General features: G+C 47.9%; 9 protein-coding genes across 18 annotated transcripts in view; 2 read left to right on the top strand and 7 right to left on the bottom strand.

The window, feature by feature from the left end:
- si:ch73-103b11.2 (plectin) overlaps positions 1–16741 on the bottom strand; it is a 31514-nt gene extending 14773 nt beyond the window's left edge. The window contains 8 exon segments of the mRNA XM_062560163.1: positions 1–416; positions 510–714; positions 2492–2576; positions 3051–3202; positions 12940–13005; positions 14178–14255; positions 15898–16024; positions 16199–16741. The exon segment at positions 1–416 is cut by the window's left edge and continues 176 nt beyond it. Of these exon segments, the coding sequence (XP_062416147.1) occupies positions 1–416; positions 510–714; positions 2492–2576; positions 3051–3202; positions 12940–13005; positions 14178–14255; positions 15898–16024; positions 16199–16245 (1176 nt within the window). The 5' untranslated portion in view covers positions 16246–16741.
- An 8669-nt stretch (positions 16742–25410) lies between these two features.
- On the bottom strand, positions 25411–27102 carry LOC134107879 (actin-binding LIM protein 1-like). Its single transcript, XM_062559979.1, has 3 exons — positions 27000–27102; positions 26674–26754; positions 25411–26555 (listed from the first exon to the last, which is right to left on the bottom strand). Exons 1-3 carry the CDS (start codon positions 27039–27041, stop codon positions 26442–26444), a joined length of 237 nt encoding a protein of 78 aa, XP_062415963.1. The 5' UTR covers positions 27042–27102; the 3' UTR covers positions 25411–26441.
- Positions 27103–27255: 153 nt separating this feature from the next.
- Positions 27256–36710, bottom strand: LOC119212614 (actin-binding LIM protein 1-like). 7 transcript variants are annotated; one of them, XM_062559972.1, is made up of 18 exons: positions 35866–36710; positions 33557–33700; positions 32247–32430; positions 32044–32153; positions 31559–31685; positions 31368–31461; positions 31176–31263; positions 31021–31067; positions 30873–30932; positions 30369–30446; positions 29489–29656; positions 29118–29147; positions 28917–29043; positions 28682–28774; positions 27842–27889; positions 27630–27694; positions 27460–27505; positions 27256–27371 (listed from the first exon to the last, which is right to left on the bottom strand). In XM_062559972.1, the coding sequence occupies exons 1-18, from the start codon at positions 36113–36115 to the stop codon at positions 27265–27267; spliced, it is 1866 nt and encodes a 621-aa protein (XP_062415956.1). In that variant the 5' UTR covers positions 36116–36710; the 3' UTR covers positions 27256–27264. The 7 variants fall into 7 exon arrangements, with proteins under 7 accessions (XP_062415956.1, XP_062415955.1, XP_062415960.1 ...); XM_062559971.1 differs by having other exon boundaries at positions 28682–28771; positions 28917–29046; XM_062559976.1 differs by lacking the exon at positions 35866–36710 and adding an exon at positions 35309–35713 and having other exon boundaries at positions 28917–29046.
- Positions 36711–36843: 133 nt separating this feature from the next.
- Positions 36844–40464, bottom strand: mfsd1l (major facilitator superfamily domain containing 1-like). The gene is made up of 13 exons (XM_037463291.2): positions 40235–40464; positions 39710–39810; positions 39462–39571; positions 39301–39356; positions 39075–39218; positions 38834–38992; positions 38621–38736; positions 38397–38497; positions 38191–38302; positions 37949–38086; positions 37710–37849; positions 37512–37623; positions 36844–37424 (listed from the first exon to the last, which is right to left on the bottom strand). The coding sequence occupies exons 1-13, from the start codon at positions 40254–40256 to the stop codon at positions 37284–37286; spliced, it is 1452 nt and encodes a 483-aa protein (XP_037319188.2). The 5' UTR covers positions 40257–40464; the 3' UTR covers positions 36844–37283.
- A 567-nt stretch (positions 40465–41031) lies between these two features.
- Positions 41032–43840, top strand: LOC119212644 (probable crossover junction endonuclease EME2). 2 transcript variants are annotated; one of them, XM_062559978.1, is made up of 8 exons: positions 41032–41635; positions 41800–41959; positions 42116–42202; positions 42280–42404; positions 42488–42566; positions 42653–42768; positions 42879–43068; positions 43171–43840. In XM_062559978.1, exons 1-8 carry the CDS (start codon positions 41205–41207, stop codon positions 43324–43326), a joined length of 1344 nt encoding a protein of 447 aa, XP_062415962.1. In that variant the 5' UTR covers positions 41032–41204; the 3' UTR covers positions 43327–43840. The 2 variants fall into 2 exon arrangements, with proteins under 2 accessions (XP_062415962.1, XP_037319220.2); XM_037463323.2 differs by having other exon boundaries at positions 41033–41610; positions 41838–41959; positions 43171–43839.
- Positions 43841–46423: 2583 nt separating this feature from the next.
- spsb3b (splA/ryanodine receptor domain and SOCS box containing 3b) lies at positions 46424–51825 on the bottom strand. Of its 3 annotated transcripts, XM_037463320.2 has the most exons (7): positions 50749–51825; positions 49540–49645; positions 48681–48846; positions 48397–48584; positions 48182–48284; positions 47596–47721; positions 46424–47512 (listed from the first exon to the last, which is right to left on the bottom strand). In XM_037463320.2, the coding sequence occupies exons 1-7, from the start codon at positions 50874–50876 to the stop codon at positions 47043–47045; spliced, it is 1287 nt and encodes a 428-aa protein (XP_037319217.2). In that variant the 5' UTR covers positions 50877–51825; the 3' UTR covers positions 46424–47042. The 3 variants fall into 3 exon arrangements, with proteins under 3 accessions (XP_037319217.2, XP_062415939.1, XP_037319218.2); XM_062559955.1 differs by having other exon boundaries at positions 48681–49734; XM_037463321.2 differs by having other exon boundaries at positions 48681–48910; positions 49540–51825.
- nubp2 (nucleotide binding protein 2 (MinD homolog, E. coli)) lies at positions 51375–53825 on the top strand. Its single transcript, XM_037463384.2, has 7 exons — positions 51375–51449; positions 51832–51947; positions 52040–52238; positions 52409–52563; positions 52759–52869; positions 53077–53146; positions 53553–53825. The coding sequence occupies exons 1-7, from the start codon at positions 51434–51436 to the stop codon at positions 53690–53692; spliced, it is 807 nt and encodes a 268-aa protein (XP_037319281.1). The 5' UTR covers positions 51375–51433; the 3' UTR covers positions 53693–53825.
- A 135-nt stretch (positions 53826–53960) lies between these two features.
- Positions 53961–59278, bottom strand: atp6v0cb (ATPase H+ transporting V0 subunit cb). The gene is made up of 3 exons (XM_037463407.2): positions 59005–59278; positions 55684–55867; positions 53961–55414 (listed from the first exon to the last, which is right to left on the bottom strand). The coding sequence occupies exons 1-3, from the start codon at positions 59075–59077 to the stop codon at positions 55210–55212; spliced, it is 462 nt and encodes a 153-aa protein (XP_037319304.1). The 5' UTR covers positions 59078–59278; the 3' UTR covers positions 53961–55209.
- A 1538-nt stretch (positions 59279–60816) lies between these two features.
- tbc1d24 (TBC1 domain family, member 24) overlaps positions 60817–66599 on the bottom strand; it is a 6420-nt gene continuing 637 nt past the window's right edge. The window contains exons 2-7 of the mRNA XM_037463285.2: positions 64439–65533; positions 63916–64074; positions 63701–63764; positions 63318–63413; positions 62490–62736; positions 60817–62297 (exon numbers count right to left, since the gene is read on the bottom strand). Coding sequence (XP_037319182.2) covers positions 62143–62297; positions 62490–62736; positions 63318–63413; positions 63701–63764; positions 63916–64074; positions 64439–65418 — 1701 coding nt within the window. The 5' untranslated portion in view covers positions 65419–65533 and the 3' untranslated portion in view covers positions 60817–62142. The remainder of the gene's footprint in view (positions 62298–62489; positions 62737–63317; positions 63414–63700; positions 63765–63915; positions 64075–64438; positions 65534–66599) is intronic.

Genomic DNA, 66599 nt, shown 5'->3' on the forward strand with positions numbered 1-66599 from the left:
TCCTCCTCCCCTACCACCACCACCACCACCACCACCTCCACCAACAACACCACCACCACCGCCTCCACCACCGCCGCCTCCACCACCGCGCGGCGGCCCGCTGGGTTCGGAATCCAGCGAGCTCTGCGAGGAGCTGATGGTGGAGCAGCTGGGGGAAAGCAGTGCACCTGGAGGAGGGAAAGGATCCTGGGAGGGTCGGTAAGGGGAAGCTCGGGAGTCGGACTCGCAGATGTACCTGGGACTGAGTGCTCCCAAGGAGGAGGAGGAGGAGGAGGAGGAGGAGGAAGACGCCGCCGAGGACGGGGGCAGATGCTGGGGCGGCGGGTGCTGCGGGGGAGGTTCCGACTTGGCCTTCTCCAGGGAGAAGTAACCACTCTCCACTCGCGCCTTGCGCCCGGTGCTCACGGCGCCGCCGTCTGCAGCGAGGACAACAAACGCTTTACATGGCAAACCTGTCAAAAATGAACGGCTCGCGTTTTGACCAACCGCGGCGAGGCCTTTCGCGTTACCGTCTCGAGTGGCGGCGGCGGCGTCCGGCTGGCCGTGGCTCAGCTGGCTGATGCAGGAGGCGCTGCGGCTGCAGGGGATGGCCGCCCTGCTCCAGCGGTGCTCCTCCTGCCACAGGGAGGAGCGGCCCGCGGGCACGCGCTCGGCGAGGCACGGGAGGCCCCCCCCGGCGCCGCTGGTCACCGTCACCTTGGCCGGGCCGGGCTCCTGGGGGCGGGTTGGGGTCGGAGGGGACGGGGGAAGGGCACAGTGGGAGGTGAGGTCACACAGAGACTACGAGAAGGAACACGAGAAGGAGAAAGGTTGAAGAAGAATGAAGTCGTGGGAAAACGGCTTTTTCTAAAATCACAACCGTTTTTACCGCAATAGTTTTTTTTGCTCTTTTTTGTCTGTTAAATTTATTATTGTGAGCAAGACAGAGAAAAGCACAATGTCCTCAGTGGTGTGAGGACACGTTCTGTTAAGAGATAAAGAGGCTGTCTGCAAAAGAGAAAGAGACTGACAGCCAGACATAGAACACAGTGCATTTCTGATGAACTAATTATTATTATTATGGATCGCTGATAAAAAATGTAAATGTCCATTTTGCAACAGAAAAAAAAAAACTTATCGCAGTAAAATTAGGGTTGTACCAAATGTCATTGTTTTATCTTTGTATGCCTGTCCTCATATTTCATGACATCGCAACCTTTAAAAAAAAAAAACACAAACCCGGGATCATAGTCCTTAATTTGAATGAAATAAGCCATTGTGGCCAGTTTCTTGTTTTTGAACAAACATGGATTGAAGGAGGAGGATAACGCTTTGTGAAATTTGGAAATGATAACCTCAACCCTTTTTCAATAATTGTTGACTTTTGGACGTGACAAAGCTCACGACTTATTGGAGGTGGAAACATTTCCACTAAAACCACCGCTGGAATCGGACACATTCGAATGTTGATTTCAAAGACCAAAATGATCAATTTCAATTTAAAAACAGCCCCGGCCTCCACGTGTTGGTGGGTAATCAGCCTTTGTGTTCATCAGAGGAGAAAGATTTCCAAAGCAAAGCCTCCCCCCCCCCCCCAAACAAACCCTCAGCCACATGTAATCACCAGAAACCAGCTGTTGTGCTGAGAAAAAATAAAAATCAATCATATCGGAGTGCAGAAAGGAAAAGGATTGTTCACTTTATTCACCCGTCACCTTGATTGAGTTGGATTATTATAACAATAATTTATTTGGGAATTTCAAAACCACTGAAGGTGGAGAAGGAGAACAACGGTTTGGCCGAGCTGAACTCACTGGGTGTCCGTTCATGTCTTTAGTGGAAAAACACTGGTTTGTGTTTTCTCCACCCTGTAAATCACAAGAAAACCTCGATGTCAACGCGGACTACGTAGTGCTGATTTATAAATCAACACAGATGAAGCCATCGAACTCTCACGGATTCATACTTCATGTACTGGTTGAACTGGTTTTTCATTTAAGCCAAATTCTTGAGACATGTAAAGCACCATGAAAACGCTTCAGAATCTCAATAGGAAACAAACCTTTAACTTCTTTTCTTTCAGTTACAACACAAACACTTTGTATATTTTCTAATGAACGTCGGGCGCCACCCAGAAGACAAACACGTCTCCAGCAAATTCAGCCTGAACTGAACTTGATGGCGTTTCCAACCCAAAACAACCAAAGAGGCCGCGAGACGTAGAATCTGACCCTCACGCACTATTACCCAGAATTATTGCTGCTTAGTCTGGACTGTTGATGGACGTCATGGAACGTGCGTTTTCCTCGCAAGCATCTGAAAGGAAGTCCCGCCCTAAAAACAGGACTGCTGTTTAAGGCGGACACCAGGAACTCAAGTAAGAGGTGAGGTGGTTGGTGGAAGAAGCTGCGTCACAGTGGGCGAGCTGTACGTTGCTGTTGCAACGTGTGTGTGTGTGTGTGTGTGTGTGTGTGTGTGTGTGTGTGCTGCAAAGCCCTTTGCCGCGCTTTACCTGCTGAGTGGGTGCATCAACCTTGCGTTTCTTCTTCTGGTTCTGCTTGTTGGTCCTGGGGTACACGGTCAGAGCCTCCTGCCACCTGCCAACAGCAAAACACTCACGTTGGTTTGTGTGGGGGGGGAAAGTGAATGCAGCTTGTGGAAACCTTTTAGTGGATCGATACACAAAGACAAAGACTCATAAAAGAATCTTGGTCGCTGCCTCGGAAAGCGGCACGCGGGGGCCAGATGATGGGTGAGTGGGAGGTGTTCAGTGACGGAGCGGGAAGCATAACGGAGTGTAGGTGTTGTGAGTCACAGTAACCTAAGAATAGCCATGGTATGTATTCCGCAGCCAGGGAGGGAGAGAGGAGGGGGGGAGGAGGGGTATAAGCCAACAGAGGCGCAGGGGGGGAACGGTTTTGGGGGGGGGGGGGGGGGGGGGGGGGGTCAAGAATGTGCACCGTCACTGCTGTGTGGATTTGTGAAAAGGCACAAAGGAGACAGCAGAGGGCACAACTTCTCCTCCCCGTGCCAAGTGTCTCCTTGTTCCCTTCCCACTCGGCACGTCTCACCCGTTGATGATTTCTTTGCACTCGGCCCGTATGAAGTGCTCGTTGTCGGCGGTCAGGAGGCAGAGCGAGTTCTTCTGGCCGGTCCGGGCCTCTCCGTCGACGACGTCGGAGCACTGGTTCATGTTGATGGTGCCCTGCGGCAGCGTGCTGGGCTGCAGGGGGACACGACGGACACACACACACACACACACATACACACACAGTGTTAAGTTAGCAGACGTGCCCACGTCTCACTCTCCGTGGGTCTTCTCACCCAATCCCCCCCCCCTCCCGGGCATCGTTCTCCTGCCAAGCCTGGCGGACCACGCACTCTGATGTAATCACAGTCTGTGCACAAGAAAATGTTCTGGTTGGGGTTCCCACGTGATGTTTTTGTTTCATGCGATGTGTATCGCGGAATTTAAAAGAGAATAATTACATAATTGCATCATATGTGGAGGGGCCCAAGCCCAAGCCCATGATCAGAACAGAACTAACGCTGCACATTTAGCAGATAGAGAAAAAAACGACTTTACTTTATTATTCACATTGCATTTCGCCCAGATCCACACGGCCACTTTGCTTACGGGCCTCGACAGAAAGAGCCAGAAAGGACCTCTGAAAAAAAAAAAGGTCCTGATGAACAGCGCGAGTTCACCGAGCGGTTTCCAGTTCAATCCGTCTGACGGCGGAGCCCCCGGGCCGCCGCCGCCGCCGCGGACGCCCCGACCCGTCGCCAGCAACGAGTAACGCGGCCTGCAAGCGCTGCGCTGTGCACAAAGGGCGCGGGTTTATGTAAGCGTGCGGCGGCTTTGTGTGCGGGCACGGCTCGTTTACAAAGAACGGAAGGTATGCTCGCTCAACTCGAACTGAACCACGGCGAGAATAATCTCCTCACACGGCGCTTCACTCAAAAGCGCTTTGTGAGTCATGCAGCGTTTTGAAGTTTCGCCTTGCTTTGTGCGGAGGCATTGATAGATGGGACAGCGCTTGGACCGACTTTGTGGTCGACCTCCGAGCGACCCCCTCGTGTTAACTGAAGGCGTTTATGTTTAAAGTAGACTGGTGCTGCATGACTAAGCACGCTGGTCATCCCGTCTGTTGACTTAATAAAAGTAACCGTTTGTGCAGCACAACCCTCGAGTATCAGCAACCGAAGACCTGGATGTGGACAAAGTCGGTAGTTTTGAAACCCCAGAGGGCTCTTGACACAACGAGGTGAGGGAGGGCGGGGGGCGGGGGGGGGCAACAGCAGGGCTCGACAGACCAACGGACAGCTGGGCGAGGGTCTCGGCCCGCTTGAGGCCGCGCTGAGAGGCCGGCGACAGCTTGACCTGAGGGCCCCGTCACCCACAGACGTGGGCGGTTGGGGACAGAGAGGGTGACAAGAGGGAGGGGGGGGGGGGGGGCGGAGAGGTGGTGGTCAAGGAGAACAGCAGTGCAGCAGCAGAAAGAGAAGAGAAGAGAAGAAGAAGAAGGAGCGGGGGGGGGGGGGGGGGGGCTTTGAGGCCATCTGTCTGAGTAAACAAATGTGGAGTAAACCACACATGTGGGCCTGCCCTTGAGCTGGAGTCAGAGGAGGATAAACAGCAAAATATTTCAAATTCTGGGAACAGTTGTACGAGCAGCTTAAGCCCCCCCCCCCCCCTCGCTTTATAATCACACCATCAGATCCTCTAGGACACTGAAAATGAATCGGACCGCTCTGAACGTGTGATTATTTGAGCGCTTACATAAAAGCAGGCGGCTGTGAACAGGCTGCAGTATAAAAAAGCAGCACTTCTCCCCCCCCCCCTCAGCAGCGTCAGCTGAGCACCTATACTACGCCCCCCCCCACCCCACCCGGACCCCTTGAACCCACACCTCTCCCGTCAACTAGCTTGGACCGGGTCCCCTTCTGCCCGGGGGCCACAATGGGCCCTTTGTGCACGTGGGCTCGAGTCCCTCGACCCTCAAACCAGGAAACGAGCGAGAGACAAGAGGCCCGAACAAAGTGGGCTTTTGTGATCCCCAGAATGGAAACGGTGAAACCAGCATAAACTTATTGCGGCGTCTGAATATGAATGGTGGGGAGGGGGGAGTGGGGGGGGCGGCACGGCGTCTCGAGCGGAGATGCAGACAAATCCTTTTAGGAGGTTTAGTTACTCCAGGTCTGATTGCGTTGACAGGAAGATATTTATAGGGAAATATATAAAATTATCCTGGAGAAAAAGAAGCAGCTAAATTAGAACTTCAACCGAAACATGCATCAAATACTCAGGCAAGTTTTCTGATTAATTGGAAATACTTAAAACACCTAAAAACTCCGAATTAAAAATGAGCAAATCGGATCTCTCCCAATGCAACTGAAGGGAATATTTTCCCAGTCGGGCTCCACTGCGCCGTGTATTATTCCTCCGTCTTGTGCACGGCGTCCAGATGGCGCGTGTCATTGCGACGGCGTTCATTAGGAGCCGACGCCGCGCTTAGAGGGCGGTGAGTAGCGTGCCGCGGCGCTCGTCGTCTGCTGCCCGCTCCGCAGACATCCCGCTCCCATGACACAGGGGGAGAAATATGTGCTTCTTTTGGCAGCTGGCCGGTGATCTACTCTCAATTTTGGTCGAAAGGCGAATTCTCCTCCTCTGCCATCAGCATTTTTGGGGTTTGACGGACTCGCTTCTAGTGATGGAAAGTAAAAGTGAGGGGGGAGCGTCATTAAAAAGAAAATGACATTTGCCTTGTTTCCTTAATAATGTGGTATCAGCAGTTGAAATCCTCAACGTGTTTTGCTCAAGGGCCACGGTAGTTATAAACACCTGGAAGTCGATCAGAAACAGCTGTTATTTGGCATCAGGTGCCAACTGTCTGACGTTGGTTGTGACAAATAAAAAGAAAAAAAAGCTGGATCAGGATGCATCGCTCTTCTCTCCCCGACGCGTCAGGGCAGGATCTTCAGGTTAGTCACCCTGCACCCACAGCCGAGGACATGGGAACCCGGAGGAGGAGGAGGAGGAGGGGGGGGGGCGAGGATCTGGCACGGCCCCCCCCCTGACTCATCCACATGGCGGGGGAATCGGGTCCAACATCCTCCGCTCGTTACCGCCGATAACAGCAGTCCTTCGAATGGACGTTTCCCGTGGCAACGCGAGGCAACAGAGGGAAACACAAACCCTGGGTAGCAGCGAAGGCCTTCTGCTAAAAAACGGGGGGGGGGTGGGGGGCTCTATCAAACATCTCTGCCTCTCCTCCCCAGGTCCACAATAATTACACAAACGCAGATATACATTGCAATCAGGCACGGGAACTACAGCTGACATGTTGGTCACGGGCAAGAGTACAATCATCACAGTTCACGAGTCCCCACGGCCCCATCATTACCCCCCCCCTCCGCCCCCCCCAGATACCACAACATGTGGTATTTACCCTACAGCCCCACTTATAATACTGACCCTAAACCTCGCCTGTACTTTGGATAAACACACGGTGGGTATCTGACATCTCTGTTGCCGTGGGAGGGGGGGGGGGGGGGGGCGTGCTCAGAGGGGAAAGAGATCCACGCGGCGTGTTGGTAGCGGGTATTTCAGGGAGCGGCGTGGGCGGGTAGCGGCGCTGGCGGAGGCCCCCGCGGGCAGGCGAGTGGGTGGTTTAACGTTTAATGCCGGGTTACGAGGCAAAACGACGAGGAGGAGGAGGAGGAGGAGGAAGAGGAGGAAGAGGAAGAGCCTTTTACTCCTGCTAGTGCGGCAGGATTCTTTTCACAAAGGGCCACGATCGGTCAATCAGATGCACCAGAGATAAATGGAGCAGTGATTCAAAGCGTGTGGGCGCAAAGTGAACCAAGAACCGATCTGCACTGCATTATTTCCTCATTCCGCTGCATACAAGCGCTGCGAAGCGAAGGTTTGTTCATTCTGTCCGCGTAACATGCATCATTTTAACGAATGAATAACTGTAAAAACGCACAAAGCTGGCGCTGTGAAATGCGTCGGTGGTGACGGAGTAGAAGTGGCATTAGTGAGTGTGTGGTTTTACACGTGGAGCTTAACGTTTCTCTTCCTTTGCCATCCGGCTCCATCCAACAGGGTCAAGCTGCTCCTGTGTTCTCACTCTACTAATCGGTACGTCTTTTACCCTCCACCTTTAGTCAGTGCTAACTGTGGCTGAGCGGGATTCCAAATTCACTGAAGGTGTCGGTTTCTGCATGATGTACGTGATAGCACGCCTCCCAAAAGAATGACTGTGTTCAAGGCTTTAAGGGCTTTTTTACAAAGCAATAGTTGCTTGATTGAACTAAAATGGACAAGCTGCTTATTGTAAAACAGGTTCTCTCAACACTGAGGCAACTTGTAGATAATTCGTCTCAATCAATGACGTGATGTGAAACACTGAGCCGCATATTGGTGGAACACCAGTGGGCCACGGAGCGTGTCGTATGAATTGATGACACATTTCGGGTCCAAACGGAACACTGTCCATGAATTCCACTCATCTTTTTAAACTCTTCCTCGGACAATAATCGGTAAAAAATAGAGAAGCTGTACAATGGACGTTTTTTTTTTATCTCCAACACACTGAATACAGAACCATCATCTACTTCCAGAGCAGTAAATCCTTTGAGTTGCAGATCTACAATCTGTTTTTTTTTTTTAACAGCAGTTCGGTCACAGTTTGCCCTGAAAACAGCAGCGTCTGGATTCCCGAGATGAAGCGACTCCCGTTAGATGCAGGTTGTAATGTGAAAAGTCCCCATGAAAACGACTCTAATCAACAAAAAAGGAGCAGGTTTGTGCAGCTTAGAGGTCTACCATGTGTGAAGAAATGACGCAGAAGTGCAGTCGGGCTCAACCAGAACCCCCTCCAGATGGAAACAAGTCTCTCATTTCACATCCATGGTATAAGAAGAAGTATTTCATGTGGACATATGCAAAAAGAAGATTGAGTTTGCATGAAATAATTAAATGCAAATCTACAAATACACCAATACTAATTAAATAGGATTATATTATATATTTTTGCATTCTACATTGGGGAACTACTGCATCAAATCAAAGAAATCATTAGAATCTGTGATTCGATCCATTTACGAATTAAAAAGAAAATCTTTGGATTGATTAAAAATAATCCTTCCAAACTCAAACACAAGGTTGCACTTTCCTTCCCCCCCCAAAACGCTGTAGTCTGCAAAGCACCTGACTGACAGGTGGTTGGATTGGCCGGTCGCCCAAACTAAGGTCAAAGGTCATCCAATGCTCCTGTTGTGGCGCGGCGAGACATTTAACTGCGGCCGCAGCTACTGCGCGCCTCAGACACCTGGACTTCATTTAACGCTGCCGCCGTGCACGTTATCGACCCAATAAACACACACACACACACACACACACACACACACAGCTGTGACACAGAGTGGGACAAATGCAATTTAATAACACATGTGACCGCTGATTACTGGTCGGTGCCAGTTGTGTGCGAATTCGCGTTAGCAGCGTTCTCCCTTTTTCTGTTGCCTCAGCGTCCTCCGACCCAGAGGACAGGGGCCGTCTCCACTAAAGCTCAAAGTGTTGAGCTGTCATTAATAAAACAAATCAACCAACGTGATTCATTTCCGATGCGGGGGATTCACGCCTCATTAATGATGTGGTCCGACTTGCCCCATTTTGACTATACATTTCCAGGTCAATAGACGTCAATGAATTCGGTCCCATTAGCACTTCCTGCTTGCTCAAACAAAACAAAAAAAGGGGGTGGGGGGGGGGCTTGTCCTCCTCTCTGTGTGCGTTGGACAGCACATACTGGGGAACAATGTTTTGTTTTATTGACTGTAATTTGAATCTAATACGTCATTTGGGAGCCATTATTTTTAGACTCATTAGGTCTCTTGGCCCGAGGAACAACTTCACACACAACAAACGTGGAACGGGTAACGGGGGGGGGGGGGGTCAGCCGGAGTTCATCAAACATTAAACCAATACGTACGTTAAGAGTGAGGCGTTTGATGTCCAGAGAGCCGACTCGGCCTCGAGCAGATTAGATTCTGAAGCCCGGTAACGCCAAAAAGTGAAAGATTCTCTGCTTTAGGAGGGGGGGGGGGGGATACGGATGCACAACGTCTAAGCAGACTACCAAATCGCTTCTGGCCGGATCTCGCTGCGGTTACGTTTGCTGAATCAGTGTCAGGTCAATCATCTCCCACGACTCCTCCACTCGGATCCGGTGGGCAGGCTGAGGTCGAGCCCGGTTGCCGTAACGTTATTTTTTGTGTATCACTACACAACTCGCTATGAATGAACAAATATTGAACTGTGCATATTAACCATACATTTCCTGTGTAGTCATCTTTACTAGAATGGTTGGACAACCTAGAGACAGGTATTGTTTGTGCTGTGTCGAAACCTAATGAAAGCTGTAAAATAATAACCCTGAGGCTCACTGGGCTGCACCGAGACGGCAAATACTTCATTGCATCTGTTACTTCACAATAAAATCCCCTATATAGCTAGCAGGGGCCGCAGTGAGGTAATAAATACTACTGCCTTCCAGCCCCCGGACCCGTCTAACACATGGTTTCGTTTATTTGCATATAAAGTATTCAACAGCGGCGCTCGGCTCTCGCACCCAGCTTCTGCTTGTTGGCCGCGCTGCCTTCCCGGTGGTGGCTAAAACCTGGAAAGAAGAAGAAGAAAAAAAAAAAAAAACACACACCCTCATTGTGGTCAGCCCACTGCGGCCGACCGCTCGGGATAAAAACATTCCCCATTTCTGTATCCGAAAAGCACAACAAGGGAATGCCCCTGAATAAAACTGGAGGACTGAGTGGCAGCTACAGTGTTGTGCAGCCTGCTGATTACATGCCGTATGAATGGCCGTTCCCATGGTTTAGTGGCTTTGTGCAATGGGAACAGTGACCCCACTGTAATCCACGGCTGTTTACATTCCAGCAGATCAGTTCCTACTGGAGCCACGGGGAAGGAAGGGCAGGGGTTAAAAGGAGGCTCTCACGCACCCGTATCTCTGCAAAACCAACACACGCCTCACTCGGGACCCGCACTTTGTAAACAACGAAACGCCGCGGGCGGCCCCACGCCGTCTTATCGACCGAAACCCTTTTCCCCTCTTAATCACCCGCTTCTCCCGCTCTCCAGTCGTCAATCCTACACCATCCTTCCACCCGTCAAACGTGTGACCTGCAAGTGCGAAGTATTCCCAATTTGACGGGGCAGGAGGGTCGGCCTCCGCTTCAGAGGCCCCGCCCACTCACCCATTCCCTAGAAAGCCTAAGTAACAAAAGCTGGTTATTGGTTAAAAATAGCCCCACATGTGGCGTTTCTGGAGGGCTTCTGCGTCTGTCTGCACGTTCAAAGCAGTTGAGGGCCAAAACTCGGGATTCAGGAGAGAGGAAAATAGTGTACCTCAGGTTACAGGAATGCACCAGTGTGGGAAAAAGAGGGAAGTTTGTCAAAACTCTGGAGTTGTTGGACTGTGCTGCTGGGGGGGATGGGGGGGGGGAATGGGGGGCAGGGGTCCACCACTGTCACAATATCCAGTAAACACCGGAAATTAAGTTCAGATCAAATGAGAATGACTTCAACGGGTGGAATTTGGTGAGAGACTTGGACCAGCGAGGGACGCGTTTGTGGTGCAGACGGTCGGTCACCTGATGCCCAGTGAGTCACCGAGGCCGCGGTCAGCGGAAGGGTCAGAGAACAAACATGTCATCCAGAGGTCATGTGTATTACAGCGTGGGCGTTAAAGTGGCTTCGTTGAGCCGGAGAGTTCCTTCACTTCACCTTTTTCTTTCCCAGGACCTTCAAAACAACGATTAAAACGCCACTTTCTCTCAGCGGCGTCAGGTCCGAGGGCTTCTCAACCCTCGCGACACCTGTTCCTGACAAAGAGTCTACAGTCAAACACCCCTCCAGGTCCAGGTGCATCCACCCCCCCTCCCCCCCCTCCCTCCCCAATGCTGTGTCAGAGGTTTCCTTTCTGCACCTGAACCTTCTGGCGAAAGGGCTCGCTCGCCATGCGGCCCGAGACACCCAGAGTGTTCTCTGTCCTTTGTCCCCTTCAGCGAGGACAGAGACAGCCAGAGTGTTCTCTGTCCTTTGTCCCCTTCAGCGAGGACAGAGACAGCCAGAGCTAAAAAAAAAAAAAGAAAAAGAAAAAACTCCCGCGTTACACGCGCTGCTCACTGGACAAAAGGGACAAAAACACGTTGCCTTGGCAACGGTCTCCCTGAAATAACTGCGTCGGCTCTCGCAGGAAAAAGAAGAAAGAAACCCAGCTGGTAGATTCAGCGCGCGGTGGAGACTGAATCCACATGCAGTCACCTCAATCCACAGCTAACGAGATGCACGAGAACACAGAACATGTCCACGGGCTTCTGAGAGGATCCACCACTCAAACGCATGACCCTCGATGGCCAACATCTCTCCTTCCAATGAGAACCCACTTTCTCTTTATTTCTCCCCTTTTTACCACGTAAACGGCTCCTCAAAGCCCCGAAGCGACTTTTCTCGTGACGCCTCCCGGGCCTCTGCTCACCCATTCCCCCCCCCCCCCCCCACCTCTCCCAGAGTGCCACATCCTGCAGGTCGGGACCGCGCTCCATCTGGGTTTGGTTAGAGGCGAGAGAATTCAGAGTCATAAAAGCAGGGCCCGGGAGGGGAGCGGAGGGGCACCTCCTCGTCCGCGACCCGCGCCGGGCGGGGGCTCCCGGGCGGGGGGGGGGGGGGGGGGGCTCTGATGTGGGCTGCAGCCGTCGTGTCATTAGACAACATTTGGACTGAACTGCTTCCTGCATTCAGCGCACTGAAGCTTTTTCGGCCGCATGTTTATCAGGCTGCGCACTCGAAATCCATACCGACAAATGACCCACTTCCCAGGAGGTAAAGAACTCAATGCAGAATGTTCCAATGGTGACCAAGACGAGATCACTTTAAAAAACAACAAAAAGGTGAACATCTTACGCTGCCACTCGGATTCAGTCCGAACACCCGGACAAACCGTTGCAGCCGTGTGTCGACGCTAAAGCGACATTCTAATGAGTTTGGTGCGAGGGTTTGTGTTTAGCGTCACTTGATATTTCCAAGCTGCAGAAAAAAACGTCGCTCTCCCTTTTGATCCTTTGTTCAGAGCGGAGATGAAGAGATGAAGAGTGACATCCCGAAGAGCACAATGGCTGCAAAGGAGCACATCCTCCGCTTTCCTTCGTCTATTCCACTCAAAAACACACTGGATGGAGTTCGCCGTTCAGGCCAAACCTTGTTTTTTCTCTCACAAAAGTTTGTTTTGATATAAAGTATGAACATTAGTAGCGGGTTTCCATAGAGGGGGGGGAGAAACCTTCACAGCGCCGGCTGCTTGTGTTACATAATCATCTCTCCTCTGCCACAGAATCCACATTCGGTACGAAAAGGGTCAACAAGCAACAACGCTGCAAAGTGCTGCTTCCACCACTTTTTCAAAGCTCGTCCACGTTTAGAAACTGCTGCTTCGGGTCGATCGATGTTCAGCAAACACGAACTACGGCGTTCAAACAAGTGACCCACAAACGCACACCAGCTCCAAAAAGGAAGACCACGCCGTCGACCTTTTTGAACAGCAGAATTGCTGACAGATATTCAACAGCTGATTAGTTTTCATTATTGAGTGTTTTTTTTTCAAGGAAATGTAAGCAGGACGTTACCATGGTGCTCAGTGAGTGTGTTAGTCGCACAAACCAAAAACACACACCGCTCACATCCTCGAGAACACACGTGCCGCCACTAGATCGCAGCGCGAAATTTAGCATCTCGAGTCCATACAAGTGTCTCAGAGTAAATTCATTCATTTTAGTTCAACTGAGAGAACGTGGCCTTCGTGTGGGTTCACTTTTTTTTTTTTTTTTTAAATGTATTTCATCACAGCAGCTACGAGGAGAAAAGCTTTCACTCACCATCTCGTCCAGAGCGTAGCGCAGCAGGCCGTGCTCGTACAGAACGAAGAACCTCCTCTGCCATTTCTGCGTGGAGAAGAGACACAAACAGAAGCGCTGACACGCCGACGCCACAGACACTATGAGCCCACGAGGGGGTCGCCTCAGACAGGAGAATTGGGTTTGGTATGCAGGGCCTTAAACAGTCCTATCTGGCCGAGTCATGGTGCCTTTCGCCGAGTGGCTGCTTCCTTAATGCCCCCGTTTTGTCTCAGGGTTAAATATCCTGGGCTCCGATTCCAACTGAGCCCGATCCATGAAATATTAAGAGGTGCTTTGTAAGCTTTAAAAAAAAAAAAAAGGGTGCTGGGGGGCGGGGGGGGGGGGGCACTGCGCTGGCACCCATTAAAGAGGTTGTGCATCTGTGGCTTACGGGGGTTACAGACCGGCACCCTGCCAGACGTAAGTGCTCCTACAACATGACTCATCCCATAAGTCAGCTCTTTTTTTTTGGTTTTCTCCCCCCCCCTCCCTCGTTTGTTTGCCGTCAGCACTTTAAAAAAAGAGCCACCGGTGATTACAGTGAAACGCGCATCACAACGGCCTGCTGCCGGTAGTCGAGTTGAAGGATCCTGAGGTGCCCCCCCCCCCAAAGAAGCCCATATGGAAGCCATCAGCGCAGCTGTGAGAACTGGGCCTTTTCCCCTCCTCCTCCTCCTCCTCCTCCTCTGTACTCCTCTTTGGGATGTATAATCTGGGAGCTGATAAAGCACGCTGTGCAGCGGAGCGAGTCTCCCATTACACGACGCCGGGGGAGCAGGACTCGTGAAATAAAGTCAATATTAGGCTCATTATTGCGGGAGTGTAAGACCTTCTTCTGATAGGAAGAAGAAGAAAAAAAAAGGCCCAAACCTCCCACAGGAAGCTGCAGGAGTCACAATAACCAGGCCTCCCGTTTGCTCAGATGTCACACGATGAAAACCAAAAATGAAGGAAGGAGGCCAGATCTCGACTCACTGGGCCCTCGGAGCTGCTAAACTTGAACGGTCTCACAGTCATAGCTGTCAGACACAAAGACAAACCAAAAAAAAAATCCCTTTTGGTGCGAGCAGAAGCTACAGGAAGAAAAAAACAAAAAAAAAAGACCACCCTTTGTTTTCATCAAGCGACAAAAGTCTATTAATAGGGAGTCAAAGAGACAGAGCTACGCTGTGCTCCCGACACAATGAAGTGGAAGTCAAAGCAAAGGAGACACTTACCCGAGATCTGTGGAGGGGGTTGTCAAAGTTTGTCCCCTCTGGAGCCAGCAGCAACCAGCCCCCGTATATAGGCTTGGCCTGGTGAAGGAAAAACACACATCAACATATGTTCACTTCAAATTGTGTCCCCCCCCCCCAACACCCAATATCGCACAGGACTGCAAGGACACACACACACACACAGTGCAGGGAGTGTGTGTGGTGTGTGTTGGTCGGGCCTCGTCCTGGCTGTGTCCCAGAGCAACACGCTAGCCTGGGAGGAGAAAAAAAGGGAAAGGAGAGGCAAACACACTGTATTTTCCCTTTGATCCTCTCAGTGGGTGGACTGGTGGGTGGAGGTTAGGGGTGGGGGAGGGGGAAGAGGGGTTGCAAAAGGCACACGTTAGCAAGAAAAACAGTGGATGAGAAACAGAAGCAGCACAGAGCCTGGGAGCTTTTTGATTTGCAATTCAAACTCAGACGCTGGGAAACGCCAGTTGGCCCTTTAATCGCTCGGGTGCCATCTTGAACTTTTGCCACACCAGTAAGTCAGCAACTCCCCCCCCCTCACCCAAAAAACGCCTTCTGCATAACGCACAGGAGCGCGTGTTTTTTTGCACTCGGCCCGACGTAACCCCCCCCCAACTGTGACCTGTGACATTGACCCGCGCTGTGAACACTGCCCGACAGCCCCGTCAGAGGACATGTTTGATAATGTGACTGCAGGCTGAAAGAAGTGTTGAGAGGGAATCCCACTAATACCGGGGACACCACCACCCCCCCCTCAACTCCCCCCCAGGAAGAACACTCGGGCCGAGTGTCCCGTCTTTCCTCACACGATCCGACAGCGGCACAAATGGCGAGTCCTCCTGGGAGACACGACCAGTCGAGATGAAAATGGGCCATTTTTTCTTACCCTTCAATGATTCTGTGGATAAACAAAGCCATTTGAGGCCTTCTTACCCCATAGGTGATACTGCACCAATGGGGCTCTACCCTTGGTGGAATGGAATCACCGTCCCATCACTAAGAGTCCAAGTGATGAAGAACCAGGCCGACCTGATACCACTGGTGTTAACCTTTCACTGGAGGGGGGGGTGGTCATCAAAGGATAAGGTCGATAGCCAGCGGGTCAGAAATTCCACAGAGCAAGAACAAATAACCACGAGACTATTTCCATCCCGACAGAGGAGGTGTCGGTCAGGACGGAGAGCAGCCCAGGCGCTGGAGGTGGGCGACTCTCAACCCTGGAGGAGCCATCGCCGCGGAGACACCATCCCGGTCCACCTCCCCCGGGGACAACGGGATTCGGGGAACACGGCTAATGGGACGTGGCGGGAGAAGAAGACGGGGACTAAAGAGGAAGTGCTGTGGGAGGGGGCCCAAAACAAAATAAAGGTTTCACAGACATAACCGTAACAAAAAGGGGGGGGGGGGACTCCACGAAAGCAGCGCGCCAACGGAGCCAGGTGGAGGCGCGTGGACGCATGAATTGAGGCCGATACGTGCCCTTGGGCCGGGACACAATTATGTCCAATTAGCCCAACCTTTGCCCTGAGACACAAACCGGTTCAAATGGGCACAAGCAACCGCGGACAAGTACACGCTCTTTCACTATCGCTTTGACAGTATTATGGGAGGAATGTGGATGACCTTTGGGTGGAGTATCCCATGTTTAAATTGTACGTGTGTGTGTGTGTGTGTGTGTGTGTGTGTGTGTGTGTGTGTGTGCGTGGTTCACCTGATTTAAGTCCTCGTCGTTCAGCAGGTGGGATTCTCTGGGCTTGAAGCAGTTCTGGCATTTGCTTTTGTTGAAAATGTTGGCTTGAAATTTCCGACATGGATTGTCTTTGAGTGACATGACGACGCTTGATGAGGCAAACAAAACAAAACAAAAAAGTTCTTTTTTTGGGCCAAAATGTTTCGGGTAAAAATCCAGATCAACGTCAACTTACAGCCAGTGAAACATCGCACGTTTCTACGGGAGAAGCGTCAAGTTCACCCGATAGGAAACAGTGGCTCGTTCACCTGTCCTCTGTTACCTGAGGCGGAGAATGTCCCCCCGTTCACTGTCCCCTATGATTGCCATCTCGTCCGGGTGTGGGGGTGTGGGGGGGGGAGAACGCCTCCCGCAGCCACCGCCGGCCTGCAAACTTTCCGTTTTCCCCACGAAGTTCTCCGGTGAGTTTCGCGCAACGGCGGGCGGACAGGTGCGCGCGCGCGCGCGAGCTCTTCTCCTTTAAAGACGCCCTGCGTCGCGGTGTCGACGCTTCACAGGTGACGTCCCGGGCCTGCGGCTCACAGCGAGGGTCCCGTCAGCCTCCATCGGGTGGGGGGGCGAGTCACCCGTCTCTCTCTCTCTCTCTCTGTCCTGTTTCCTCGCGAGTGACACCGCATTCATCGCCGTTAGGATCGACTTTCTAACGTCTCTCTCTCTCTCCGGTGGGGGGGGGGGGGCGATCACCGTTGTCAAACTTTAGAAAAGAGCGCCATCGACTCAGGCCGTCACGCCGCTGGAAGCCTCGCGTCGGGTTCCCGTCCTTCGTAGCACCATTTGCCCCCCCCCCCTCGTTGGCTCCGGTACGAAGTCTACGGGTGATGTGTTTTTTTTTTTTTTTTTTGCGTGGAAATCCTGCAAGCGGGGAGGAGCCGCTTCGGGAGAGAGAGAGTGTGGAGCAGTGAGTGACGGGCCGCCTCGGCCAATCACGCTCGGCAACAGCGGAGGGCCGTGTGTGCACTGACCAATAGGAAGTCTCCAAAATCTCCCGTGCGCTCGTTCATGCTAGGTGGGCTTTAAAGAGCCCATGATAACAAATAACAAGTTCTCTGTGCCACTGTGGTGTTATTAAAATTAGCCTGAGCTAATATTTGTCACCCCCCCAATGAAAAGACCACGTTTATTCAGGGCACCCTGGTTGTGAGTAGAGATTATTTCTGATGTTTTTGTCGAGGGAAGGTTGTGTGGCTTGTTGATCTTTAAAATCCTAAAACAGTGCAATATACCACCAAAAAAAAGTTAAACAGGGGAAACTATTTTCTTCAAAAAATTCAGACTACATTAAAAAAAGTGGTTACTTAACAGTCTAAACGGCGTTGATCTATATGAAAATAATATAGTATTATTGAGGCAAGACAGGATGGACACTTATTGTAAGTTGTTTTGGATAAAAGCAGGTAACTTTAATATAATAAAAACTACATATAGTGCAGAGTCATCGAATAAACTATGACCTACTTTTAAATAAATGAGATTAGAGAAACTAAATACTCAATACATAATTTCAATTTGAAAGTAACAAAATGTTTTTTTTTGGTGGGGGGGGGGGGGGGAGTAATGTAGTAAGTTACAAAGGAAGGTACCACGATGGAGGTTATTTTTAGACCAGGACTATTACTAAATTACATTTTGTTGGATGCAAGTAGAGAAAAAAAATCTGAAATTCATTTCCCAAATACGAGCTTAAACAAAGCCTTTAAAATGTTCATTTTGAGCAGGGAGAGGGGCCCTGAAGAGCTGCTTCGGTTGGAGGCTCCACAGCACCATCTGTTGGTCTTAAATACGCAACAGATTTGTCCAACACTCACTGTGAGTCATGTTTGGAGATGGAAAAATAAATAAAACCATGATATAAAAAAACTAGGGCCGGGACTTTAGCGTGTTAATTACGATTAATTAATTACAATGTGAATTAAGATTAATTAATTACACAAAAAATAACACATTAAACATTTTTTACGCATTTTTACACTTATTTTTTGCACCGCGGAACGTTTCTCACTGGATGAGTTTCGGAGGACCGATTATACTGGAGCACCAAGTAGCGTTCATGACTTCAGACAACAACAAACCACAGTGAACATGAACGAAGAAGCTGACGAGACCGTGTCGTGTGGCCCCGTGAATGGGAAATCTTATTATAATAAACACACGGATGGAAGCGTCGATAAGAGCGTGGTTGTGTGCAAGCTGTGCAACAAGGAATTCACATCGAGCCTCCAGTATTACCTTAACGCAAAACAATTAGCAGCTAGCGTGGACGTTAGCCCGACCCGAGTACAAGGACCCACACCCAACCCACACTGCACCAGATGACTGGTTTAAGGACCAGGGTAACTAAGTCCACGTCTGAAAAAATAACCAATGTTCTGAATGTACTTGAAAGTATTGGTCTACTTAAAAAAACCTAGTTTACAGAAGGTCTACTTACCTATAGGCTACCTGAATTTCTGAAAGTACTATATTTCTAAATATGCTATTTCTACACTTGTCTGCTGGAATTGGTTGAACAAAAATAAAAATCCATGTGAAAAAATTACTTTTCACTGTTCTCAGGCAGAGATGCTCACGAGTCCCAAAGCTCGAGTCCGAGTCGAGTCTGAAGTCTTTCGAGGACGAGTCTGAAGTCGAGTCTGAAGTCGAGTCGGAAGTCACCGTGTGTTCGACTCGAGTCGCACTCGAGTCCGAGTCTCCAACCTGAGTCCCCATCTCTTATCAACGTCCCTTTTACCGTAAAAAAACATACCAACAACGTTTTACTCCTCCTTTACTCTTTACTTAATGTTTTTTTTTGTGGTTTTTCCCATAAAATGAAAATACGAAGCGTAGCCGCTAAACCGGAAGTACGTAGATTTTAACAGTAAGAATCGACGCAACCGTCTGTAATGACAGCGGTTACCAGGGTAACGAGGAGAAAAGTTCATGAACGGATATAAATAAATAATCCTGGTCTGACGGGATGTGTTAGCAGCAGTAGTTGACTACACACGCTGCTCTTGGCTCTGATATTTTTTGTCCACGTATTGTTTTGCTTCAGTGAGCAGAACAGAGACAGTTAAAGGAGATCGCAGAGTAAACGGTCCGCTGCTGGAACGCATACGTCCCGACGTCAGCGAACCGTCGGTCGGACCGCCAGCGGCACCAGCGCCTTCCCGTCAGCGCCACCCAGGAGCGGCATTCGACATCTTTCTCGTGTGTGGCCGCGTGTGCGCAGCCAGCAATATGTGTCAATGTACGCGTTACGTAGGCAGGTAACGGAGGGAGCGATATAGCGAGCTCATCCGATTTTTCCTAAAATTAAACATTGTTCACGAGTCCCAAAGCTCGAGTCCGAGTCGAGTCTGAAGTCTTTCGAAGACGAGTCTGAAGTCGAGTCGGAAGTCACCGTGTGTGCGACTCGAGTCGCACTCGAGTCCGAGTCTCCAACTCGAGTCCCCATCTCTGTTCTCAGGTCAAATATTTATGCAATTAAAATGCGATTAATTTCGATTAATTAATTACAAAGCCTCTAATTAATTAGATAAATATTTTTAATCGAGTCCCGGCCCTAATAAAATGTATTAGAACATATGTATATGTATATATTGAGATGCATCTATGAACCTACCCAGTGAGCACAAGACGTTATTTCAACGTTGAAATATGGTTGAAATCGGGTTGAAATGAGGTCTGAACGTCTAAGACCTCACTTCAAAGTATTTTCAACCGGCGAAAAAGTGCGAGAAACCTCAACGTGCTAGAAAAGGGTAAATTTCTCGATGATGTGTCATGTTGTAACGTAAGGTTGAAAGAGAGACTATAATATCATTAAGATTATCATAATAATGAATGAAGTGGTCGGCGAAATTTGGTCTACGCAAAGACGTGATTTCAACGCATTTAAGATTTTTCTTAAAACGTCATGAATATGGAAATACAGAGTGTGTGTCGTTAACAATATGCTTTAAGGACAAAATAATGCGGGCCGTTTCAAACATTAGAAAACACGTAACTCTGATCACATTTGTAACGCGCATGCGCAGGTTCTTGCAGAGCTTCCACCGGGGGCAGCGCGAGGGGAAGTGTGTCCGGGAGCAGAGCGACGTGAACGGGCTGATACAACCACGGCTACCGGCCCCAATACTCTGTAAGTACGTCAGTGTTTGAATGAAGCACACCTGAAACTATAACCAGTTATTTTACTTGTGCTGCCCACTCGATACGGAAAAGACTGTTATTTTGGTAAGCTAGTTAGCGTTAGCGCAGATAGTTTGCTAGTTAGCACGCTAGCACGCTAGCTTGGAGCATGCTAGCTCGAAGCATGCTAGCGTTCAACATGAACTGGACCAAAAGTAAACCTCCGTGTGTTTGGTGTTGCTTATGCGTTAGGTTGTTGCTGTACCCATATCATATCATTGCCGTTCCCATTTCATGTAGAAAATACACGTTTTTAAAGCAACGCGGCCTAAACACCGATCGCAGCTGAATTCAACAAGTTGTGGCCTGTAAACAAGCTAGCCAACACATTGTAAGTTACTGCATGCTTAAAGCAACATTGTAAAGTATGGTACTGTGTAATATACCTGGAAATGTTACTCCAGAAATGCCATAAATTGTTTATAATGTCATAAGTAAACAATCTATAAATAAGGGTTCTAAAACACCTGCTGCTGTTATCATTATAAGTCACTTTTTTATTACTGTCATCAGTGTTGTGCCTGAAGGCGTTCATTGAACGATAGTTCATGAACTCGTTCATATTTTGGGCGAACGTGAACTGAACGTACTGTATTAATGCCCGAAGAACGTCACTGTGAACTCGTTCATTCTGGTGTCTATGAACGGCGCGTTCTTTCAGGTTAACGTTGTTCAAATAGGTTGCCAGATTTCTATAGAAAACACACCGTAAACGCGCTTTAATAAGTAGCGGAAAAAACACCCAATCTGGCAACACCAGCCTCCAGCGTTGCACTGCGCATGCGTCATCAAAAAAAAAAATGCATGGAGGCGACAGCTGCGTGTAACAAAGAGGCGGCGTATAATAATTTAAATGAGTTTTATGAAGTTACTGACAAGGGCGGTGAGGATGGGAGGAATCTGACCTTTCTTTGCAAACATGTGCACCTTAATGATAACTGTCGTGTTTTTATTCCTTATTTAAAAAAGACCATTCAAGCAGCATGTGTTTGAGAATGTACGGTAGGGGTGAACGCTGCAGCTGCTGCTAGTGTGGAGTGAATGGACAGCAACATTAAAGCAACAGTGGGGTAATGCTGTCCCCTCAATGCTAATGTGAACCCTGGTTGGATAAGGATTCAAAATTGAATATGAAGATTAAATCTGATGCATAGCTTCAGTGTTAAAACTGATCAAATAATTGCTGTCTGTTGTTCTGGGCTGTGGCAATAATTTTGAAAAATAATAGCTTGCAGCAACGTATGGGGAAAAAAAAGAACTGAACTAGAACTAAACTGTGAACTTAGTTCACATTTTTAAGTTTGAACTATGAACTGAACTAGTTCATTTTAAAATTTGTGAACTAGTTCATGTAGAAAGTGAACTTTCCCAACACTGACTGTCATAAACCCAAATTACACACTTTGCCTTTTCCCTAAAGTCTTTGTTCTTCCCTCCTCACAGGTTCCTGTGGATGCAGGTTACATCTGATGGAGTTTGTCCCTGCAGTTGTCCTGCCTTACACCTGGTGTACTACTCTGAATATTTGAATAATTTCTGTGGTAGGAATTTATCGTACTGTACATCTTGTTCTTTCTGTATACAGCCACTCCTCCACTGTTCTCCCTTAAGTGTTGTCCAGTTGAAGGGAGTTTTATCTGTGCCGATGTGATGGTTTTGGGACAGGATGCTGCATGTTTAGACTGTAAAGCTCCCTCAGGCTTATTTTTCATTTTGGGTTGAACAACATAAAATGAATTGAATTATTTTAACATTTCTTTTTTAACATGTTGACAAGAGGCATCTGCAACTGAGGGTTGTTTTCTGCGCATTCTGAATCATTGAAGTGACGATGAGGGAGACGGAGCTGATTTCAGGTATACGATCCGGATTCAAGTGACTCAGAGCCAGATCTTGTTACACAATCTGAAAATGAAGTGCCAATCATTCAGAATTACAAACACAAAATTTTAAACTAACTGGTTCATGTTGTTGCTCCACTTATAATTTCATAGTTTATTTTCACAAAATATAATTTATTTTTGTATTCTGTTTTGTATAGGAAAAGTGTTATATTGATATGAATAAATACAAATTAATCAAATTGTGTTGTCCTTGTTAAGGGCTATTGACATGATTGACAACTGTCAACAGCTGACTGTGTGTAACTTGTACTTTTCCAGCGAGCAATTTTGTAGTTGAAAAGACGTCTATGCCCGACGTTGAAAAGACGTTGAAAATTGGTTTAAAAGTGAAAGTTGTTTCAACGTCTATTCGTAGACGTTGAAAAAACGTCAATGTTTAGACCTGTTTTCAACGTGATGTTTAATATCGGTGGTAAACGACGTGGACGTCATTTCTTTTTACACCTATAAAATAATGCTATAGCACAAAGTAGAGGACGACATTTTACCGTATTAAAAATCACGTTGATATGTGGTCTAAACATAGACGTCACAACTTTCTCTTTTAAACCATTTTGCAACGTATTTTAAACGTCGGGCATAGACGTCGATTCAACGTCTTTTCAACCAAAAAATGTTCACTGGGATAGTTTGTCGGGGTCAGTGATTTGAGGAAAGACTCAAAAGCCCCACAAAACTTCACACAATGAATTATTTAGGATAAAATGTGCGTGTTTTCATCCACGTCCTGGTTGTGTGTCCTCACTGCAGCCCTGTGCGTCGCAGCTCGGTAGCGGTGTTTAACACAGTGACGTCATGCGAGGAATATATTGCGTTAGCCCTTATAATATATATATATTGACCTTACATATATTTTTTAATAATAATTTTTTACCTATTATTTAAAAAAAATCTTTTTTGACCCTACATATTTTGACTTTTTTCACAATATTTTTTTTCCCATGACATGACTGGAATGATCTTAGATGAAGCAACCTACACGTCCCTGTCACTAATGCCAAATGCCCCAAATTTCTGTACTTTAAACCTTATCTGGGTTCAACCCTCAAGGGACATGGTGGCTCTTCCTAAATCCTTTTTTAGTTTTGGGTAACTGACATTTAGAAAAAATCATAATGGGATATTGCCCCAGAGATGGATTGGTGCATCTTGGAGGATCAACCATGCTATTTATCCTTCCTGCATTGGTAAAGGCAGTGAGTTGAATTTGAATGTAACAGAGAATTGGAGGGTGGATGCACTAAAAAGGGTAAACAAATCAGTTTAAGGTTGTCCACAGGATGCCCTGAAGTAGACAAACATGTGATTGTCTTGAAAAATGCCCTCAGAGGCTGTAATAAGTTTCATGTCAGTGTGACCACTGAATGAGACACATCTGCTCATCTTCACCCGTCAAAAAGGTGGAACTATAGGCTACGTAGCATGGCTAATAAGTGCTAAAAGGCTAAAGCAAAGCAATTAACATCAAATTCAATTCATCAGCAAAAGATCCTTCATCATTCTTGACAATGCCATCATAACTCGAAACTAAAATGGTACGACTTGTGACTCGACTTGAGACTTGTTGGCTGTGACTTGTGACTCGACTTGGGACTTGCTTCGTCTTTGACTCGACTCGGGACGCGAGGGCAATGACTTGAGACTTGCTTGTGACTTGCTTCCACCTCTGGTGGCTACGTAGCATGGCTAATAAGTGCTAAAGGCTAAAGCAATTGACATCAAATTCAATTCGTCAGCAAAAGATCCTTCATCATTCTTGACGATGCCATCATAACTCAAGTGAACGCGCCGTGTGTTTCTGCATAACCCCTAGGGTTCACTTCTCAGAAACAACCGTGGGGACAATGCCCCCACTACTACCTCCGCGGCAGTGTGCTCAAGACTTGGCACGAGCGGGATTTGAACCCACTGGCGGTGCGCACAGAGGCTTCTGGGCTCTAGCTTGCACCCCTACACTACCAGTCCTGGTCACATTTTGGCAACTTTGATTCTCCTATTTAACCTTGAGCTTGTGAGTTAAACCTCAAAAATCTTTTTAAATGCTTTTTCCTCATCTGGGCTTGAACCCACAAGCTTCAGTTGCAGTGCAGGGGCTTATGTCAGCAGCTCTTCCACTGTGCTACTTCACCACACACTAACCAACCCTTTGTTTGTTGTATTTAACCTTGAGCATGTGAGCTAAACCTCAAAACTCTTTTTAAATGCTATTTCCACATCTGGGCTTGAACCATCAACCTTCAAATGCAGTGCAGGCTTGTGGCAGCTGCTCTTCCAATGTGCTACTTCACCACACACTAACCAGCTCTTTGTTTGTTGTATTTAACCTTGAGATTGCTACTCAAACCTGAAGTAAAGCCAACGGCTCAAACATAAGACTGGGCTTGAACTCACAACCTTCAAATGCAGTGCAGGCTTGTGGCAGCAGCTCTTCCACTGTGCTACTTCACCACACACTAACCAACTCTTTGTTTGTTGTATTTAACCTTGAGATTGCTATAACCTGAAGTAAAGCCAAAGGCTGAAACCCAAGACTGGCCTTGAACCCACAACCTACAGGGTAAGGACAGTAGCTCCTCTGCTCTTGTGCTCTTGTGCTGCACTACCTCACCATGCACAAACTAAATTTTGGTTTCTCGTATTTAACCTTGAGACTGCTACTCAAACCTCAAAACTCTTTCAAAGCCAAAGGGATGTCTGCATGAAGGGGCATGAACCCACAACCTCAGACAGCAGGTTGGAGCCTGCAGCCCTTCAGCTGTTCCCTCGTGCTATTCAAGCACATGCCTCATTGTGTCCGTTTCTCATATTAGACCTTGGGAAACCTCAAAACTGTTTCAAAGTTTACAGTTTGAAGCCCTGACTGCAACCAAACCCTCCTTCTGAGAGAGCAGGTTTGAACTGAGGATGCTCCACACTTCAGCCTTCCTGCTATCTCCCTGCACTGTTCCACCACACACCTGTTGATGCTCTCACTGTTCTCAGGTCAAATATTTATGCAATTAAAATGCGATTCATTTCGATTAATTAATTACAAAGCCTCTAATTAATTAGATTAATATTTTTAATCGAGTCCCGGCCCTAAAAAAACATGTCAGAGCAAAACCAAATATGAATCGAGGAGAGGTGGAAGGCGGGCGAGGGAAGATACGGAGCTCAAGTTACTCAAGGTTGTGATGTTAATGAAACGTTGACATGTTTTGCAGGATATTGGCTCACCGCTTGCTGTCTTAGCAAAGCTTTGCTCACGCTAGAATATTTATTTTTGTGATAGCGGTTAAATGTCAAAACCCTTCTGCGCTTTGATCGTCCTCTGGTTGTCCTTTAGTTGTCCTGTAGTTCTCCTTTGCGTCTCTGGATTTTGACAGATAGACAAGATTAAACGCAGATCAACACGGGATGATAGTATTTTTTTATTAATAGTCATTTTCCAAGTTGGTGATCTGAAAACTAAGATTCTTCTGCAAGGTTCAACAAAAAAATACTGTCAAAACCCATGGAGGACAAAATATGACTTAAGTATAAATAAATAAATGTATAAATAAATCAGGAATAAATAAATGCGTAAATAAGTGTGGGGGTATTTATTTATTTATATATGTAGTTACGCATTTATTTATTTATATGTCATTTTTTGTCCTCCATACTTTAGCATGTTTTATTGATTTGGTGGAATAAACATTCTCAATAATGTTCTTTTCACTTTATTGTTGAAATATACCATGTTAAAGTAACAACACCGTCAGTTGTTTCATATCATGTCTCAGAACGACATGTTGATGACAACTTATTATCATTTGAGGTACTCAGACACTGCTCCACACATCCGGTATCATGACGTATTATCCATAATAAGCTCAATAAAGCTTAATAGTCAGGATCTCCAAAGGCTTTCACTTGGGACAAAATCCTTTAAAACTGCTGTCCAACCGTTTCTGACACAAATGAGTGACTTTTTAAACACGGTGACCTCGTTCAAACGCTGCGTTCTGAAGTCAATCATTTCCTAATTTCTAGGAGGCGAGCGAGGAAACACTCACAGACCTCTTTATGCACTGAACTACATGTTGAGACATTAACCACATGTTCTGTATCCAGTTATTTTAGACGTTTCAGAAATATACGTGTTTTAGAAATGGATCTTTTTTCCCTTCAAACGTGTTTTCACTGATCAACAAACACCTTCACCTTTACAGAGTGAAAACAAGCAGTTAAGATTCAACCAATAATATAACAAGTTCCCGTGTTAATATGTGCTGAGGTATTATACATTTCAATCATTATTACAAGTCTTCATGAACTAAACTAAATGTGTCCAGTTTATAGGCAAGAAAATATAAAACTTTTGTGTGAAATGCAAAGAAAAAAAACTCAAGGGGCCAAAAGAACTCGTACTGCATATTAATAATGAAGAAATGCATTGGGTGGCGTTCAGAAAAGATTGGCCCTCTTCTTCATATTGTTACGTTTCCACAGCGGAAGTACGTCAAATTCTTGAAGGCCCATGTTGAAGATCTCAAAGAACGCCTGCGGGGAAAGGTGGCGCTGCAGGGGGAAGCGAGGAGGAAGAAAAGTTCATCTCTGTGTCTGTTTTTGAATAAACACCAAAAGTGACCTCATCAATTTTTTGTCCACGTGCTGCTCTCCTCACGCGTCGCTGTACCTCGAGTCGTGTCCTGTCCACGTCGCTGGGGAGTTTCACCCGTCCTCTGCGGCTCACAGCCAACAGCTCGTACGGGTAGAGCTTAACGAGAAGGGACGAAAAGACAAAGCTCAAGAACGACGTCGCGACCATCGAAGGCCGTGTGCTCAAAACGCAACCGCGAGGTGCAAAAATGCCGCTTTAGTGGGGGGGGTGGGGGGGGCGTGAAAATATGCATCCTTCATAACGGCGCAAACATTCTTAATCTGGGATGCAACCTTCTAAGTGGGCTCATAGGTACAGAGCATTACAAGCATTTGCAGTGAAAATGTACAAACGATACTTGCTTTTGGTTCCGACAAATTAGGCATGGACACTCCTCTGTCCATCCGTGCTAATGCATGTGGACCTCCGCAGGAGAGCTGCAGGACGAAGCAGAAAAACGTGCGTTTGGGAAAAACGCGCGAGGCCACGTTAATCACTCCGGAGCTAAAAAAGAAAACGTTTCACTGCAGGTGTGCGGTTAGGGAGTCAGTTCTGCAAACAGTGCCACGCGTCCATCAGCTGGGGAGAGAGCTGCGAGCGGTTAAATACATACGTCATAAAACAGGCTCATGCAGGGGGGGAGCGAGATGAGGCCGCATCAAACCGAGCGAGGAAAAGAAGCGGGATCAAAGGATTCAAAGGCCACTCAAAGCGCTCCTCACGTACCTTAGACTCTGAAGGAAGGAGCAAAGAACAGGCGACGCTAATTATTAACCCAGTTGATATTACAGTGTCGCGGAGAACAATGTGGAGTGCACCAACCTGTGGATCCGTCGCTGCGGTCGGGCGAGAGGTCAGCTGACCGCGGCTGGACGAGGAGAGGAGAGGTGAACACGTTTGAACCCAAACGCCAAGAATCACAAACATTGGTGGAGTCTGAATGGACTGATTTGTCTTTTAATGTATTTCTGTCCATCAGAAGCTGCCCTTACCGGGTGGAGGCCGCTGCGACCGTATCCGGGCAGGGAGGACGCGTGCGAGGTGCTGAGATGTTCGTCTGCGTGAGAGAGTGAACCCCGTAAGACGGATTAGCTCATCGCCAGGCGAGAGAGGAACGTAAGCTTCTTTTCACAGGCCTTTGCTAATTGTTCTGCAAAACCGACACCACGGGCCATCGGGACAAATGGACTTGACGACGTCGCACCTTGCTGTTTGTAAATCGGAGGCCTCCTGTACATGTTGAAGCCTTGGTCTGCAAATAGAAAAGAACGCAGTGTCAGCAGATAATCATTCCTAAATATCACAGCAAGGAGAGAATAATATGTTTTCATTATTTTCTGCACCATCTCCTTTTTCCATTTTCATATCTTTCAAACATTTGAATTGTTTCCCCTCAGAAAGTAGAACGTGCAGTAAAAATGAATGATGTGTACAATGATTGCAGTTATCTATCAGACCATCAAAATAAAAGGGGAAAAAGGGGGATGTGAGTGGGACCACATGCCACTCATATCTCACCCACACATGAGGAAAAGGCTTCAGAAAAACCACCGCTACAAATAGCGTAGAGCAACGTGTGAGGGAAGCTGAGAGCAGCCACGGGAATTATTATTTATTTAATCACTCAAATCTGCCAATACCCACTTTGATCTATATTTATATGGAGGATTATTATTATTTCCTTTCGGTTTATTAAGTGAGCCGCTCGATTGAGGCGACGGAAACAAGAAACTAAGCCAAAGATATGCAAAAGGGTAAAAGACATCAGTGTATGATCTACACTGAGCGTACACTACAGTGTGCGTTCTTTTCTACAATCCCTAATAGATCAAAGAGTCTTTGACCACTAGAGGGCTCAAAGTCTCAAACCATAAAGTGAATGACGTCCCGTCTGTCATATACAGTATATGCAGTCTGTGGAAGTTCACAACATACAATGGAGGGTTATTAAAAGACGTATACGCGTGCGTGATAGGATGCATGAGTGATCCCAGTGTGGTGGGGGGGGGGGTTAGGGCTGCAGGAGGAGGTGGGAGGTTCTTACCTTTGTCACGGGGGGGAAAGTGGAGACATAAAGGGGAAGCGACGCATGTGTCTTTGTTGCCAGACAATAAAGAGGAAGAAAGCGTCACTCCTGCTTGTTATTCCACCGCGGAGGTGGAGTGAGGAGTTGTGGGGGGGGGGTGGGGGGGGTGAAGGAGATAAGGAGAAGTGGTAAAAAGGGAGCACAGGGAGGTTGGATTGATTGGTTGATTTGACTCCTGTTCAGCTCCTCTTACCGGGCCGGTGGAAGTGCTGAGGGGATCGGGACAGATTGGGGGTGTAGTTGTGGTGACTGTGCGTCCCGTGAGCCTCAGAAGACGCGTGTCTTTTGGATGTTGGTGTGCGACGTTTGACTTCAAAACTCTCCTTGAAAGAAAGCAGACTCAGAAAACAGTGTTGAGTGCACAAAAGTGATTTAGTAAAGTCCATATATTTACCTCGGTGGTTTCGGATTCATTTCCTGGTGACTAAATCAGAACAGAAGGGAAAAAAAATACTTCAAATCCCCAAATTTGTTGGACACGAAAAAAGAAAAACCACCTTATTACACGTGTTTAAAGGGATTTATAATTGGTGGAAATATGCAATAGTTTCAACTTTTAATCTCTCACTGTAGGATCCCAAGATTTTCACATGAAGACAGACGTGAAAAATAGAAAAAAAAGGATTTGATTATACGGGTTTATTCTTAGTAACTTTCCACATGCTAAGCGAAGCAGTAGATGACATTCTCCGAAGTCGCTCCGTTTTAAAGGAATCCACATGTTTTACCCACAAACAGAGCAACAAACAGTGAGCGGCGGGTTACCTGTGCAGGGCCTCGCCGCTCCGGTCCGGCGCCTTTGGTGTCCGAAGGGGAGGAGGAGCTCACGGACTCATAAGACATCATATCAGGATGCTCTATATCAAATATAGCCTTGACTCTGGGAATGGCCGCTAATTCTCGGTAATCAATGATCTCATTATCTACTTTTGCCTGGGACCAGGACAGGGAGGAGGGACACAGAGGGAGAAGACAGTACGGGTTAGGACAGGTCAAAGGTTACCTAAGACAGGACTTTAGGGAGAATTTCAACCACAGCCACACTGGGTCAGAAGATGAGCCGCTAGAATTCAATTTTGCACAAAAGGTGGACGGATTGACGTTCCATCTTGTTTTGATATTTACACGTTGTCTTTTCACGAGTTGTTTTTGGCTCAAATCTTTCCAGATGTTTCTTTGGGTTTAAAGTTCATTCCTCACAACAATCACAATTAGACTACATGGAGGAAATGAGAAGCATTGGAATGTGTTTAGAATCAAATTTGAATCTGAATTGGCAGGGAATTAAAATTGAGCAAAACCAATAAATCAAGATTCTAGATCAATGTGGCTGATTGGAGACAATCGAAAGGCTCATTCAGCCACCATTGAAATGCTTTCTTTTCCTCACAAGATAAAAACTAGTTCCAATCAGTCAAGGTCAAGTTGAAAAGATATGGTGATTGTAAAATTCGTTTAATTTATCTCCACATTGGAAATTCTCCAAAGTTGCTGTTGTTTGTTTTCGTTTTACAAAAATCTAGATTGTGCACGAGAGACACTCAGTCCATGTGGTTCCCCTGCACAAATAAAGGATCCGTTAGATGCAAATCCAGCCGCGCTGGGTTGTTCACCACGGAGGCAGATGTTTCCACCGGAAACTTACACAGATGGTCCGACCGGGACTCCCCGGAGTGCACGAGCCGGGCCTGGAGAAGGAGCTTTCAGATGAGGAGGTCGTGGGCTAGAGAGGGGGGGGGGGGGAGAGGGATGTCTATTAGTCTGAGTCATAGGAGGCTGACTAATATCTAGAGGAGGTACTAGGAATATAAAACAGTTAGTGCCTGAGGTCATGCCGATTATGTTAATTAGTTCATATTGTAAACACCTTTATTGCTCCTTAATAACGATAAGAGCCCGATTTGTGTTAAAATGGTACAACTATCACACAATGGTGGCTGCCAGCGGACGTGATGCGATGCAGCCAAAGGGTGCATCGATGTGTTAACGTTAATGTATTAATACATGACCGAAGGATCACAGCGTTTACAGGTGCCCTCCAAAATAAAAGTCCTTCAAACAAAGATTCAAGGATTCAAGTCCCTTCAATCTGCACGTGAGTTTCAGATTAATCATCCGTGCAGACGGCGCGCCCGCTTTCAATATTAACCTTGCGTTTACGATGCGGGGAAAAGAAGCCGAGGCCCGGTGTTGTTTTCGCTCCGTCGCCCTGAGGAGGAGGAGAACGGGTCGAAACCACGTGGCGGTTACGCGGACGGCGTCGCGCCGCGGTAGAAGTTAGTTTCACAAAGACTCACCACGAAGGCGTCCTCCGCCCTGCAGTCCGGGTGCCACACCGTCGACCCTGCGGGAGGCAGCGGCGTTTTAACGCAAACGGGGGAACGAAAAGAGTGGCACTGTGTGTCCTTTTTTTTTATTTTTTGAAATGGCGAGCCATCGGCCTCACGCTGACCTTGCACATACATGTCTTCGCCCTCCGTGAACATTTTGTCACATCGGCTGCATCTTGCGCAGCCGGGGTGATAGTTTTTCTCCCCCGCCTGCAGCGGAAGAGGAGACAGAGTTTGACCTTTGAAACCAACTAGGTCACCAAAATGGCTTTTTAAGAGCAGCGTGCTCTTAACTATAAGTAAAGATTTCTGACCTCGAGGACTTTTCCAGTTATAAACTTCTGACACGCTTCACATTGGACCCCAAATTGAATCTGGTAGTCCCTCTCGCAGTATGGAAAGCCATCCCTGGAAAGATTAAAACAGACAGTGTGAGGGGCCAACGTCGTTTCTGATGTTTCCGGATGAATACAAACAAACAGAGAGAAGGAACGAGGTGTTTTACTTGCTGATGTACTCTCCGCTCAGCATCCTCCTGCAGGCCTTACACTTGAAGCAGCCGAGGTGCCACTGGCCGCCGAGCGCCGACAGGGCCTGGCCGTTCTTGATGTCTCTCCCGCAGCCGGAGCAGTCTAAGAACACACACACACACACACACACACATGCGCGCACACGTGTCCAATAACATTCAACATCCCGGCGGGTCTTTGGTTCACATTCTCGCTTTAATTAAGCCCCTTTCTGCGCTACAATACCCTCCTAATCCCGAGGCTTTATGAGTCTGAGGCCTCTATTGATCCCGGTCCTATCTGCAGTTGTCTGTTGGATGAGGCCCCCGCTGAGATGGAGACGGGTCATCGGCCCGCCAGGAACCCCCCCAAAGGGGAAGATTTTAGAGGCACCATCCACGGCCTGACGACGTCAGCGTGGGATCACAGAGCGCTTCGATGCTGAGGCTGCATCAGGGAATCGTTTTTGATGGGAACTTACCGCCGGACCAGCTGACGCCGTTGCGAGGGGGGGGCAGGGGTGGGACGCAGCGCTGACAGAGGCAGTCCTTCCCGCTGAAGGTCACGCAATCCCCTGCAGGAAAAGGCTCCCTGAGGACAAAGGAAGAGACGATTGTTTTACTTACTTCTTCCCCCCCCCCCCCCCCCCCCTCCCCACCCCCCCACCCTCCACACGCTATTTACTTGCAGACGGAGCACACAAAGCAGGCCGGGTGGTAGGTCTTCCCCAGGACCGTGACCACGGCCCCCTCCACAAAGTCCCCACAGCTGCTGCAGAGCGTCCCGTGGAGCCTCTGGAAGTCCAGCGGGCAAAGGTAGTCCCCGTTCTTCAGGAAGAAGCCGCTGTGAGCCAGGTCGCAGCCGCACACTGCACGCACACACACACACACACAGAAAACATCACACACACACACACACACACAGAAAGCATCACACACACACACAGAAAGCATCACACACACACACACAGAAAGCATCACAGCTGGCATAATGCATTGTTCTTTAATTAAACCTGTTTGTCATAACTTCACGAATTTACTTTCATTTGCGATGGATTACTGGATGAATTTAACTTCCTGTGTCTTTCGGTGAATCAATAATCGTCATTAATTATTCATTTGACACAATAAAAGCCACAAGGTTTTTTTTTTCTTCTCCTCCATCAACATGTGTATTAGTTTGCAAACATCATGTTGGGGGTTCTTTTACTCTTGTTTTTGAAGCATTTTCAGCTTCTCATATGATGCATTCTATGCATTAAATGAGATCAGATCACATTCCTTTCATCGGGAACATGCGGCGTTTTCGTACATTTGTGGGCGAGGTACTCGCAGGAGGACGCAGCTCGTTCAGTCACCTGATATCACACGTTGTCTCTCTGAGCCTCGACGGAATGCAAAGGACAAACGGCGAGGACGCCGAGGACGGATCGGTGGCGCTCTATTCCCGTCCGAGTGCGACACCCTCTCGGGCATACACGGGGGGTTATTTTTAGAAAACGCTCATTTTAAGTCAATAATAATGATTATAGAACGCGCCAGCAGAAATTCCTCAGGGATCAATTAAAGAAACGACACACAAATTCAATTAAAATGACATACTTCATTTTTCACTGTGCCAGTTGTTGAATTTAATATTTTTTTTGGGGGGGGGGGGGGGGGACGTCAGTAAAAGTCCACACACAGCACTCTCAGTTCCAGGTCGTCCCACCGTTAAAACACTGCAGGCCCCTGTCCTCTGAGAGTCCCTTTGTCTCTGCTGCCCGCTCCGATTAGCGGGGACAATGAGGGACATTTTCCACCAAACAAAGTGAAAGACCGTCTCACAACAGCCGGTTCCGAGAGAGCAGAATATTTTGCAATGAATTGAATCCGACTGACTGAACGAGCAGCAAATTCCTCTCAGTTTAAAACCAAACCCTCCTCCCCCCCCCCCCCTCCCAAAAAAAAGGCTCCTCCTCGGTAGGACGGACGTCCTCGGGCGCCGCCACTCACCTCTGCAGGTGAAGCACTTTATGTGGAAGTGGCTGTTCTGCACCCGCAGCACCTGACCCCTGCACGGGTCCCCGCATCGGAAGCAGGGGATGACGCGCCTCCCGCCGGGGGAACACGGCTGGGAGCCGTCCAGGTCACGCGGCCCTGCAGCACAGGGACGAGGACGCCGATCAGCCAATCAGCTGCAAGGCTTTATTCTGCCTTTCAGCACACGAAGCCTCTCAAGGCCGAGCGTTGGATGCTAGAATCTTGGTGCCTCTTTCTCGTGAAACTCTCTTTTCATTAGGCATTGATGATACAACAGGCATGAAGCAGCGTGTATGCTTTTATGTTAATGCACCGTCGGTTCTATCAGCAGAAGTTAAAATGCAAAGCAGCCCACTCGCTAGTCGCATTGTAGGCTACAAGTATAAGTCATTCAAATATACTAGAATACCTAAAGTGCTCATTATAGTGAATGTACTTTGTTGCGTTCCATCACTGGTCTCTAAGCGTGTTAGCTGCTCTTCCCCAAGGCTGTTAAACATGGACCACGGATACTTAACACGCTAAACTTAGCACACGCAGCGATACGTTTGTTCCTTCTACTTCGGCCTCTTCCGTGTTTTAAACTCCCCGCAATCTAATCCCAGCCCACTCCACAGGTCTTCAATGTGATTAGCAGAGAGGGAGAGAGGGGAAAGAATGTCGTGCAGACACACAAATAGATAAGCGTGTGTGTGTGTGTGTGTGTGCGCGTGTGTGTGCGTTTTGATTCCTCCGCACTCAAGAGCAGGAGGTTGGAATGTTTTCCCGAAAGTTTCCCGACTCGGCCTCGTGAATACGGAGACAATTGAGTCAAGCACATTGGTATGTGGCCCCGGGGTCCGCCCCCGCGACAGGAGAGATTAGTTTCCATGGTAACAAGCATGAAGCGACAAACTAGATTAAGGGACCCATGCCTCCAGAAAAGGGTTCATATAAAGCTCCCTGTGAATGTGGCCTGCACGTTGCGTGGCGCTGAGGGGATGGAGGACCATCAGAACCAACCAGCCTTTGTCCCAGAAGGCCTCAGGTATTTGTTAATGGGATGCACAAAAACACAACGACGTCACGTAAAAAAAAACTCCTTTTACTCCTTTTGAGGTTTGGTTTTGTTGAGATGATGGAGCGGTACGTATTTGTGTGGTGAAACAACGACGTGTACTTTCAGGGCTCCTTCCTGATCCCTCAGATGGTGTCAAGTATTAACAAACGGTCGATTTAGAAAGAGAGCGAACCAGAGACAGACAGCTAATCGTTGTGTGCGTAAGGAATGAGTATCTATTTAAATGTACATGTAAATATACCCCTAGGACTTAAGTATTATCCATAACATGACGTCACCTTTGAAAAATTCGCTCAAACTACTATTTGTGTGTTCATAATTCTGAGTTATTGTTGTGGTGCCGGTCTTTAACCCTTTGACAGCTGGCCTTGCACTCTCCCTTACTTGGCAGCCATCGTTTATTTTGTGTGTAGAGAATAACACGATGTTAAATGAGAATAAATAACAAGAAGAAGCAAAGCGCTACCTGACGGCGTCACAATGGGTTTTGACCTTTAAATCAATCAAATGACAGCGTCGCAAGTGCAAACAACTCCTGAGCTCTTGAAAGTAAACAAGTAGCACACACACACACACACACACACACACCGTGTCGTCCAATAACCCACACACACAATCCCACGCACACAGAAACACACACACACACACACACACACAACGTCTACCTTCCTCCTTCATGACGTGTCGGCTCATCTGCTCACTGGATCCCACTGAGGAGAGGAGCTCCGTGGGCTGCTGCTTCAGGGGAAAGAGGGTGGTCCTAAATACACACACCGGGAGCGTGTGTGTGTGTGTGGTGTGTGTGTGTGCGCGGTCTGTGGGAGTGGCAACGTGCTCCTGAACCTGCACCTCATGATGGGACTGTTGGCTCAGCACAGATCGTTAAATGATGGACATTCAGTGTTTAGTCTCCTCACATTCACGCCGCTGTAAAGCCTGCAGAGGTCATTAAACCTGAAGAACGAGGCACAATAGTCACAATCAGTGTGACGAAAAGTCGGCCCAGCTGTTAAATCAGTCACAGCCTCACAGATCGATGTAATCAAGAATGACAGAAGACAGAAAATGTTCAATCTAATCCACATTCAGCCTCCCCCCCCCCCCCCCCCCCCGACAGAAATAAATAAACAAACGGGATTCATGTGTTACATGAGCTAAAGAAGTTATCTCCTGTTATTAAAATACCCTCCACACCCACACACGCATCTCGACCCCTCCACACCTGCCATCTCCGGAGGAACGCCGTCCAACTTCTCGCACAGGACGTAGTCGTCGGGGTTGATGAAGGGCAGCTGCTCCATCATGGACTGCTTCGGGATGAGGTAGAGGATCTCGGCGATTTCCCCGTCCTCGATGATGGACATGCGCCTGACCGAGTTCTTCCTCTTGACCCGGTCCAGGACCACCATTTCGTTGCTGTTGCCGGAGCCGCAGATCCTGCCCAGGGTGCTGAGGTTGAGCAGGCCCGACATGCCGGAGCACTCGAGGCTTCGGGCCGCACGGTTCAGGCTGCAGACGGACGCCAGGCTGAGACACCACAAAGCGGACCTGGAGGTGTCGGGGGAGCGGGGGGGGCGGGGGTCAGGCCGCCCTCCTGAGGCCGACTGACTGACTGACTGAAACTCCTACCGCACGCCCCTTAAGAAGATTAGGTGAGGTATATTTTTAGGGTTGATCTGGGTGGTAAACAGAGGTAACCTGCTCGCTTCCTTTCCAGCTCGTCAGCACACGGGACGCATCGCTCTGCTGATCCGCTTAAGGAGATTACGAGCTCTATTGTATCATCCAGTTATGCATGCGGCAATCTTTAGATTTCATTTAATGCCCGTCTGATCTTTTGGATTACGACTGAATACAATGACGGACACAAAGTACTTGAAATAGAGCAACCTTTGATGACCCTCGTGCTCCAAATAATGTACATGGGATTGCTTTCATTTCTCTCTGCTTTAATCTGCTTAATGCCATTTACTTAAAAATGAATGTATTTATTATATCACATCATCAATATATAAATATATATATGAACTTTTATTTTTAGATGTAGGAGGTAAAAAATATTTAAATATTGCCTATATAAACCTTTTACTGATGCAAGCACACGTATTCACCCGTAGGAATGGACTAATAAGGAGTGGTCCTTTCTGCTGCTTTTTACTTAGCTGGAGCTTGTGTTCTATTTTCATAAAATAAAGAAAGATAGCAATCAAAAGAGTGTTTAATTACTTAAAGGTCACAGCAAGGATATTTGGTATATACCCAAAGCCATTAGGACAAACATCTGTTATTACTGCAGGAGCATCGGCCGTATCCAAATGTGCAAAGAGCCCCACCTGCTGGCTGCAGTGTGCTACACACGCTGCGGAAGTCCCTTCTTCAAGTACATTATGAAACATCCAACAATAAAACAAACAGGAGGTTCAAATGTTTCACTGTTTCAGTATGAAATCACTTTTTAAAAAGCAACACACACACACAAATTCCACATTTTATACGGATGATTGGATGATTAAACTGCAGTGGACGCCGCGGACGCCGGATGTTGAGCTTCAGTGAGATTCCACTTCAACTGTTACACATGAAATGCATTCATAAAAAGAGAAATATCTGAACTCAATTAAAAAAATGTGTAAAAACAACTTAGGAGTTGATGGAAGGAGATCTGGGCGCCCGGTCCTCCTCATCCCGATGGTGCTCTTCCTCTCCCGGGTGGAGCGGCTCTCTGTCCGAGTCCCCCTCCGCCGGGCCCGACCTCTTGGTCGTCTTGTTCAGGAGGCCGCCCTGCAGAAGACCAGAAGGTCACCTAAACACACTGCAGCCAGCTGACGGTGGACACGCGTGTAGAGCCGGTGGGGGGGGGGGTCTGACCTGTCGGTGGTCAACAATGTTGAGCAGCATTGAGGTGACGATGCAGCTGATGGTGTTGGCCAACATGAAGACCATCATCCTTTGCCAACGCCACAACGGGATCTTGGTTTCGCTGGCCCGGGAAAAAGGAGGAACAAGTGAAAGGTGAGTGAAGATCCAACATTCAGCCTCCTATGCTTCTCTGAAGCGTCCCCTCACCTAGACTTGGTGCCCAGGATCTGCCCGACGACAAGGTTCGACAACCCGATTCCCACCATCTGGATGGAGGTGGCGAGGCCCATGGCGGTTCCCAGAGTCGCCTGAGGCACCACGAGGGGAATGGACGGCCACATGCTGGCCTGGCAGACAGCACACAGAAATTAATTAAGATAGAACACCGACGCGTTTCACCCCTTTCACTTCCCCAAGGCTTCCAGTAGCGAAAGGCATCAACTCACAGCAGCAAAGGAGTAGGTAATTCCGAGCCAGATGGTGGACACGAGAGGAGCCACAAAGGTGAAGGCCAGCAGTCCGAACACCGGCAGCGTGAGGAGGGCACATGCCAGTGCGAACACGCCCCGCAGCCCAACATAATCCTGGAGAAAAAAAGAAGAAAAAAAAAACCACGAGAGAGGCGGACGTCTTACACCAACACACCTCCACAATGCCGACCTTTGTGCCGTAGGTCACGGGTGCTCACAATGAGAATGCCCACGCAGGCCGACAGGACCAGGGAGCTGTCGTATACCGCGCCGGCGACGTATGCCGCCTCCTTCTGGCTGTAGCCGTCGTATTTATCCTGAATGAACTTACTGGACGGGAAGAAAAAAGAAGAAGAAGACGGGCAGTATGTGAGAAACATACGATCAGGCGTTGATGAGCTGCGCTGTGTGCAGGTAGGTCTACCTGGCATCAGCAATGAAGGGGAAGATGCCGTTGTAGAAGAACATGATGGTGAGAACCAGCAGCCAGTATCTTAGCGGCAGGAGCTTCACATCCTGAATCCTCTACACACACACACACACACACACAAATGATGATGTACATGTTCCATCCGCACCATGCTTGCACTTAATAAACAGGTTATATATATATATATATATATTTTTTTTTAAAGGTACAGTTCGTACCACTTTGCGGGACTCTTCTCGCATGGCGCCATCCAGACCCAGCTGCCTCATGCCGATCTTGTCCAGCGCACTGACGAGAACGGCAGACACAAAGCCCAGCACGCACAGCATGGCACCTGGTACGGATGGCGTAGGAACACCCTTAGTTCGACCTCGTTGCTCCTGTGCATTCATGCCACGACCCTTTTTTTTTTTCTCCCTCAAACGACCTACCGCCCCAGAGCGTCCACTGCATGCCGTACTTTTCTTCAAACCTCTGGGTGAGGAAGAAGTTCAGGACCGAGCCCAGGCGGGAGAAAGCCAGCGTCAGGCCGAAAGCCAGGGCCAGCTCCTTCCCTTTGAACCAGAAGGCCGTGATGCGGTTCTGAACGACTAATGTAGAGAAGAGCGGTTAGCGAGACTTTGGGACGACATGGGGGGGGAGTGGGGGGGGAGGGGGGTGGGGGGGCCTCACTGGTCAGAGATCCGTTGCCCGAGCCGAACAGCAGTCGCCCCGTGAGCATCAGCGGCAGCAGGTAGGGGGTTCCTCTGAAGTGGGAACCCAGAGCGAACAGCGACGAGCCCAGGACGCACAGAAAGGAGAACAGGAACACGCCGACTGCAGAGGGAGGACAAAAGGTCGAGCCGTGTCGATCATGCGTTGCACCCAATCGGCCCCCGGGAAAAGGTTGTGGACTTACAGCGGTTTCCCAACTTGTCGATCAGGAATCCCGCCATGATGACCACCACCGCATTCCTGTTGATAAGAGAACAGAGCAACTTCAGCCGCGTGCTGATTAGCCGCCGTCCGTGCGTCCGTGCGTCCGTGCATCCATACGTCCGCGCGTGCGTGAGCACTCACGTCCAAGCGTAGATGGCGTAAAGGAGGTTGTACTGCTCGGGGTTCATCCCCAGTCCCGGCACGCAGTCCACCGTGCCGTTGATTACCGTCGCATTGGAGCACGTCAGGTTCTGCAAAGCGAAGGGAGGCCAGGGATTCGGGTTATGGTCTAAATAGCCACAAAATGATGACACAGACGTACTTAAAAGTGCAATAACTTGATTCTGGCATCTGGTATCTTTAAGGTGTTTTTTTTTTAAGTTACTTACCCCCTGGAACTGATCCTGCAACACGCTGGGGATGTCGAAGCAGAAATAAGAGCCGAATGTCAGCAGGCAGTTGAAGAACAGCACCACAAAGCGGTAATAAACTGTGGGGAACAACACAACAGGATTTGTATTGAGTAATGTTCATTGGACAGCCGGACTTCACTGTAAAGGAGAAGATGCAACATTCTCATCTCTTTTTAAAATGTAAACTTAAATCCGTTTAGTTGAGTGTAAATCATCTCATTCTGACCTGAAACTTTTAAGGGCTGGAGATGCATTTTCTATTCATTTCATTGGGCAAAAACAAAAAAAAACAGCTGTTTGTGACAAAGAAGTGCTGAATTAATTCACGAGAAAGCGCAGCTCGTTTCTGCAGGGATTGTGGAGACGTTGCATTGGGTCACATGACCAACACTCGGGCCCTTCGGGAGCCCATTTTTTGGCGGCGGCGGGGGGGGGGCTACAAAAGAAGGCTTCGAGGGCAGCCGCAGTCCCTGCAGACCCTCCGCGGACCCCGGTACGTACCTTTCTCCGCCGGTTGCGCCATGGTGGACAAAAGACGGGGACAGACAGGACGGCGGCTGCAGAGAGGACACGTCTTCCCGATCGGAGTTGTTTACATGGTCAGCAGGTCCGCTCAGCGCAGATCTCACAGCGATGTGGATGGACATCGTGAGGCGGGACGACGCAGCGGGATGTTTGGAAATCCAATCACGCAGCCATGCTTTTTTTTCTCTTTTTTTTTTTTTTTACCCAAGAAAACTTTATTGGGGAAAACAACACATACTGTATTTTCTATACAAAACATTCAAGAGCAAATACAAGTTAAATATTAAAATGAATGTGCTGTTAAATGTCTTGACGAAATCATATCAATCACATCATTGTTTTTCAATAAATAAAAGACCCAACCCCTCAATCTTGCCATTCACGTAAAATGTAATTCGTCAAGCTGTTGGGTTTTGTAATAGTCAAAATGTGTTAAAACATAGCTTTAAATTACCTTATCAGATTTACATTGTATGTGTTTTTTATCATTACTTTGGTTGCAACCTCCTTTTAAGTAAATTCCAATTTAACAAAGATCAATACATTTTTATAGGTTTTTCAAAACATATGCATGGAATTGAGAGTAGAATATAGTATTGACAGGTTTGTGTGCATGAGAACGTCTTTGAACCATGAAATGAACCCTTTCCCTTCGAACCAAAGGTATTACCCATAAATCATTGCGACGTGACGTTAAAACCTGGACATCAAGAGGACGGCACATGTGTGGGCATATTTAATTTACAAAATAACGTATAGTGTATAATAATGTATAGTGATATAATGTATAGTGATTTGGCCCGTCCCTGCTGATGACGCAACCAGGAAGCGCTCATGATCTTTTGTCCTTCGACGGACACCGTCGAGTCACGATGTAAACATCGCTGCTGCGGTGGCGTTTAAAGGTATTTTTGAGGTCATCGATCATGGTCTGAACGTGTGTGACATGTCCGGAGTCAAGGCGTGGGAGATATCCGACTCCGAGGACAGCGAAGCGGAGACCAAACCAGACTCGAACCGCGACGACAGCAGTCAAACAGCGACGCCCCGCGGCCGCGGAGCCCCCCCGTCGGGCGCGGCGTGCGGTCACGCGTCCGCCTTGCGGCCCCCCGCACCGGATCCGCGAGGCACACCGAGCCCCGCTAGAAAACGCCGCTCCAAGGAGGAGGCGGAGGCCGACCGACGTGCGGCCGCCGAGAGGAAGGAGGCGAGGGAGAGGCAGAAGGAAACGAGAGCCCAAGAGAAGGAGGAGAGGAGACGAGAGCAGCGCGCGAGGAAAGAGGCCGCGGAGAACGTGAGGCGTCTCCGGCCCGAGAACCTCCTCAGGTGTCTTCAGGTCGGCGTGGATCCAGGTACCGCGTGCTGCCTTCAGGTGCAGTCGGAATTGTCCGCCGCCACCAACGAGATAGGGACACCCTTTCAACTTAACTTTTTTATTTTTAATTGATTCCACTAAATGCACTTACAAGCGGAACCACGCTAAGTTTACAGAGAACAAACTTCCAGGAGAGATGCTTCATGCACGAGTTTGTTGACTCGAGAACTTTTGTGTGTGCTTGTTTTTTTTCTTCTTTTCCAGCTCTTCTGCAACACGGAGGCTCGGACATCCTGCTGGACACCCTGGCTGCCTTTGAGTGGCGGTTCACCATCGAGAGCCAGCAGCTTCCACACAGCATCACCTGGACCAGAGATTCGCCTCAGGTGGGCACCTCGCACTCCTTTTGCAGAAATATTACATGGATTCCACTTCTTGTGACATTCCGGCTTCTTTTGCGCTCATTATTATTTTGCATTCATACTTACCGACTTATTCTTTCGTTCTCCTGCAGCGTCATTACTGTTGTTTGTCTTTTGCAGGGCACAGATGGCTCGGTGGAAGAGGAGCAGGTGGCCCTGGTGCTGGTTCTGAATGACTTTGTGGACATGGTGATCTCTGTGAAGAAAGTAAGCGTGCTTTTGAAGGCGTGATGCTTTCAGCTTTGGAGGCCAGCCTACGTGACGGCCCTGCTCTGTCACTGCAGATGCTCGACAGCGGGGGGGAGGAGACGGGAACGGGGTCTTTCCTCAGTCCAGTGTTGGAGTATCTCAATCGGGACGACAAGAAGCTGGTCACTGTCTTAGTGACGCACTCTCCGGCTGATTACAGGTCAGCGTGATGCCGTCTTATTCATGAACTTTACCAGCTTACAACACACTCTGATCCGACGTGTTGCTTTTGCTTACCAACAGGACCGGTGCGTGTGGCGGTTATCTACTAGATGAGACGCTACGATCCAAATCGGGGATGGAGAACCTGGAAGTGGAGGAGGTCAGGCCACTTTGAATCTGTGGACGTGTGCGCACACGAGTTCCTGCACACTTGAGCCGCTCAACTCGTCTCCCATTCCTCCCCAGGTTCTCGTGTACCTACAGCTCTGCAAGAACATCAGTCTGGTCTTCCTGGACGGCTGGCAGGAGGTCACCAACCACGTGTGCGCCGTCACCAAGGCCCTGTCGAAGCGCCCCTTCAAGTACGAAGCCGCTCCAGCCCTTTTTTTTAATTTATTTTTTTATCTCGCATTAACCGACGAGGAAAGCTGATTGACCCATAGTCCCCCTTGGTCCTTCCGTGCCTCTCCAGACTGCTGACGGAGCGAGCGGAGCTGCCCTTCTGCGTGGACGGCGCCTGGGCCGGCGGGGCTCGGGTGGAGAGGGACGGCTCCGGGCTGATCCAGGTCTGGAGCAGGCAGATCCAGCAGCTGAACCGAGTCAGCCCCGCTGTGGCCTCCACCGTGACCGCCGCCTACCGGTCCCCTCAGCTGCTGATGCAGGTAACCCCCGACCCCCCTCCCAACCCACCCCACTATGTTTATCCTTTCAGGGCGAATCAAAAACATTCTGTCTCCAATGTTGTTGTGTTTTTTTTTTTTTAGGCATACCAGAGCGTGGAGTCCGAGGAGGACAGAAAGGGGCTGCTGGCCGGCCTCCTGGTGAAAAGTGGAGGAAAAGAGAGACGAGTGGGACCGGAGATATCGGCTAGAGTTTACCACTGCTTCACTGCCCAAAACCCCCAGCTGGTGCTGGACTGATCCGTCCACTCGAGAAGCAGATGGACGGATTAATCTGGTCTCTGATGACACTTTGTCACCCACTTGGCTGCCGATGTGTAGATGTTGAAAAGCTAAAATAATGCCGGAGGTATAATGCTCTTCTTCCAGTATTTATACTCATCTGAACTTCAACAGAATTGAGGAATAGAACGTTTTGTAAAATAATAAATGATATACTGTAGAATACCTTGAAACAATATGGAGTTTGTGGAAGAAATGCAAGATGCATTGTTAGAGGAACCATGGTGTGTGTGTGTGTGTTTGGTTTACCTGTGAAATAGCCTCTAAAATAAGATGCAGCAGGAAATTTGTTTTTTTATTTTACAGAGTTTCAAGCGTAAGAAAGTTAATAAATAAACTGTAATTTTAAAAAAAATCTGGAAAAGTGTTGACTACAAAACACATTTAAGAAATGTAATTTCCATATTATCAAAAAAGCAACTCCTTTTCTCCCAGGAGTCCATACTGGAGATAAAAAACACAAGAGATCTATTGTGTTTTTATTAGGGCCGGGACTCGATTAAAAATATTAATCTAATTAATTAGAGGCTTTGTAATTAATTAATCAAAATTAATCGCATTTTAATTGCATAAATATTTGACCTGAGAACAGTGAGAGCATCAACAGGTGTGTGGTGGAACAGTGCAGGGAGATAGCAGGAAGGCTGAAGTGTGGAGGATCCTCAGTTCAAACCTGCTCTCTCAGAAGGAGGGTTTGGTTGCAGTCAGGGCTTCAAACGGTAAACTTTGAAACAGTTTTGAGGTTTAGTAAACAATCCCAAGGTCTAATATGAGAAACGGACACAATGAGGCATGTGCTTGGATAGCACAAGGGAACAACTGAAGGGCTGCAGGCTCCAACCTGCTGTCTGAGGTTGTGGGTTCATGCCCCTTCATGCAGACATCACTTCTGCTTTGAAAGAGTTTTGAGGTTTGAGTAGCAGTCTCAAGGTTAAATACGAGAAACAAAAATGTAATTTGTGCATGGTGAGGTAGTGCAGCACAAGAGCTGAGGAGCTACTGTCCTTACCCTGTAGGTTATGGGTTCAAGCCCAGTCTTGGGTTTGAGCCTTTGGCTTTACTTCAGGTTTGAGTAGCAATCTCAAGGTTAAATACAACAAACAAAGGGTTGGTTAGTGTGTGGTGAAGTAGCACACCGGGAGAGCTGCTGCCACAAGCCTGCACTGCGTTTGAAGGTTGTGGGTTTGAGCCTTTGGCTTTACTTCAGGTTTGAGTAGCAATCTCAAGGTTAAATACAACAAACAAAGGGTTGTTTAGTGTGTGGTGAAGTAGCACAGCGGAAGAGCAGCTGCCACAATCCTGCACTGCATTTGAAGGTTGTGGGTTCAAGCCCAGTCTTGGGTTTGAGCCTTTGGCTTTACTTCAGGTTTGAGTAGCAATCTCAAGGTTAAATACAACAAACAAAGGGTTGGTTAGTGTGTGGTGAAGTAGCACAGCGGGAGAGCTGCTGATATAAGCCCCTGCACTGCACTTGAAGGTTGTGGGTTCAAGCCCAGATGTGGAATTAGCATTTAAAAAGAGTTTTGAGGTTTAGCTCCAATGCTCAAGGTTAAATACAACAAACAAAGGGTTGGTTAGTGTGTGGTGAAGTAGCACAGTGGAAGAGCTGCTGACATAAGCCCCTGCACTGCACTTGAAGGTTGATGGTTCAAGGCCAGATGTGGAAATAGCATTTAAGAGATTTTTAAAGTTTAACTCACATGCTCAAGGTTAAATAGGAGAATCAAAGTTGCCAAAATGTGACCAGGACTGGTAGTGTAGGGGTGCAAGCTAGAGCCCAGAAGCCTCTGTGCGCACCGCCAGTGGGTTCAAATCCCGCTCGTGCCAAGTCTTGAGCACACTGCCGCGGAGGTAGTAGTGGGGGCATTGTCCCCACGGTTGTTTCAGAGAAGTGAACCCTAAGGGTTATGCAGAAACACACGGCGCGTTCACTTGAGTTATGATGGCATCGTCAAGAATGATGAAGGATCTTTTGCTGACGAATTGAATTTGATGTTAATTGCTTTGCTTTAGCCTTTAGCACTTATTAGCCATGCTACGTAGCCACCAGAGGTGGGAACAAGTCACTGTTAGGCAAGTCACAAGCAAGTCTCAAGTCATTGCCCTCGCGTCCCGAGTCGAGTCAAAGACGAAGCAAGTCCCAAGTCGAGTCACAAGTCACAGCCAACAAGTCTCAAGTCGAGTCACAAGTCGTACCATTTTAGTTTCGAGTTATGATGGCATCGTCAAGAATGATGAAGAATCTTTTGCTGACGAATTGAATTTGATGTTAATTGCTTTGCTTTAGCCTTTTAGCACTTATTAGCCATGCTACGTAGCCTATAGGGTTCCACCTTTTTGACGGGAGAGAAGTAAAGATGAGCAGATGTGTCTCATTCAGTGGTCACACTGACATGAAACTTATTACAGCCTCTGAGGGCATTTTTCAAGACAATCACATGTTTGTCTACTTCAGGGCATCCTGTGGACAACCTTAAACTGACAGTCTGGCACAGGGTGTAGATTTGACTTTTTAGTGCATCCACCCTCCAATTCTCTGTTACATTCAAATTCAACTCACTTGTGCCTTTACCAATGCAGGAAGGATGAATAGCATGGTTGATCCTCCAAGATGCACCAATCTGTCTCTGGGGCAATATCCCATTATGATTTTTTCTAAATATCAGTTACCCAAAACTAAAAAAGGATTTAGGAAGAGCCACCATGTCCCTTGAGGGTTGAACCCAGATAAGGTTTAAAGTACAGAAATTTGGGGCATTGGGCATTAGTGACAGGGACGTGTAGGTTGCTTCATCTAAGATCATTCCAGTCATGTCATGGGAAAAAAAATATTGTGAAAAAAGTCAAAATATGTAGGGTTAAAAAAGAAAAGATTTTTTTTAAATAGGTAAAAAATTATTATAAAAAAATATATGTAAGGTCAATATATATATATAATATATATATTATTAGGGCCGGGACTCGATTAAAAATACTAATCTAATTAATTAGAGGCTTTGTAATTAATTAATCAAAATAAATCACATTTTAATTGCATAAATATTTGACCTGAGAACAGTGAGAAGTAATTCATTTCATTTATTTTTGTTCAACCAATTCCAGCAGACAAGTGTAGAAATGGCATATTTAGAAATATAGTACTTTCAGAAATTCAGGTAGCCTATAGGTAAGTAGACCTTCTGTAAACTATGTTTTTTTAAGTAGACCAATACTTTCAAGTACATTCAGAACATTGGTTATTTTTTCAGACGTGGACTTACGTCGTCGGGCTAACGTCCACGCTAGCTGCTGATTGTTTTGCGTTGAGGTGATACCTGAGGCTCGATGTGAATTCCTTGTTGCGTAGCTTGCACACAACCACGCTCTTATCGACCCTTCCATCCGTTTGTTTATTATAATAAGATTTCCCATTCACGGGGCCAACCGACACGGTCTCGTCAGCTTCTTCGTTCATGTTCACTGTGGTTTAATGTTGTCTGAAGTCATGAACGCTAGTTGGTGCTCCAGTATAATCGGTCCTCCGAAACTCATCCAGTGAGAAACGTTCCGCGGTGCAAAAAATAAGGGTAAAAATGCGTAAAAAATGTTTAATGTGTTATTTTTTGTGTAATTAATTAATCTTAATTCACATGGTAATTAATTAATCGCTGCCAAACGCTTATTGACCTTCCGGGTCACGCCCAGCGGCACCTTTTGCTCTGGTAGTCCTCCGGCTCAGAGCCGCAGCTGTCGTACTCGCCGCTCGGAGGGCGCGGTGTAGTTTGAGGTGACATTCGACAGGGGGCCGCGTCAAGAAAGGCGCTCGGGGCAGAGGAGCCTCGGCGGGGGCCACAGGGCGAGCTGGTCTCCCGGTGGGGACCGGCGGGCGGGTCCTCGCGCCGCTCCGGGTCGCCTGGGCCGCCGCTGAGGGAGAAGACCCAGCCGAGCCGCACGTGGAGGAACGCGTGGAGGCCCGGGGGCAGCTCAGCGGCGGCCAGCGGGTCGGGGCAGCGGCGGGGCAGCGTTTGGCGGAGGCGGGCGCAGCAAAGGTACTGCAGCGAGGTGGGTGTCCAGCAGGCCCGGATCACCTTCATGCTGCTCCTAGCCGCTGTGGAGCACACCATGGGGTAGAACTTCTTGTTCTGCAGCTTCGTCGCAGCGACGCCTGAAAACGGGGGGGGGGGGGGGGGGTCGTGGATGAGATGCAGTTTTGGTGTGTTTGTCGCTTGGAACACAGAAAATACGCACCTATGCAGCGCCGATTCTTGTAGAAGGTCAGGGTGCCGTGCCAGGTGTCCAGGTGCACTCCTATGATGGAGCCCTGGCCAAACCGGGACAAGAACTTCACTTTGTCCCCTTTGTGCTGGAGAAGTCCTTTTAAGAGATTCAGAGAAGAAACAGGATGCAGCATTTATTTTGTCGGACGGAGGAAGTACGTAGAAAAAATTGTAATAATACCACAATGTAAAAAGTCTCTGGTTCACAACCGCTGGTTCCTGACCCCCACCAGGTGTCGCCGAAGCTAGTTAATTGGACAGTTTGTTAATTGTCCTGGTTACTGTATGCACTTGGTTGTCAGTTTTCATGCATTTCAAATTGCAGAGGTATTATCAGGGACATGGATTTATAGAACCATCACGAATAAAGGTATGTGTGATATATATACGATATGTATATATCTATGTCCAATGGTTCCCAACCTAGGAGTTGTATTTTGTTGGAACTTTTTATTGTTTATTTGTTTATTTTACTGGTAAAAAGTCTCCATCTGGTTTCACATACCTCATTCGGATCATTCTTGGTATATTTCAAACTTGCATTCTGCCCCTTTCACCTGTGTAGGAGAGTCCCCAGCTGTCTTCATCGTGGCCCAGGAGGCTGCCAAAGTTGAAATTGAACTTGTCCATGTTCACCTCCGCAGTTCCAATTCCCACCATCTAAACCAAATAAAACAGCGAAAACCTGATCGAAACATGTTGGCAGCCTCCTTCCAGATCTCCACGCGACGGACTCAGAAACCAAGCAGAGGTTCGCATGGACGCTACCCACCATGTCGGTTCCGTAGACGGGCGAGGTCATCTTGACCTCCCAGAAGTGCTGGCCGTCCGCGAGCTCCTTGGTGCCGCGGATGGCCGCCGTGCCGCAGCTGTAGTCCGAGTGAAAGCCCACCTTCCTGTTGCCACAGCTGAGGAGGGCCCCCGAAGACTTGAAGTGCTCGTCCCACTCCCAGTCAAAGCCTGCCGACAGAGACGCACGGACGGATCTGCTCATTGAAACGTCCGGGTCCGCCTAGGGTTAGGGTTACCGTGGGGTATCGCCGGGCCCTCGCTCACCCTCGTCCTCCTCCCCGCAGAGGCAGTCGCCGCCGCTGGGCTCCTCTCGCCGGTCACACCGGCAGAAAGACTCGCCGGTCACCGGATCTGCGTTGGGCGAGGCGAGCGCCTCGGACGCCGCGCGAGGACTCTGCAGGTGATCCGCCTCTGACTCTGCCTCGCTGATCTGGTTGACACAAGCAGCAGGAAGTTGGAAGTCGAGAGACGTGGCCATGGTCCAGGAACGTTGGCTTGGTTGCAGGGGAAAATAATTAGATCCAAGAATAACCTCTTGGCGGTGGACAAGAAAGTAAGAAGAAAATCCCGCTATCTCAATATTTGCATCCTGGACAATGAAACATCCGGAGAGTCAACTGAGAGGCTTTTAACCTCAAAAGCTGTTCGGGGCTGCTATCGGTTACAGAAGTCATGTGTGATGCCAAGTGAAACAAGACCCCTTCCAAAAATACTGCGCCTCCTTTCCTTACCTTTGAAGACCTGACCGTCTCTTACGCACGGCCTTTTTAGTCAATGGGCAGTCAGAGTGGAAAACTACTGGCACAATCTTTTCTTCTCCACTTTTCATTAAATGACATGTCACTTAGCTGACAATTTTATCCAAAGCGACTTACAAGAAGTGCATTTCAATCGTAGAGATAACAAGAAAGTAAAATTGTCATCAAATAAGCAGTTTTAAAACATGTTATAGATAAGTGGCATTATGAGTAGTGCTACAGTTAGTGTTTTACTCAGAGTCTAAAGAGGTGCGTCTTGAGTCTGAAGGTGTAAAGGCTCTCTGCGCTCCTAGTACCATCAGAAGGCTCATTCCACCATCTGGGAGCCAGAATCTTTTCGCCCGACAAACTGATAAAGGTCTCACCTGTGTCGTTGTCCGATCGTCCAGCGCGTGGATCCCCGTCTCGCTGCCGGCCAAATGCCGAGCGCGGCAGTTCCGGCCTCCTCTCAGCGCGGCGGCGGCTCTGTGGCTGCAGACGCGGCACCTTTACCAGCAGCTGGCGTGTGGGCAGTCGGCCCTTTACTGGTTCTTATTTCAAGTGAGGACGGTGTTGAACTCCTGGTTCACAGTTCATTTGTTTGCTGAGGTCAGGTTATTTTTGGACACATTTAAGTACATATCTACTGACACATTTTTGAAACCTAGAGGGCCGCGTTCAAGGAAGAGCGACAGAAATAACGCCCTATCTCAAATTAAAGAGAGCTTTTTGGCATTTGTCATCCAACCGAATCAGCCAAAGAAGACGTAGCCTAAATCTTTCTAAGTTTGAAGATGGTAACTTCTGTGGTCAAATAGAATGTACTCTGGGCTTTTCTCAGTTTAACATGTACTGTCCTTAAAACCTTTAACCTTTAAGAGCAAACTCTGTGCTTTTCACATTCCAATCAAAAACGGCCTCTTCTGATTTTCCTCGTGCAAAATATTCACTGCCCCTCCATATTTATGTGGCAATTTAGCACCTAAGAAACATTTACAATGAAAGTGCTTTCACTTCTTTTGAGGGAACTTTAGGCAAAGTGTAAATCAAAGTGTGACACAGTGATTAATGTCAGTCTAAGAATAAACAGGACAAATGTATGTGAACTAATTGAATGAACTTCAGTGACTAAAACTAAATTGGCAGCAAAGCTTTTGTGTTCCTACAGATTGACTCAAGCATAATACTTATTGAGCTCGGTTTTTTACCCTGTATGCCTCTGAGCAGCCGGGGACGGTGAAGGAGATGGAGCTGACATCATTTAGATTAGTTAGCCCGAAGCTGGTCTCACTTTAATTGGGCTTTAACCTACATACTGCAAACGCATCATCTGGAAAACCAAGACCTCAACGACTGTAACTTTGTCACTGTTCTGACCGGGACAGCGACAGCAACTGTTTGCACGTTTTGAATATTACATTACTGAAAGATTCCACCACTGCTCACTGTCTGGCCCAAACTTTCTATTCAAAACACACCAGAAGCAAGTTATTCTAGATGCCAGCATCTCATGGTACAGCCAGTAAGCTCAGTGAACCTCAGTGAACCTCAGTGCAGCGTGAACGTCTCCATTGCAGCCTCAGCTGTGCTCTTACCTCACAGTCGTCATCCTGTACACGGTCCCGCAGTGGCTCCTTTGATTGCCCGTGTGTCTCTGTAACGGACTGTGTGACAGGTGGAGTTTACACTCTGCCCCACTTTGCAACAAGACAGACGTAAACATGACTTATCCACGCCCTTTGAGCGTGATTATTGGATACAAGGCACCAGGGGGAGGAGTTTGTGTTTATCTATTTGGTTTTATTTTAACTACCTGTGAGACACCAAGTCGTGGTATGTTGACTAAATATAACAAAGAGGGGAGTGCCACTTACTTAAAAAACAAAGATAATTAGCAAAAATTACAATTACATTTATTTACATTTATCGGCCATTCAGAGAAATTGCGGTACTAATTCGTTGAAAAATAAATAAATATATGAAGATTTTTGGACGATTATTTGATAATATCATGTAAGGTGTTAGTAGAGATTGTTGTCATCTTAGTTAAAAGTCAAGAGACATTCAGGAATAGAATTATCAAGTATATGCCAGTTTTCTTTCAAACATTTCGAGGCGTCTGTGGTGGTGGTGAATGTAGCATACTGCGTACCGGCAGCCCATTGGTGCCATTGACGGAGAGGCGGGACTTAGGCGAAATGTACGCCGTTTGATTTGCTAGTTGGTGCGTGACGTTACACGGAAGTAATCGACCCAGTGCGAACGAGTCAAATCTAAAATATGGAACAAAGTAATGGTACGTTTTGCGTCACCGGTAAATAAAGTTTAGATGAATTGTGTACACGAGCCGTGTCCTCTTTTAGAGTTGCCAGCTGTCACAAACGTCTGCGTGTGTGATATCGTTAAGTTCATATTTAACGGTATAGCTAACGGGCTATTGGAAGCTAGCGTTTTCTTGGCCGCTGGTCATTTTAGCTTAAATTATTCAGCCCTGCCACAATGTTGGAGCTGACCGCCCGGTTTTAATGTCCTCGGAGAAGCTGTTGTTTATATTAAAGTGTTTACGATACAAACATTATAACAGAAACCTCCTCCAACCCTGATGTACGTTGGACTTGTGGACTGTGTCAAACAGCCATTCTGTCGCATGCTGAACTTTTAACAATGGACCTTTCCAGACGGGAACTTGTCGCAGGTTCGGCACGTCGTGTTGGTCCTGTCGGGGAAGGGCGGCGTGGGCAAGAGCACCATCACCACCGAGCTGGCACTGGCCCTCAGGCATGCTGGCAAAAAGGTAAGCCCGCCGGGGTGCCGGAGCACGCCGACCACGTGATCACGATGCGCGCGCAGTTGCATTACTTTGAACACGGCGTACTTGCGGCTTAGGTCGGCATCCTGGACGTGGACCTGTGTGGGCCCAGTATCCCCCACATGCTCGGCGTGGGGCGGCCTGACGTGCACCAGTGTGACTCCGGGTGGGTGCCGGTCTACACCGACGCCCAGAAGGGCCTCGCGCTGATGTCCATCGGCTTCCTGCTGGAGGACCCAGATGAAGCAGTGGTATGGAGGGGGCCCAAAAAAACAGGTATGCCACTCCTCCATTGTGTTGGGCTACAGGTCAGAGGTTTCTCACGCTGACAAAATAACAATCCTCCTGATGTCCCCGTTTGTCTGTGTTTAAGTGTCTTATTACAAAACCTCTGTGCTACAATGTTTACACTTGAATGAATCATCTTTTTATGTTCCACCCCACAGCTATGATAGCGCAGTTTGTGTCAGATGTAGCGTGGGGAGAGCTGGACGTGCTGCTTGTGGACACACCACCAGGGACATCGGACGAACATCTGGCAGTGCTGGAGAACCTTAAGAAACACAGGGTGGACGGAGCTGTCCTGGTCACCACACCTCAGGTACCCGCCAGTCCAGGGAGTCCTTACTGTCCATTACGAGTGAAATAAGGGCCAACTCGCACTGACACGTAGGCTCACAAACTTTGTTCTGGCCGTGATGTGATTACTTTCCTGCAGACTGGACCCTAACTGGAAACACTTTGTAAGTTTCATGACCGTGAGCGTTGTTCTTCTCTGGTCCTGTGTTGGCTCCAGGCGGTATCCACGGGGGACGTGAGGAGGGAGATCACCTTTTGTAAAAAGACGGGTGTACGGATCCTGGGCATCATCGAGAACATGAGTGGATTTGTTTGTCCACACTGCTCAGTATGTAAACCGTCACACAAGTCGTAATGCTAATGATGTATAGTGAAATTGTTTTTACAGTATTCAAAATCTAAGGATTTAAAGGTCATCTGCAAATCAGTACCAATTTGATATATATTCTTAAATAGTCAAATACATCCACTATTAATTTGTGTGGGGTTTGTGTCACAGCTGTTTTGTAGATTTTAATAAATCTTCTCTTTTCAGGAATGCAGCAATATATTCTCAAAAGGTGGAGGTGAAGAATTAGCCAAGTTGACTGGCTCAACGTTCCTGGGTGAGATGGTCCTGCGTAATGTCAGCTTCCCGCCACGTGGTGTCACAACTGCCCGATTCAGGAAGCCGTTTACATGACTTCCTTGTCATGGCTTCAGTGCAGATGCACCATCATTCTTTACATCACATGTCATGTAGCTGACGCTTTTATCCAAAGCGACTTACAATAAGTGCATTTCCACGTAGATTTTTTATCAAATAAGCAGTTTCAGAACAGGTTATAGAAAAGTGCCACGATTGGTTCTTGATTAAATTGATTATTTAATGGCTTCTCTTCAACGGATCTATTGTGTCTGCACATCTGTATTTTGTGTAGCGATGCAGCTGATCCAGCGACGGGCCCTTTGTAGTGTTGCATAGCATCAACTAGTCCAGTTGACCGGCTAAACGCGTGTGGTCCGTTCCAGGTGCCGTGCCCCTGGATCCTCTGCTCAGCGGCGCCACGGAGGAGGGCGCCGACTTCATCCGCTCGTTTCCCGATAGCGCCTCGTTCAGCGCCATCAGCGCCATCTCCAGCGCGCTCCTCCGCGACCTGGAAGGCGCGTGAGCTGCAACTCTGGTGTGCGCTGAGATATTTAGTCACTGTGCAGATGTAATTATGCCACTTCTGTCCTGTACAATATAAAAGTATTTACTGATTTTGTGTGCTTTCTTTAAAATAAATATATCTGCCAACAGTACGATGCGATCCGGGTGTGCAGTTGTGGACCAGCTCATGTTTATACTACAGGTTGAGACACTTTGGTATTAAATCATGCTGCTTGTAGAAGACTTGGAACGTGTCACTGAAAAATATGAAGCACGGCACACAGCTGTGTGTTGGAAGCCAGCCCAAACCAAGTTGGATTCTTCTTTAATTCGATTGTGACACATCAGGATAACTTCACTATCAGTGGTAATACAAGATTGTAGATTGGCGCTTCAGTAAACGCGTCAGCAGCAGCTCCATTTTCAGAAAACACCACCAGATCAAGTCAAACCGGTCTGTGAACCTCAAACCTCCTGAATGCTACCATGACGCTTTCGTCACGTAAACTGGTGTCTTTTGACAATGTATGCACCATGTAAATGGTTTTTTTTTTGATCTGGATAAAGTCTCCTGAAAGTAGCCTGCCCCTCAGCTTCATATCCAACAGCAACGAAACACTGAAACCCATGCAGGACCCGGATGGCTGGAATGTGGAAGAGATGACACACGGCCACAGAGGGAGGGGGGGGGGCAGGAGGTGAATAAGATGGAGATGAACTTCTGGAAATTACACTTGCAAGACCCAACACGGGGCGCACACACACACCTTTAACGCAAACGGCACTACAGGAAAAACAGGGAAGTTTGAGAATGTTTGCGTAATGATTAGAATACAGCTACACACAGAACTCCCACTTCACCAGCAACATACTAAAGGCAATCTGAATTATTAAACCAAGAAATACATCCAGAGGAATTCCAACCACTTATCACAATTTACCCACAGTGCATTAAATCTATGTAGATATTTATATGTCTGTATATATGTATATCCTGGGGAATCAAAGAGGTTTGATGAACAATTTCTTATAAATAAAATGTGGAAGAAAAAAAAAAAAAAGTACGTCCATATACATTTCTCTTTACAAATAGACCCTCAAGATTAATGCAGAAATTGTGTCGACTCCCGAGTTGCCAGGGGAGGAGAAAAAGCTGTTGGGCCAGCTCACTAAGACCAGAGGCCAAGTCGCCTCAGATGGCCTCAAGCCCCGAAATAAGTGGAGGGGAAAAAAAAATCTTTATCATACAATTTTAAAAACACGCGCACGCACACACACACATACACACACACACACAAGACAGACAAATCACTACATTGCGCATTTACAAGTTGACTATCAAATTGGGACAACTGTACACATTGTTGAGATAAGACCATATTTATGTAGCCATTTCAAATCATTATTTCCCGACGCCTTTACTTCTTTCATCTCAAGTGGCTGATTTGTTTTTTTGTTTTGTTTTTTACAAATTTCCCTCCCGTTATACACTTTTTCTCCAGCAGCAACATAAATGACAGATCTTGAACTGGGTGTTTATTTCGTGGACAGAATGAGGGCGACGATGAGCCCGTAGAGACCCAAGACCTCGGCGAAGATCAAGATGAGGATCATTCCCACGAAGAGCCTGGGCTGCTGAGCCGTGCCCCTCACGCCGGCGTCGCCCACGATGCCGATGGCGAAACCTGCCGCCAACCCGCTGAGGCCCACGCTCAGCCCGGCTCCCAGATGAAGGAAGCTCCTAAACACACACACAGACGGGATGGTTATGTTACCTCGAGTACTATCTGGTGTTTAGTGCAGCTTTATTATGCCTCTGAACACTCAGATATGGATGAACAGGAAGACAAATGACACCATTCGAGCAATTTGAACTCTTTTCGTGTTATAGGGAAACTAGGAAGCTTCCACAATGATGTGAAACATTCAAATGAGACGGGTTCCTTCAAACGCTGGCTGTGTTCACTTTATTTATTGGCTGTGGTCTTTTGTATCAGTAACTGAACTCACTTGTAGAGGGTGACCTTCTCGGAGATGTTGTTGGCAATAAGCACCGCTACCACCAGACCGTAGATGGCTATAATACCCGCCATGACCACTGGGATGATGGACTTCATGATGAGCTCCGGCCTCATCACCGACATGGCGGCGATCCCCGTGCCGCTCTTGGCCGTGCCGTAGGCGGCACCCAAGGCTGGTGGGGAGGAGAGAGAGATTATTTTAGTGAGAGAAAAAAAAATGAAAAATGACAAACCACTAGCAGACCGACAACAGAAATCAGTGGTCCAGGGACAATAATTAGGCAGAAGTGAAATAAGAGAAAACCACAACAGCTGTTGGTTTCTGTTCCCCTTAAAAATCCAACATGTCCCTCTCTGAGAAATACCCCCATGGGGAAGAACAGCTCTCATTCTCAAGACCAACGAATCGAATGAATCAGTTGGTCACATGTTGCGTCTCCTCGGCGGACTGCCGCAGCAGTTTATCACTGTCTGAATGAAAAGAGCCTGATTAGGTTAAGGCTCACAGGGAAGTGCTGACGTCACAAGAGAAGCAGGATGCCACATCTCCAGAGATGGGCTCAGTGGCGGATGGGCACGGGCCAAACGCAGCAAAAAGCCTCGTCGGCATATTGCCTCCGTCGGCGTGTGAGACGCTGAGGAAAAGCAGAGCGCCAACAACGTCACACTCAGGACTGCAGGAGGATCCTCAAAAATCAGGCTGCACTAGATTTACGCACAACAAATGTGTGTGTGGGATTTTTTTTCTCATCGATGGTGAAAGCACCCTTTATAGAGAACATGATTGATGTGATGACACTGAGGCTATGATCTTGGATAGCCTTGCCCGAGGAAGCCTGAACAGTATTCAGTGGTGCTATATAAAAACTGACCCAGATAATGGCTCCCAAGAAAACCTGTCGATCTCACAATGGATGATATTTTATAAACATTCCCCTCCATTAACAAGCACCATTAACGTCCAGCTCCAATGCTTCTTGGTAAGCTCGAGGTGTGACAGGAGACGGTTCATCAACAAACACTAGAAACCGCAAACATTGGGACATGACAATTCAAAGGGTTTCCTGTCTGACGGGGGGCTTCCGGACCACCTCTGGATTTGAATCCCGATACCCTCAGCTTAGGTGACGAGGCCCCCCCTCCCTCCCTCCCTTGTTTTTTTATTCCCTGCAGTATGTTTAATGAATGGGATGCCCTTGTGACGTCCGAGTGGGAGGGGCTTCTAGCAAGGGATGATCTTGCATGCAATATGCCCACGCAATACACAGCGGATTGGTGTGCGAGTAGGGAAGCACTGCGAATGACAAAATCTCTAAAAAAAAAGGTCAGAAATACAGAGACGCGCCAACAAATCTATTCCATGATGAGATGAGGAATGTCTAGTGTACACCAACATCGTCAATCATGCGGTGCGCACAAAGAGTGAGATTTAGAAGGATAATGTGAATAAAAGGTCAAGCCCGGAAAAGCATAAAAACAGCTTCCTTGGTGTTTGCTACCACGCTGATAACAAACAACTAAATAGGTCATTTCAAAAAGGCAAATGGACTTCTTAAAATATTTGTCAGTGTAAAATAGAAATTTTTGACTATTGGTTAAAATAGCAAAAGTCCTTCAACTCACACACACACACCAGGAGGAAACCTCCGGTTTAATGCACAGGTTTCTTCAAACTTGCTCTACATGCTGTTCTGACCTGCATGGTGCAGCTCCTCCAGTTACCAAAACAAGTCTGATTCAATGGAAGTCTATGACTAAATTTACCCAATTCTCACCCGATTAATTACCTCATTAAACATTACAATCAATACTTCAAAGTCTTCATTTTTTTTAAGTCTTAAGAATGGCAGTCCACAAGCCAATGGGTGAAATCACGTCGACTATGTCCAGTTCTATTATCGATTACGGTCTACATTTAAAAAAAAAAAAAAAGACAACTGTAATTACCCATCAATGACTCCACAACACCAAAATCCCTTGCACTTAATTCTGAATAATCATTAGTCCCCATAAATCCCACCACTACTACAACCCTTCTTTGTGCCAGCATGATCCCCTCCCTTTAAGCTAATTCCCCAGCTGTCACTCCGTCCCCACCACCGACTAGTACTGCTGCTGCTGCTAACCTGCCCATCACTACACATTAAACACACTCTATGGCCATTCCCTCGTGATGGCCACCAAACAGTCAGGTTTTTGCCACATGGCCTCAAGCTACAGCCCTTTGCAATATAGCTACGATTAGCTTGTTCTAACTGGAGCTGCACCCATCCCATGCCCCATGAATATGTGGATACCATTGTCTAAGATTAACAAAAGACAAATATGCTACTAAAAGTATGAACAACAATTTAAAAAAAAGTGGCAAAGTTCACTTTCTCAGTCAATTAATAGGTTCCTGTCAAACCATTGATAAGGGGTTTCACACACATCTTTTGTTAAAGACAGTGTTTTTGGACAGGTTCACTGTGAACGTTTAACCTGAGAGTTGCACAAGAGCAGAAGTAAAAATGGTAATTCCCAGTCAGAAGTCTCATCATGTGATCATCATGTGACCTCGTGTCATTCCTTTGAGCTATAAGGAAGTTAACCAGCTGATTCTGCACCCCAGTGGTTATCAGAGTAGCATGAAAAGGCTATTTTAATATTCATTTTTAAAAAAAAATCACACGTTTAACATGAAATGACACCACCTACGACAAACAGCACATTTGGGCCAGAATAGCAAACACCACAGGGAACGACGTCCATACCATATAACAAATGGTTAATGGTCACACATTTCAGGCTACATTCAATTCTAGGAAAAACAGATCCAATTGCTTTCTAACACACTCCATCAAGTAACCGAACGAAAGCACACCGCAAGGTTTAATATATCAAATATAATTTTCCTGATCAGTTGGCTACTGCCATTTCCTTTACGTGCAGATGAAATTACGTTATGATTCCGACCGTCTAAGCTAACATTTGGTACGTTAGCCGTCATCAGAAAACGTAACGTTAGCTAACTAGTCTTAACTAGCAGCTGTTCAGCATTGGGCCCAGCAGCGATGACTGTATTACGCTTGGAATACCGCCACAATATAGTTATAGTTTAAGAAAAATCAAAGCCATTAGCTAGCCAAGCTAACGTTAGCGATGACAGCTTTAGATTAGCATTAACGTTAGCCAGGCTAGCGGGTAGCGCCAAGAGACACTACATGGTTGACAATTCAAGGGAACGACATTGGTGCAGAAGGGCTCATCAGTAAATGCACACGGAGACGTTTAGTAACCAAGAGACAGCTGAAGAACAGGCGATAATTACCGCTGAAGACCATCGCCGCAGAGGCGCCCATCACTGCGAAGAACGGAGAGTATTCGGGACTTTCGGCCGACATTCTTTCTCACAAGGTATAAAATGGACTAAATGAATTATTTACGTTGACTCGAACAAAAACAATAATAACGCTAACGAAGGCCTCGGGCTCGGAATCGGCAAGCGGGACCAACAGGAAGCGTCTGGCAACCTAACTAGCAGCGTGCAAACGGAGGAGTCACGACTCGTCAGATAAATACCCGGCGCAGCAGCACAAAATGGCGAAGCGGAAAATATCACCTGACTCGGCCGTGCGGATAAAACCCATCGTCGGCTGGGTGTGGGGGGGGGGGCGAACAAATTTAAAGTCCCTTAATAACGTACTGTGACAAACGATGCGTACATACAAGCAAGATGTGTGCACTTATACAACCGGTAATAGCTTATTTTAAACAATTACGCTGTTTTACATGTTTCTATTATTTTTCTATTTTTCTTCGATGGTCACCCCTACCGGGCATCCCGTTGGTATGGTCCGCTGCAGGCCTCCCCCTTTGATATAAACGCATTCACCCTTCAAAAGCAATGTTGATGGAGTGATGAGGAGAAAGGTGTGGAAACACAGCCGGGCTAAGGAAAATAGCTGTTTGTGTAATGCTACATGCTAAGGAAAGAAAATCAAGAAAACAGCTTTCATTTTAAATGACGTGATATATCACATAATAATGCCATGCCCCAAAAGGCACTTATAGCAGATTAAATGAACCTCTCCATGAGTGCCGATAGAAATGCTACATTTAATTGAACATATTCAAACACATTTCTGCATTTTGCACCAGGACACTACCACGCAGCAGAGGGTGATTCACAGTTAGCTGCGATATGCGGTAAGCATGAGAGAATTTGAGTGTAAGTGTGTACGGCTGTGTTTGTGTGTGTGTGCGTGCGTGATGGGGGGAGGGAACCGAGAATCCCCACCACGCTTTTTCGCTCCCAGCAAAAGCGGGCTCAGAGATGCCAAAAGAGGAAAGGGGGGGGGGGGGGTCGGACATCACGGGTGGGATAAAGTGTGTGAGTCAGAGAGAGCTTGTGCAGTCCCCTCGCCTCCCTCCATCCCTCCACTCTTCTCCCTCTGCATTGCCTCGTCAGCACCAGCGAAGGACCCCTCCCCATGCAGCTCCGTACGGCTCCTGCACTCGTGATGCAATTTCTACACGCAGGCCCCCCCCCCCCCCCTTCCATTCAGACATTTCACTCTGGCAGCCAAATGCAACGTTGCATTATGCATTAAGAAATATCACTTTGAGCCGTGATGACGGCTCGCGTCCTTGAGTTGCATTGATCAAGGTCGTGGAGGGAGTATAAGATGGATAGTATTTAAAATGTTGCTTTTAGGAAAGGAACTATGTGAGACATTCTCACAAGGCCATGGTTCAAGATCCTTCATCATCAGACAGTTCTAACGGAAGGCTCCCAAAACTGTCTCACTTAAAAAGGAGCTCCATCATTTCCTAATATCCAAAAAAAAGAATATCCTGGGACCTCCTCAGAGCCTATTACCATCCGGTGGAGGAGTCCCATCTCAGGGCAGGGTCACAGTTTTAAGCCTCTTACTGCTTGAGGCTGGAAAGCATGGTTTTCCGGAGATGCGCCAGACCAGCACCCGAAGGAGCAGCTAAATATAGACGTGCACGTGCGATTAGCAGAGTGTGAATCCTGAATGAAAATAAGACTTAGCTACACAGAGTCAATACCACTTACAGTACGGTAGGAATCAAATCTTTGCTAAGCAAGATACTAAATTGCTTCAGACCCATTAGCTTGAATTCAAATGAATTACTAATTTATTGGGAGGGTTTCAGCTGCAGAACACATTTATCAAGTTGAAACAAGTCACATAAATGGAATCAGTTCAATAAGATATTAGGTAGTAAAAGCGACTACGAGGGTTCCACATATACACTCGTAGACGTGTCTGACTCATCTGCGTTAAGACATTTCCAGTCACGCCGCTCAGCGTCAGCTTCCACAAAGTGCAAACAGCCCAACCAGAATAGAACGGTGGATGACTTTGGCGTCAGACCTCCCTACTGTAGATGTGCCCCAACGTGCTCGTTTCTCTTTGAAAAGACCTTTCAAAGCCTACAACACGTTTTCATTCTGTTTAATACAACGGATATAATTGCACGGCGTATTTTTGCAACACTATTTAAACAAAGTATTATTTCCCCACATTGACTTCACAGTAAACTTGTAGTAAACAGAGCGGGATAAGCAAAAGGAGTAGCAGCAGGACAAACACATAGCGAGTCACTTTCCTTTACCGAGAGCACATGTGGGATACATTTAGTGGTTATCCAACGTCTCACCGCCACACGAGGTTGAACCTACACAAACAAACAGGGCGTGCGTCCCAATGACCCTCTGCCCACCGGACCCCCGCTTGGACAGTCTTCGCACCGCGAGGACGGAGAGTGAAGAGAAGGATGAGCTTTTCATTACGTTTTAAACCAAGACAGTTTTGACTTTTTAAAAAGTCTGTACTTCACATGTGCATGAAAATTCTTATACTTTTAAAAAGGAAAGCGTCGACACTCAAATTCATGATATCCACAAACATTTACCACATTGATTTATCAGCAGGTCTCCCGTGTTCGGGACTGAGTTCATCTTATCTTAACCCGATACACCCTCGAAATCACACATTTTAATGCTGACCATCATTATGGCCTGGTTAATATATATTTTTTAACAACTATACAGCAAATTTGGCAGATTGAGCTAAACGACAGCACATAAAAGGTTGGATTTACATTCAGAAATTAAAACATTTCAGCGGAGCATAAACGCGTTTAAATAATCCTCATGTTGGCTTTAGCTCGGGTCCACTTCCTCAATATCACAGCACACTTAAACATTGATCAGCAAACCAGAATACAAATCTGTAATGACAAAAATAAAACAGAAAAACAAAGATCACATGTTGAATTTGATTTTAACTGCATTAATAAATAAAAAATGGTCCATAATATAGGAACTTTCAGGACGGACTTTGTTCTGTTTTCGAGCTCTAAGTGTTTGCAGGACGTTTCATGTCATCGTTTTCTGCGTTAATATGTTTGAGTCTATGCCCGTATGGAACAGGCCCTACGGCGCCATGGCGTCCTGGAAACCCCACACCTCCAGCAGGGCGACCTGGAAGCTCTCGGCACACAGCAGGGGGTTGTCGAAGGTGGTGCAGCGGCCGGCGCGCCCGTGGTTGAGCTCAGAGTCGATGTAGAGCGCGTTGCCGTCGCCCCCTCCTGATCACGCAGGGGCACACGGTACGAGAGAATAAGGACTCTGGTGTGTTATAACACATCAATACTTAAATGGGATGAAAGCTTTGCTGTGTTAAATGTGACATCATTTGCTTAGAAAAACTACCAAATAAATAAGGGACCAGTAATGCCAAAAAAACAACAACAATAATATATTATTTAAAACCCACTGACCCACTATGATGGAGTCAAAGTTGCCAGCCATGAACATGGACGTATTCTTCGAGTTAAGGTTGAAGTGGCGAGCGGAGAGGAAGGGCGACAGGTCCCCAGCGGGTCTCTCCGGCTGCTCTAAGCCATTGCCGTCCGCCTGCTGCCCCTCAGGGGGGGCCGCGTCGTCGGGGTCAGGAGTCTTGCTGGACGAGGCCAACTCAGGGTGGCGGATCACCACCCACTCGTAGCGCTCCATCTCTGGCTTCAGCTAACGATGGAGACAGACATTCACGAACCGTTACACACCGGAGCTCATAGGAATGTGCATTCATTAAAAGGCGCAAAGGAAATTAAAAAAAAAAAAAACATTTGAGAGGCATCAGCTGTTACTGAACATCTCCATTTTCCCCCTGGTGTCCGGTGACCTCGTCAGACGGATCAGGCTACAGGGGTTTCTGATCTTGTGTGCGCGCTGAAGCGCGTGAGACGACGCGTCCTCAGCGTCCACACCGATACTCGGTTTAATAATTAAATAATTCACGCAGAAGGCCTTCCGAGAGTCACGGTGGTAGAATCCAAGCTCAGGGCAGAAAAAGCACCAAGAGCGTGACGTGTTGGTGCAGACGTGGTGATGCGTGTGTGTGTGTGGAATCGTCCCCTAATTGGTCGGATTCGTTTCTCTCGTCCTGCATGTGAAAACAGGGCGGATGCTGCCCTCTGGTGGCGCTACGCTCAAATGAAATCAAACGAAAACACGACCCCTCCAATCGTTCACAACAAAACCTCTAAAGCGAACACACATTTGCAAGAGGACAGCGAGTAGGTCTAGAGAGTGAAAACAAAACTTGCCCTGAAGACAAAGCACTCCCCTGTGCCAAAGAAGCTCAACTTGTTGCCTCCTCTCTTCCGCTCCTCCCAGTCCGTGGACAGGAAGGCTCCACATACCTGAGGCAAAAGAAAAGCTCCTCTGACATCATCCTCTGAAACATTTCATCACTTCACTACGGCTGGAACACGGCGCTCTGTAAGCTGCCACTCTTCTCGCAGAGATCCCTTTTCGAGCGCCGTAATCCAATCATGTGACCACGTGGCCAACTATTCATAGTTTAGGACGAGAATAACGCCCGGGTCTAAATACCCCGGGGGAACATTGGATTGCATCAGGATGTTGTCTCATCCCACGCACACATTAATCAACACAATAATGAGAGTTCGCGGTCGGCGTTTCTTACGTCGCCGTCTGTGGTCCGGATGAGGAGCAGCGTGGGCTCGTAGCCTTCGCAATGCGCGTAGAATCTGGAGGGAGAAGCAACTGTTGAATTCATTGCAACAGACGTTAAACATTTAGCCATTTTGGCCATTAACCACATTCAAAGACTCAATGCCAAGCCGGGCCTCACGTGGCAACTGTGAGCAGCAGAGATTAAAACATCCAGGCACAACGTACCTGTTCAGGCTGCACCCGTGGGTGGAGGTGGTGAAGAGGAGCTGCGGTTGGCAGAGGGCAAAGCGCTCAGGGATCCACGACCAGATGTCCCGCATCTCCTTGGCACTCACAATCTCGGAGGAGAAGGTGTCGGGGTTGAGCGCCAGCTGCACGTTGCGCCTGGAACAACGAGAGACGTGGGTGAGCCGGGGGGCGGCGGGGGGGGCACAGCACGAGAGGCCGATCGCACACAGCGGGAAGTACATGAGAAAGAAGGGTCTGCAGAACAGCGTGCAGGAGGAGAACCTACCGAGAACTGAGCAATAACCAAATGCAGGAAACGCAGGAGTGAAGCGCGGATGAGACAGAAGATGGTGGATGGACAGACAAGGCGGAAACCAAACAAAGAGGACACAAGAACATAAAGTGAGTCGAGCAGCAACGTGGGCGGGACATTTGTGTCCACCAAGACAACCACGTGATGGGACTCGGTGCCGTTGCTAGGTGTACAGTAGGTGCTGCCTGCTGTGATCATGGACTGTACCGCTTCTGCTTGACAGTGATGCCTTTCTGCTGAAGGGACCTCTCATTGGTGAGCTGCAGCAGGGTGATCTCCTTGCGGCTGAGCATGCGGATGGAGAAGGCCTTCTCCAGCAGCTTCTCCGGCGTGACGCTGGCGCCGATGCCCCTGACGAAAGCCTGAATCTCGTCCCGGACCCTGTTGGAATCCGGCTCCGCGGCGCCCTGGGCCTCCGCTTTGTGCTTGCGGTAGAACTTGAGCAAGGCGATGGCCACGCGGAAGAGGACTTTGTAGCCCTCCACCAGGTAGATGTCGAGGACCCGGACCACGTGGCCGAAGGGCAGGTCGCCCAGCACCCAGCGCTGCCAGTCGGAGTACACGTCGAGCACGTCCTGGGCGCTGGCCACGATCATCCTGTGGGCGGCGCTGCAGTACTTGTTGGCCAGGTCGCCGAAGGTCATGCAGCCCGACTCGTGGGCCAGGAAGGTCTGGTCCAGCAGGCGCTTGCCGGGCTCGTTGCAGGACAGCATGCGGCTCACCAGCTCGAAGCACTGCGCCTCGTCGGCGCTGAAGTGCAGCAGCAGCGAGGTGACGGCCGGGAGCGACGGGCAGTGGGAGATGTCCGGGAACTGCCCCGCCACGCAGTTGGCGACCCGGTGGGCCGAGGCTACCGCCTCCGCCTTCAGGCAGTACCGCGGCAGAGGACTCCCGTCCACAAACTCCGGCAGCGGGATGTGCGAGGAGGGCTTCTTGGTGGCGGCGGCGTTTCCCACGATGTCGCGGTACACCGCAGCGTCCGGGGTGACCGTACGACAGGGGATGGCCTTGATGAGCTGCTGGTAGACCTGCGCTCGCAGCTTGTGGTTCTTGGCCCAGTAGCCCTGGCGGGCCATCTGCTTGAACGCTTTCAGGTCCTTACAGTCCACCTTGGTGGGCCCGCTGCTCTTGGCCAGGTCCCCCATCTGGGTCCAGTCCACAAAGGCGCCATAGTCTTCTTCAGCCATGGCGGAGGGAGCTTCGCCGGTCAGCGTGAGTGGCGAGCAGGGGGGGGGGGGGGGGGGGGGGGCGCTGCAGGGGCTTCGTTAACCGTCCGTCCTCCTCAGCTTTCCATGGTGGTTACTGAAAGACACAGATGAGGAGATGGCAGCATGAATAAAAAAACTAAAAAATAACCTGCTCCATTTATGTTTCATACCAAGGAGAAAAAAAAAAATCAAATATGTTCTAAATCCTCTTTAATCTAAGAGGCTTTGGTGATTTGCCTCCTATGTGCTTATGCTAGACTATATATATATAAATGAGCCGAGGACAGACGTAAACTCACTGCTGCACATCCTTTTCCATAAAGAGGTTATTTGCAGCAAGTTGGACCATTTCAAAGTGACCCCAGTTAATCTGCGCTGTGAAACCACATTAACAAGTTTAACTAATCAGATTGTATGTTCTTAAGATCTTCAAATAGAAGAGAGTATTCTCTGGTTCACCAGCATCCATCTGAAGCAAAAACAAATCCTATCATGGAATGTAGTGGAAAGGTATCTCAATAACATCTGACATAACATGTGAAAGCCACAAATAACTTCCCATGTCCTGTGGACAGATTGCAAGGACATGGGACACTTACATATTAAAGCAACAAAACAGATCTCTGGTGGTGAGAGAAATTTAAAGATACAGATAGATGAGACTAATGAGCAATATAGTAAACTTCTGCCGTACCTCATCAAATCATGGCAAACTTGGTTTGAGTCACATGGAGATGTATGTCCAAAGGTCACTTGCAATATACTAAAAATGACTGTCGTAAAATCAACAAATCATTTCACCCAGCCTTTCAACAAGTCACATGACGGTGCATACCAATGCAATACTGAATGCAAAATCAGATGCATTTTATGGTGAATCTGTAGAGATCCAGATCAGCAATATTAACAGAATTGGGTGAAAAAGCTCTTCAGGTAAATGATGGGATGGAGCTCTGTTCACGCAGAGAGGGGAGCCAATATGGCTGCTGGTGGGTAGGTGCCTGTCCTCATCGTGGAAACACGTTGGCCTACATACATGATGCATGTCGAGGCTGCACGGTGGAAGAGAAAGGACCTCAAGAGTTACCTTAAGAGGCAACTACACGAAATCCATCCATCATGCAAAGAGAAGCAACGGCTCCCATGGTGCATTTGCGTGC

The sequence above is a fragment of the Pungitius pungitius genome, chromosome 21 (assembly GCF_949316345.1).
Source record: "Pungitius pungitius chromosome 21, fPunPun2.1, whole genome shotgun sequence".
Lineage (NCBI taxonomy): Eukaryota > Metazoa > Chordata > Actinopteri > Perciformes > Gasterosteidae > Pungitius > Pungitius pungitius.

Excerpts from the sequence above, each read along its gene's own strand:
- LOC134107879 (XM_062559979.1), bottom strand. The coding sequence starts at position 27,041 with ATGGACAGAGGAGTGTCCATGCCTAATTTGTCGGAACCAAAA. Across the intron at positions 26,755-26,999 it reads CTAATTTGTCGGAACCAAAA|CTCTACCCGTACGAGCTGTT; the intron begins GCAAGTATCGTT and ends CTTCTCGTTAAG. Across the intron at positions 26,556-26,673 it reads TGGACAGGACACGACTCGAG|CGCCACCTTTCCCCGCAGGC; the intron begins GTACAGCGACGC and ends TTCCCCCTGCAG.
- LOC119212614 (XM_062559972.1), bottom strand. The coding sequence starts at position 36,115 with ATGTCGGGCCTGCTCAACCTCAGCACCCTGGGCAGGATCTGCGGCTCC. Across the intron at positions 31,264-31,367 it reads TAACTGGAAAAGTCCTCGAG|GCGGGGGAGAAAAACTATCA; the intron begins GTCAGAAATCTT and ends CTTCCGCTGCAG. Across the intron at positions 30,447-30,872 it reads CCCCGCATCGTAAACGCAAG|CCCACGACCTCCTCATCTGA; the intron begins GTTAATATTGAA and ends CCCCCTCTCTAG.
- mfsd1l (XM_037463291.2), bottom strand. The coding sequence starts at position 40,256 with ATGGCGCAACCGGCGGAGAAAG. Across the intron at positions 38,993-39,074 it reads GGGCAACGGATCTCTGACCA|TCGTTCAGAACCGCATCACG; the intron begins GTGAGGCCCCCC and ends TCTCTACATTAG. Across the intron at positions 38,737-38,833 it reads GCAGTGGACGCTCTGGGGCG|GTGCCATGCTGTGCGTGCTG; the intron begins GTAGGTCGTTTG and ends CATCCGTACCAG.
- LOC119212644 (XM_062559978.1), top strand. The coding sequence starts at position 41,205 with ATGTCCGGAGTCAAGGCGTGGGAGATATCCGACTCCGAGGACAGCGAA. Across the intron at positions 41,636-41,799 it reads GCGTGCTGCCTTCAGGTGCA|AACTTTTGTGTGTGCTTGTT; the intron begins GTCGGAATTGTC and ends TGTTGACTCGAG. Across the intron at positions 42,203-42,279 it reads TGGTGATCTCTGTGAAGAAA|ATGCTCGACAGCGGGGGGGA; the intron begins GTAAGCGTGCTT and ends CTGTCACTGCAG.
- spsb3b (XM_037463320.2), bottom strand. The coding sequence starts at position 50,876 with ATGTTTACGTCTGTCTTGTTGCAAAGTGGGGCAGAGTGTAAACTCCAC. Across the intron at positions 49,646-50,748 it reads TACAGGATGACGACTGTGAG|CCACAGAGCCGCCGCCGCGC; the intron begins GTAAGAGCACAG and ends CCGCGTCTGCAG. Across the intron at positions 48,847-49,539 it reads ACGATCGGACAACGACACAG|ATCAGCGAGGCAGAGTCAGA; the intron begins GTGAGACCTTTA and ends TGTGTCAACCAG.
- nubp2 (XM_037463384.2), top strand. Across the intron at positions 52,239-52,408 it reads GAGGGGGCCCAAAAAAACAG|CTATGATAGCGCAGTTTGTG; the intron begins GTATGCCACTCC and ends TCCACCCCACAG. Across the intron at positions 53,147-53,552 it reads GACTGGCTCAACGTTCCTGG|GTGCCGTGCCCCTGGATCCT; the intron begins GTGAGATGGTCC and ends GGTCCGTTCCAG.
- atp6v0cb (XM_037463407.2), bottom strand. The coding sequence starts at position 59,077 with ATGTCGGCCGAAAGTCCCGAATACTCTCCGTTCTTCGCAGTGATGGGC. Across the intron at positions 55,868-59,004 it reads TGCGGCGATGGTCTTCAGCG|CCTTGGGTGCCGCCTACGGC; the intron begins GTAATTATCGCC and ends CCTCCCCACCAG. Across the intron at positions 55,415-55,683 it reads GAGAAGGTCACCCTCTACAA|GAGCTTCCTTCATCTGGGAG; the intron begins GTGAGTTCAGTT and ends GTGTGTGTTTAG.